Here is a 70324-nt window from a genome sequence, read left to right on the forward strand (position 1 = left end):
GATGTTCCCTGCAGGCCAGGGAAATGATCATCTCTCAGCCCTCTTGGCCCACTTCCACCTGGCACCCTCGGATCTCTCCACACGCCTCCCCAGACCACCCCAGCTTTGTTTCCAGGGAAGAGGGAAATTACCGTGGCTTGTTTGTTTATTCCTTGTCTTGGTACCAGGAGCCTGAGGGAACCGAGGGGGGCGGCCCCGGGATGGTGGTGGGGGCCCTGGGCCTGGTGCCAGTGCCTTTCCTTTACTAAACAAGGGACCTCGCCACTACCTGAGCCAGAACGTCCCTTTTACAAATGAGGAGACAAACCCAAAGAGGAGAAATGACTTGCTCAAGATTGCCCAGTAAATGAGTGCTGGGGCAGGAACCCCACAGCCTGGCTTCTAATCCAGAGCTGTTTGTACAACCCCTCACACCATATCAGGGTCTCGGAATGAAACTGTGAAATGACGTGTCTGGGCTTTAATTCAAAAGGCTCCAAGAAAAAAACGGGTGGGGGAAGGTTGGGGTCTGGATGAAATGATACTAGCAAAATGTGGATCATGTTTCAAGCTGGTTGACTGAAGGGCGTTTCAAGCTGGTTGACTGAAGGGCGTTTCAAGCTGGTTGACTGAAGGGCTGGTGTTCACACATCTCAGTCCCACTGGTCCCCACCAGCCTTGGGTTCTGACCAAACCCAGCAGAACCAAAGATCCCTGGGATGGATGGATATACAAACCCACCGTGGAGCCCTGAGGTCCCTGTAGGGGCCAGCACCAATCATTGGGAGCTTCAAGTTCTGGTCACAGAGATGCCCTCTCCTTAAGGTAGGATTTCCCCGAAGAGGGGAACCTCCAAAAGAGAAGACAATGGCCAACCTTGTCTGACCATGAGCCTCTAACAGCATTGCTCATGGGTCCTGGGCTCCTCTCTTTACTAGGTAGCCCCATAAACATTTTTTTAAATTGGCTGATTGGGAATAAATATTGTGAAAGATTACAATGCTTTCAGTTCAACTGGCACAACCCTGTTGTCCATTTCTGATGACCACTGTCCATTTCCCACATGGAAATTTCAAAGCAAAATTTTAGAAATCCAATTCCCAAAGGAGGGACCCCGCACAGAAATTTTTGGTGGAAATGGATGAAATTGCCCCAAGCTTTTCTCCAAACCCCGACTTCCTTTCCCTGAGGAAGCTCTGCCAAACACCAGGTCACGTCCACCCACCATCGGGGTTGACGAAGATTCTTTGCTTCACCAAACTTGAGTCAGGCTCCCTTGAACCCTCTCCCCAACAAGGCCCCTCCCTGTACTTCCTTCTAGAATCCAGTTTTAGCAAGAATCCTACTAAATAAGGTTACTGAGAATTTCCTACTCTGATATCTGATCACACTCCGCCTCCCCCCTGCCCCCAGATGATCTCCCATCACCCCACCTGCCTTCAGCCAGAATCCCCGAGACTTGATGTCTCCTCTTAGTAATTTTCCATCCACCAACGCCTCCCCACCCCCAACCTGCTCCTTGGCTCTAAATCCCCACTTGTTCTGGTTGTATTTGGAATTGAGCCCAGTTCTATACTGGAATCTCTCTTCCCCTATTGCAAGAGTTTTTTAAATAAAATCTACCTTCACCGCTTTAACTTCTTTCTGACTCTGGTTCTCTCCAGCAGTTTTTGGTGTTGTGACTTGGATGTGGATCGGAACCACCATCGGACCCTCGGACTCGACCACCAGGCCTCACGGTGCACACCTAGACCTTTTGTCTCCAGTCTGCTTGCTGGTTTGGGTAACCAGTGGTGAGCCCGACTCTGAAATCCAATGCTGCAATAAATGTCCGTTGATGCACAGTGAAGACAGGTATTTTTTTTTTCTTTTAAACAAACAATCCAATTTTTTTCCCCCTCCCCAAAGCCCTAGTGCATAGTTGTATATTCTAGTTGTAAGTCCTTCCAGTTCTTCTATGTGAGCTGCTGCCACAGCATAGCAACTGACAGACAAGTGGTGTAGTTCCGTGACCAGGAACTGCACCAGGGCCGCCAAAGCAGAGCACGCCAAACTTTAACCGCTAGGCCATCAGGGCTGGCTCGAGGACAGGTTTTGATTCTTAGGATTCTGAGTATACTCTAGAAGCTGGGTTAGAGTCCCTGACAAGCTGAGGCCAGGTTAGAGTCGTGGGTTTCTCTATAACAGCTAGGTTAGAGTCCCAGGAAAACAGAGGCTGGGATAGAGTCCTAGGCTTTTCTTTTTTTTTTTTAATTTTATTTATTTTTTTTTTTCCCCCAAAGCCCCAGTAGATAGTTGTATGTCATAGCTGCACATCCTTCTAGTTGCTGTATGTGGGACGCGGCCTCAGCATGGCCAGAGAAGCGGTGCGTCGGTGCATACCCGGGATCCGAACCCGGGCCGCCAGCAGCGGAGTGCGTGCACCTAACCGCCAAGCCACGGGGCCTGCCCTAGGCTTTTCTGATTGTGAGAGGCGAGTCTCCATAAGGAGCAGAGGCTGGGTTAGAATCCCACATTTCTCTGTTCATAAGTGTAAAGGTACATTGTTCAAGAACATGGAAGCTTCTCAATCGACTGAAACCTCTCCTTCTCCAACTCCTGCTGCCCATGTGCTTCTATGGCCCTAACGCTGCCCACTTTCCTTCTCATTGGCAAAACCTTACTAAAAACTCTCTTAAGCTACAGTGGCCCCTCTGGGGCTTTTGGGATATCCCCAAATTAGTCCACCAAAGGGGAGCCCTAGGGTAAAAAGGAACAAAATTCTCTGATGCACATGGTCTGCTTTTTTCACTTGGTATGAAGAAGCTGGAAAGTATCTAAATGATTCAAACCTCATTGAAACTATTACAGTTCTTAATGTCTTCAGAAAATTTTTTCTGACCCTGTAAATCCTCTAGAACTTCACAGCACCCCCATATTCCCCTCCCAGCTCTCCTTTGTATCTCTCCTTCTCTCCCAGAATGCCCTTCACCAACAGCACCCAGCCCCTCAACTCGCGTCACTGTAAGGTTCACCAGATCCCCATCTCTGTTAGATGAAGCCCAGGGTGTGGCCGGTACCCAGCCTCAAGTGAGGCCAACAGAAGACAACATTTAAACCTTGGTTTCGGTGAGAATTACATGCCATCATCAAGGACCTTCCTGACTCCTGAAAGAAAAGGGAAAGATTTATTGAACGATTTAGGATTGTTCTGGGAGTATACGCTCCAGATTCCCTAACTTATATCAACTTAGCCACCTACTGGTTGGCCCTGGCGATGCCCCCCTTTGATTCAGAAAGGCCAAATGGAACGTCATTCCTGAAGACCCTCAAGGGTCTCCGACTACCCTGATTCCCATCAAAAATGAGGGAACTAAGAGAAAAATCCTTGGAGCCATCCCTCAGGTCTCTCCGCCAAAACTGATGGGTCATGTATTTAAAATTGTAAACAATGAAGAGATGATACTGTGGCTGACTATCGCCATCAGAGACAACATGGAAAGAGCATTCAGGGCTGGAACTGACTTCCCAAACAGCCTCTCCTCTGGCCACAAGCTTTGTAAATGGTCTCAGACCCGAGCTCCATGACACATTACAGAGAAGTAATATTAACAGGCAAAATGCAGACATGTCTGATCTCCAGACATTAGCCCAGCATTATGAAGATAGTATTTCCCAAAAAATTGGAAAATGCACAACAGAGGCTTATGGCATTGCAATTAAAACAGCAAGAAGGACCTAAAAAATTTAATCTCTGGCAAGCTCCAAAATCATGGTCTGCCATTGATCAAGACACTTGCCAAAATTGAAAGATAAAAAGACACTGGGTCCAGGAGTGCCCAGACCTCGAGAGGAAGGAAAAAGCCTGAGCCCCCTCCTCTCCAGAAAATTATTGACTCTCCTCTGGGGAAGTAAATGTCCAGTGCCCTCAACTGCCACCAAACTCAGGAGAAGAAATAACTCTACAAGTTAAAGTGTCCCCTACTGCGCTTCCATCGACACCATGCAACACATTCCACCCTTAGCACCACTTTGGCTCCTGCCCCCCGCTTCAGAGTCACCAAACCTTACCAGTGGTGAGTTTTGATAATTTCCCTCATGATTGGCCTCTGTCTCAACCCCTTACCATTTCTATGGGACCTCTTAAAGCTCAACACAATTTCCTTCTCAGTTCTACCGCCCCAGTAAGCCTGTTAGGAAGGAATCTTCTCACAAATTAGGGTATAAAAATTCGTGTCCCCACAGGACTCCTCCCACAGGACCCCGACTCTTGCCTGTCATGTCTATGTCTCTAACGGCTTTGTCTGACTTCCCTCAGTCCTTTGCCCCCTTCAACCAACACCTATTTCACGGAAGATTTAGATCAACTATTAGACAGAATCCCCTCTTCTTTATGGGCAAAACCTCCACCGATGTTGGACGCATATGGATGCAGAATCCCTTAAGGTAGAAATAGATCTTTCCATGCCCTTCCCCAGGATTCCCCAATATCATTTACAACCAGAAGGACTTGAGGGGCCATGCTCGATAATCCAAGGTTTATTAGACAACAGACTTCTAGTCCCCACTCCTAGTCCGTACAGTACTCCCATTTTGGCCATCAAAAAACCACCTGGGCAAAGATATTGGTTAGTCCAAGATCTGAGATCTATCAATAAAGTCATCAAACCCAGATTCGCGTTGGAGCCTAATATCCTGTCCGCTATTCCTTCCAGCACCCAATATTTCACAGTCCTCGACTGGTGTTCGCCTTGTTTAGGATTCCCCTTCATAAGGAATCCCAACACTTGTTTGCCTTCACCTGGGATAACAATACACCTGGACTGTTATGCCTCATGGGTTTCCTGAGGCTCCTACTTACTTCTCACACACCCTAAATGCCAATTTGAGGGACTTAAAATTCCCAGGAGACTCCACTCTAATCCATATGTAGATGACCTCCTTCCGCGTCCTGACAGTTATGACATCTCCTCTTGGACACTGAATACCTTCTGAAGGCATTAGCAAGAAAGGGCCACAAGGTGGCTAGAGACAAAAATTCAACTCTGCTCTCTATGTCTGATATCTGGGTCATGATGTTCAGCTGCAGGTAAAGCTATCTCCACAGACCCAGCCTCTGCTATTCAGCATTTTCCTCTCCCTGGAAGAAGACGACAACTGGTGGGTTTTGGGGTCTTGTGGGATATTATAGGACGCGGATACCTAATTTCTCTATGATTGCCTCACCCCTCTACCATGACTAGGGAGGCATCCCCAGACCCAGTGGTCTGGGACCCCTATCCAAAGATGTTTTCGAGAACCTTAAGGGCTCTCTACTTTCACCTCCTACCTTGGACTTTCCAATTACTTCCTGGTTTTTTCCTTGTTTGTGCATGAATGAGAGGGTCACGCCCTCAGAATGTTATCCCAGAAGCATCATGACACCAAGACCTCTGGCATATTGTAGTTTGTCCTTTGACCCAGTAGCTAAGACATATCCCCTTTGCCTGGGAACCACGGCTTACAACCACCAACCTTGTCCAAGCCACCTCTGATTTCATATTCGGTCGTCTGCTTGACATACGTGTTCCTCATGCTGCGCAGACCCTACTGCTTAATGAAAACACACAGCCCTTTTCTGCATCTCGACTTACCTCTTATGAAATCTTACTACTCTCTTGCTCTCACATCACCATACATCGCTGGCAAAACCTTAACCCTGCCAGCCTGCTTCCTTTCCCACTGATGGGACACCCCACAATTGTGTCATTAGCACTAGATCATTATCCTGTCCTAGGCTAGATTTATCAGAAACTCCCATCCCCCAAGTTGACCTAGCTCTTCAGAAGGAGGATAGGGCTTTCCAGGCTGGCTGTGCCATCATGATCAACATAAACCTCCAGAATTCTGAGCCCTGCCAGACATCAGATCAGCCCAGGTAGCCAAGGGAATTGCTCTTACTTGGGCTTGCATAAGAGCAGAAGGAATGAAGGTGAACATTCATACTGATAGCCGCTCTGCCTTTGGGGTACTGCATGATTCTGGTATGTTACAGAAACAGAGAGGATTCATGACAGCAGCTGAAACCCCAGTCAAAAATGGACCCCAAATCGCAGAACTTCTAGAGGCACTGTCATCGCCCCAATTAAAACTGAGGGACATAGCACCAAAAATTCAGACAAAGGTGAGGAAATAGACTGGCTGATAAGTATACTAAATTAGCAGGCTCTTACCCAACCCCCCAAGAAATCCAAGCGGTTTCCAAGCCTTGGGACTATGCACCCCGCATCCCGCTTTGAGGCCCTAGACCCCTGGTGGGATTATTCACCTTCCCCTGAGGGACAGCTCTAATTTAGGATGACTCTAAGGAAATCATAAAAGAGATCCACATGACCCAAATAAGAGCTTCAGACTCAGAAGAATTGGATGAGAAAAAGCTGAATGTTGAAGCCAGTCAGAGGGACTTTGAAAACACCTAGACAGTGGCCTGGTCACTCCTAAGTCCATCTCTCCAGTCATTGTGTATGTTTACACAATACGACTCACATGGAAAGGACAAAATGTGAGATATATTAAACAAACAGTAGGTTGGACACTTCGGGTTTGATCTGGATGAAGCACTTGCCAAATGACTCAACCGCCAGAAACATCACCCTGGGAAAACTGTGAAAGTGGGGCAAGCAAGGGAAGCGGCTCCCCCTCAGACCCTTCCTTCACTGGCAGATAGATTTTATCCAGTCACCAAAAGCGCAAGGCTACCAATGTGTACCCACTCTCATCTGCATGTTTTCTAAACGGTTAGAGGCTTTCCACTGCTGAAATGCCTCAGCAACATCAGTTGCCAAAGTGTCTCCGAAACAAATCTTCCCCACCCGGGTATCCCCTCTACCATCTCTACTGACAGAGGATCACGTTATACAGGAAGTCGAAAAGGCAACACGTTAGTCAAAGACTCCGCTACCTTTCCATCCTCGGTCATCACGCACCACAGAAAGAACCAACAGCATCCTCAAGACCGAACTGTCTAAACTGTCTGAAGAATTAGACTTACGTGGCCACAAGTGCTGCCCATTGCTCTTATGACTCTCAGATCTTCACCCCTATCTCCATGTAAGCTATCCCCTTTTGAAATTATCATGGAAGGACCCAGGAGGAAGCCTTATTCATCTTGTCTAGTGGGAAATTCTAACTTCATTCAATCCTACATCCTTAGATACTGTTGAGGATTAACAAAATACACTTAATCCTATAATCAACAGGTCAAGGCTTCCCTTGACTGCCTTCCCTCTAGAACTTCCTGATCATCCCTGGCGTGACTTACCAGCAGGCCATCTGGTATTCTGGAAAAGCCACCATTAGAAGACTAATCTTGAGCCCAAATGGAAGGGACCTTATACCATTTCACTCATTGCTAACACTGCTGTCAAATTACAGGGTGTTCAACCTTGGGTTCATGTTTCACAACTAAAGAAATACAAGAGCTATTCAGACTGGAGAAGTATTCCAAGTGGAGACTTCAAACTGAGGCTCTATGATGTGCCTCCAGAAGCAGATGACAGTCAGGAGCAGACAGCTGCCCCAAGACCATCGGACCGAGTAGACGACGTGAGGAGGTAGCCAACTTCCACTCAAGACCAGGGAACCAGACCCACCTGGTCCCTCCTTTCTGCTCTGCTTCTTTATCCTGACCATTTGCCTAGAGACCCTCCCGTTCTTCCCGCAGGAGCTCCCTGCCTTCACTAGGACTTTTCCTCACCTGGGATGGGTCTTCACCTTCATTTTTCTGTCCCTGAATTTAGGAGTTCCTGCTCCTCTCTCACTCCTCACTTTTCCCTGCCTCTCAGCAAGACTGTTTTGCTCACAGAAACTTTAAGCTTGGGCTGAATGAGTCGCCACTTCCCACAATGCTACAGACTAATGGACCTGTCCTCCCTCTCCTGTGGGCACATCTGGCATTTCCCGGATCCATTTGATCAACCAGGATACCACTTTTGCTGTGACCCTTCTCTTGTTCTCTCCACCGTTTTAAACTGTGAGAAACCCCCGCACTATTCCAGTCTGTCCTCACAGGGTCATGTCTGCTTCCATCGTAATTTTCCCATGGGCCCCTTTCTGAGAATGAGCATTCATCATTACACTTACCTAGCTGTTGCTAGATCCAACATAAAGCCCCCAAATCGCTATAGGTTCTCTGGATATCCCTCGTATGAATGGGAATGCCCCTCGTAGCCTCATTTCTCGGACCCAGCCCAACCACACATGGACCACCTCCCACAAATCACTTCCCCACCTTCAAAATTAACATTCTTTGGTTACCCTTGGCCATCAGACAACTATTTCTATGACTCCTGGCTAACTCCCGGTGATTCTCATTTTGTCTGTGGAACCCAGACTTATTGGCTGTTACCTGCCACCTGGATGGGGTCTTGCTGCCTTGCCAGTCTTACCAACCCCTTCATCTTACTTCATCCCCACCATCTTCTTCCTTCAACTATCTTTAAAATAATCACTTCCCCAGATTCACCTCGCTCTCACTATAGGAACAAGAGGTATTCAGGACGTCATGGATCCCCTTGTAGGTGATCTCGGTTCCTGGGGAGGCGATTCAGAAAAAACAGCTACAGAACTGGGTCTAAGTTCCATCCACGACCTCATTACTTTTTGGGAAAAAGTTTGCCACCTTTTGGGTACCATCCCCAGGAATCTATCGCCTGGCTCAAGAAGTTAGACTCAAAAACAGAATCACCTACTCATTGCTGATGCAGTTTACGGTGTCCCTGGATAACATCACCACTGCCTTCCAATCGGTGACTCGCCAACTACAAGAAACCCAGCGTGCTGTTCTCCATAACTGCCTCACCTTCGATTTGACCCTGGCTGCAGAAGGGGGCACTTGCACAGTGGTCAGAAGCAACTGCTCCCCCTTTGTTGCTGGCAATCTACCTGACGTCTCTGCCATACGCAAGAGGGTTCGAGAGGTGAACGAAGAAATGGCATCACTGCCATGGCGCTCGCACCACCAAGGAAGGACAACAGGTCCTGGGACTTCTTTTGGTAGATCCCTGAAGATCTACCAAGTTGGGCACATAGATCAATTCAACCTCAAATCTTCGTCTTTCCATTTATCTTCAAGGTATCCGTCTCGTTAAATGTCTTGTGGGTCATACAGGACAGCAATTATCAACTGTCACCAACTCTCAACAGGTGGTTCTGCTTGTTCTAAACGAATAAAAGGCGAGCAAATGAGAAATGGACTTATATTGTTCAGAGGAACGAAAAAGGCCTCTTCTTCCCTTGAGCAAGAGGGGAGCCTGACAAAGATTCTTTGCTTCACCCAACTTGAGTCAGGCTCTCCTGAACCCTCTCCCCAACAAGGCCCCTCCCTGTACTTCCTTCTAGAATCCAGTTTTAGCAAGAATCCTGCTAAGTCAGTTTAAGAGAATGCCCCACTCTGATATCTGATCAAACTCCGCATCCCCACTGCCCCCAGATGATCTCCCATCACCCCGCCTGCCTTCAGTCAGAATCCCCCAGACCTGATGTCTCCTCTTAGTAGTTTGCCATCCACCAATTCCCCTCCCCTCCAACTTGCTAATTTGCTCCTTGTCTGTGAATCTCCACTTGTTCTAGCTGCATTCAGATTCGGGCCCAGTCCTATACTGGAGTCTCTCTTCCCCTATTGCAACAGTTTTTTGAATAAAATCTATCTTCCCACTTTAACTTCTGTGTCTGTTCTCTTTAACAGTCCTCTTTTTCTCCACCTGCCAGGTGGGTGAACAGGCCATTTCTAAAGCTCTGCCAGATCTCTGCTGGTTTCCGGGAGGTGAGGACACTGGGCAGACCCAGGGCCTGCTCTGGAGAAACCCGCCCTCAGGTAAGGAAAGCTCCCATTTCCGGGGCTGGGAGGTGGCCCAGGAGAGGGAAGGTCTCCGCCCTCAGGCCCTCTGCAGGCGCCTTCACCTTCTGACCCCAGGGCAGACAGTCTGTTGGGCCGAGACTGCCCTTGGTCTGGACACGCAGCCTCTGCAGACCTTACACCTAGGTCCCGCACCTCAGGCCTTCCGCATCCACACCGCCTGGATCTCAAGCTGCACCTGGAATAGAATTAAATCTAGCACTTTAAGCTCCGCTCCCAGAGAAGTTGCCCACCGGCCCAGCACCTTGTCGGCGACACTGTCACATTTCACTTGCCCAAAATAGTGTCCTCTGCTTGGACACCTAATGTGTGCTAGGCCAGGAATGGGAAGCATACCAACACTCACCCAGCCCTTTGCCCCACAGTCCAGATAAGGACATGGAGGCTCAGACAAGTTAAGTAACTTGCCCACCTCCATGCCGCGGGTTAAGTGGCAACGCAGGACAGCAACCGTGTCCCTCCCAAACCTGTGCTCTGTCTCACCACACTGCACACCCAGGGTACCATACCCCAATTTGCAACAGAGGTAAGTCACTGAAGGGCCAAAGACACCTGAGGCTTTTGAAAAGAGGCCTCAGGCCAACAAATCTCTAGATTTTTGTTTATCTTTTTTTTTTTTTTTCTTTTTTAGCCTAGACAAGACACTCGGGTCCCTCCTACCCCGACCCTCCTTCCCGCCCACCGCGGCCTCAGTATCCCCACCCACCCAGCGGATGGGAGAAAAAGGAGTCTTCATTTCTCCTTGCTCCCTCCCTCTGTGGGAGGTGTCTTTGGGGGTCAACCTCGCTCCCCTAAAGCAAGGATGTGACGGGGGCGGGCTGGGGGGTATTCCCGCCGTCTGGAAAGAGTAAAAGGGCGCCGGTCCCACTCCACCGCCGGCACCTGCTACCAAGAAGCCTCTGGCCGAGGTACCGCCCCCGGCCCCCGCCGGGGTAGGCGCACAGCGAGAGCACTGGCCCTTTAAGAGCGGCGCGGCCGCGGCGCGCGGGGCGGAGGGCTGGGAGCGCCCCGAGCTGCGCCGAACTCGCCGGGGACGTCGGGCGCCGGCTCCCTGGCTCGCGCGCTCGCTCCGGCCGGCTGCCTGCGCCTCCTCCCGGGACTGCGCGGGCACCCGGGCCCGGTCGGGCGCCGGGCGAGCAGAGTCCCCGGGCGGGAGGCGCGCGCTCTGGGCAGCGCCCGGCCCTGGGCATGGACAGAGGGAGCTGGGCGCGCAGGGGGCGCCTCGGGACCGGGCGGCCGGAGCGCTGAGCCAGACAAAGGCTCGGGAGTTGCGCTTGCTCTCAGGAGCCGGGCCCCGGGCGCCGAGGCTGCGGGACCCCGCGGCGGGCGGCTCTGGCCGGCCCTCTCCCCCGTGGGCCGGCTCCGCGCGCTCGGACCTGCCCTGCGCGCTTCTCCCCGGGCGTGGGAATTTGCCGAGGGGACCTAAGCGGCTTCGGCGGGGAGCGGGACCCGGAGGTCTGCCGCGCGCCCGCCGGGCGGGGAGCCAGGGAGCGTCGCAAGTTTCGGAGCCGCGTGCGGGCACCCGGCGCCGGCGGGCGGGCGAGCCCCGCGTGCAGCGCTCCGGGCCGGGCTGGGCGCCGAGAGCATGGGCAGCGACCGGAGCGCGCTCGGACGGCCGGGCTGGGCGGGCAGCCTCCTTGGCGGCCGGGAGGCGGCGGCGCGGCCGCGGCTACTGCTGCTGCTGCTGGTGCTTCTGGGCTGCCTGGGCCGCGGCGCGGCGGCGGAGGACGCAGAAGTCAACGCCGAGGTAAGGACCCCCACCCTGCCTCCTGGGCCGTGGGCTGGGGGACTTGGGGGTGGGGTGGGGAGGGAGCCACGCCCGCAGTCCGAGGCCAGGAGGTAGGGGGCGCGGCGGCGAGACCCTGTCCCGGAGATGGGGGCGGGGAAGAAAGAGGACTAGGCAAGCTGCCCCTTTCCCAGCTCTCCCTCTGCGGCGCACCTCTTCCCAAACCCTGGAGGGCGTGGGGCTCGCGCCCGCTCTCCACCCCTACAGCCCTGCCCTGAGCGCTGATCCGCCCCAGACCGCCTCCCGGGAGCCGCTTCTGCCGCCCCTAGCCCCTTCTCCCCTCCCGGGCGGCTGATTCCTCGAGAGACCTGCGGGCGCGCAGTGGCGTTCTTTGCGAGTGGGGAGGGGGCTGCCCTGGGGGGCGGGGGGCCTCTGGCGGAGCAGGCAGCGCTCCCGCCTAGGTAACCTCCGGTGTGGGTGACACTGAGCCGTGCGCGGCGGCCGGGATTGGGGGAAGGGGTGCGAACCTCCGAGGCAGCAGACTCGGGTTGCGGGGGCGCTTTGGCGACTTTCTTGGGCTCTTGCGCGGAAGCCGCGCCACGGCCAGGTGGAGTCCGAAAGAGAGAGGCTGTCTCCCCCGGCGCTTCCTCCCAACAGCGCCTCTACGCCGAGGCCCGGGTCGGAGGGGGCGGTCTCCGAACATCTTTCCACCAGGAGCCCGCCTGACATCCCTACGGGGCCCCAGCTCTGGATGGGTCCCGCGGGTGATCAGGCCCGGCCTCCTGGCGCAGAGCTGGGTCCAGGCGGCTCACCGGGCTCCATGGGGTCGCCCAGCGCCGTCCTCCCGAGCAGGGATAGTGAGGGCACCAGCTCCGAGGCCCCAGAGCTAAAGCGGAGTCCGTTCTTTCCCGACTTCTAAGACCCTGCTCCGGACCAGGAGAGGAGAGGATTGGGCGGGGAGGTGGGAGGACGCTCGCCTCTGCGCCCGCCCGGGCAGGATCGGGCCTCGGTGCCCTTGGGCCGGCCTGGAGCCTCCTGCCGCCTGGGCTGTGGGCCTGAGCGCCGTTTCTATTTGCGGCCGGCCGGTGCTCCCTCCCAGCCCCCGGCGGCTTCCCCACCTCCCCCGGCTGCCTGGGAGATTTTTCCGATGGAAGCCTGCCCTTCCCCGCCCTACTTTAATAAAAGCATGGAGGAAGGGCAGGGAATTCCTCCCAGCTCAAGTTACACCTCCCAGCCAGCTCCCCACCTGCCCTGCCCTCCCTCCCTGGCCTGGCCAGGGAGGGCTGCAGGCAGCCAGGCCCTGGCAGGAGGCGGAGTGGGAACCCCATGCCCCTCCGGCTGCCCCCGCCCCAGTCACTCAGGCAGGCAGGGGTTTATAGGGGATCCTGCTGGTGGGGATTGCCCCTCCGTCTGCCATCCAGGTACTGGGCAGAGTGCTGTTTGTGCCCACCTGCCACTCTGGAGTGGAGTACCAAAGAATTGCAAGTCACAGACCCACCCTCGAGGACTTTATAATCTAGTTAGGAATCGCATCTCTGCGCAGGAAGCAATTATAGAGCAAACTGGAATTGAGTGGCCGTGCATGGTGAATTGGCATCCTAGATGGAAGAGAGCTGGGCCACTGAGGCCTGTAGTCGGAGGGGCTTCATCCTGCCTTTCCTTTGCTTCTGCTCCTCCATCACCCCCTCCTCTCCTAGCAGAGGGAGTACCTGCAGCCCAGGGCTTGCGCTGGGGCCACAGACCACGGCCCTCGGCCTGTGGTGGCAGTGGCTGGAGATTCTGTGACTGACCTGCAGCCCCTCTCCTGAGGGAAACTTGGCTTGGGCTGCTGCTGGAAGAGATTCTGGGAGGTTTAGCGAACCCTTGAATGCTGGAAGCCAAGGTAGATGAAGAGCTCGAGACAGGTGGGCTCTCCCAGATCCTAGAGTTGGCTTTGGGGTACAGAATCTTCCTCGGAGTCCTGTCAAGTCCTGCTGAATCTGGGCCCAAAGAGTCGAATGGCTTCAGCAGCCAGCCCATTAGCCAAGAGGCTGTGGGAGAGCTGTCCTCAAGTCCACACTATCCAAAGACCAGCCTCAGAGGCTCCTGGGCCTGGCCTGCACCCTGTGTCCACAGATCCTCCCTCCCTTAGAGAAGGGCTCTGGTCCTCGCCCCAGAATCCCCACATCTCCAGACCTCAGGTCAGGTCGTGGGACCTTCTCTGAGCAGCTTGGCAACTGAGCCAAGGCCAGCCCCTCTCCCTCCCACCCTCCTCCCAGGGCAGAAACCACAGGAGTTTCATCAGACTAAGGAATCAGGGAGTCCTGCATGTGCTAGGAGCCAGCAGACACCTGCAACCTGCCGGGCCCCAGCCTGGAGACGGCTGTCTTTCCATTCCTTCCCTTGGATGTCAGGGCCCAGTCTCCAGCCGTTCTGGACTGGAGCCCCACTCCCCTGCATAGACCTGGGCCCCGCCTGACTGAGCTGCCAGCTGTAGCTCCTGGCGTCCCTGGCCTGAGAGTCCAGGCCCCCCTTCAGATTTCTGTCCTGCTCTTTCTGGCTGCAGCACCCAGCCCACTTAAGTGCCTTTGATTTTCACAAGAGAAAATCTCTTCCCACTTCCCCCTCCCCCCTTCTCCCAGGAACAACTTCAGGCCCTCAGCCTGCCCCGCCCCGTGGAGGTGACTCAGGCTGCCAGAGTTCACAGGTGTGGCACCACTGCTACTAAAACAGACACACCCACCTTCCCTGAGCAGACTCCTGCGTATCTTCCTTGCCCCTACCTGGCAGCTGAGCAGGATAAGCAAAACAAGGGGTGGGGGTCAGCCTGAATTCTGGTTTTGACCTTCGGGTCTGACTGGTGAGCCACTGCCCCAGGCTTCCTGTGCTCCAGTCTCTGCTCACACTGTGCGCTCTTTATTAATACTCCTTCTTAAATGTGGAGCAGACACTACAGAGGCCCCCGTGCCCACCCTCGAGGAGAAGGGGGTAATGTGAGGGCCTTGTCGATGGGAACCTACCCAAGCTGTATCTTCTCTTCTTCTCCCTCCCATGGCTGCTTTTTAAAAGGAAACAACCTAGAAACACACCCAGACCCCCCCAAAGAAGACTTCCTCTGAAATCCCTCCAAACACTGTCCATGTCCTCTGATGCCAGCTCAGAATGGCAGCGCTGCCCTTCTGCCAGGCTCTGGGTTCTGGCCACCCCCGCCCCCCTTTTGTCACTTGATCAAGATTTCCCCTGCCATCATCACCTCTGCCCAGCTGGGAGTTTGACTTCTGCCTGAGGCCAGCTGTGGTGGCCGCTGCTCCCCAGCTCAGATTAAAGTTGGTTCTATAGACTGAATGTGTGTGTCCTCCCGAAATTCATATGTTGAAACCTAACTCCCGAGGTGATGATATTTGGAGGTGGGGCCTTTGGGAGGTGATTAGGTCACGAGGGCAGAGTGGGATTAGTGCTCTTATGGAAGCTGCCCAAGGGCCAGCCCCGTGGCATAGTGGTTAAGTCCGGCACACTCCACTTTGGTGGCTGGGGTTCATGGGTTTGGTTCCCGGGTGCGGACCTACACCACTTGTCAGCCATGCTGTGGCAGTGATGCACATACAAAATAGAGGAAGATTGTCACAGATGTTAGCTCAGAGTGAATCCTTCTCACCAAAAATAAAAAATAAAATAAAATAAAAGCTGCCCAGGGTCCAGCCTGGTGGCGTAGCGGTTAAGTGTGTGCGCTCCGCTTCGGCGGCCCAGGGTTCACGGCTTCAGATCCTGGGCACGGACTGACGCACCACTCATCAAGCCATGCTGTGGCGGCGTCCCATATAAAGTGGAGGAAGATGGGCATGGATGTTAGCCCAGGGCCGGTCTTTCTCAGCAAAAAAAAGGAGAATTGGCATCGGATGTTAGCTCAGGGCTGATCTTCCTCACAAAAAAAAAAAGAAAAAAAAGGCGGCCCAAGAAAGCTCCCTTGCCCCTTCCACCGTGGGAAGATGCAGCAAGAAGTTGGCAGTTTGCAACCCAGAAGAGGGCCTTCACCAGACCCAACCCTGCTGGCACCCTGATCTTGGACTTCCAGCCTCCAGAACTGTGAGAAATAAATGTTTGTTGTTATAAGCCACCCAGCATATGGTATTTTTGTTACAGCAGCCCAGACAGACTAAGACAATTGGCATCTTCAATATTCAATATCACATCCCAAGATTTATGTGGCTCACACAGTCGGCCACGCTCCAAGCCCCATGGCCAGCTCTCCCGTGGGCATGAAAATGTGCTCTCTGAGTCAGCAGAAGCAGAGAGGACTTAGGGGCTGTCTGCTTGTATCCTTCTCTAGCACAGAGGGTCCTGGGAGGACACCACAGATGCAGTGAGGACCTGGGACCCTGAAGGTGGCTGTAACCTCCAGGCCTGTGGTGCACAGTAGGTGCCTTCTGGCTGGACAATTCCCCCTGAGTTAGGGCTCACGTGAGGCCACTCCCCAGAAGGACACTGGTTCCGGGAATGCCTGGGCCCTTTGGGGGAGGTAGCACAGATTTTGCAGCAAGAACGGCAGAGGTGTGCGAGCTGGGCCTGGATCAGAGAGACAGAGGGATGCCTCTTGCCAGATCTCATTCCCTCGTGGGAACAGCAGGAAATGAGCACGAAGACCTAACTCAACTTCCACTATCTGGACAGACTGATGAGGACCTGGGTCCAGACGTTAGCCGGCCCTTGGAGATGCCCCACGTCCTGCTGCCATCAGATGGTGGAGCTGCCGGCGCCGTGGAGCCTGGAGGCCAGCGTCTGGGTCAGCCCTCCAGGAGCAGCCCTTAGCCCTGGGCACCGCCTTGTCCTGCCGGGAGTGGCCGCCACCCTGGAGGGGTGAGAGCTCAGCTTCATGTCCAGCACTTAGGAGCACGGCACCTGGTCTGTAGGAAACGCTTGCAAAATGGTGGCAAGACACAATGACAGTGAGAAGCAAATGGCATTTGCTTTGGGCAAGTCATTGAACCCGAGCCTCAGTTTCCCCATCTATAAAATAAGAATGGTGGTAGTACCTACTGGATGGAGTTGGTGGGGAGATTCAGTGCGTCTGTGTGTCAAATGCTGAACGCCATGCATGGTGTCCCTCACGTGGGGCCCAGGGAGGAGCAGCTGTTCCCTTTGAGCACCTTCACCGTGCTCGGTTCTATGCTGGGCACGGCCTCGGGGTTTGTAAGCATTTTCACATTTAATCCTGGTATTAACTCTGTAAGGGTAGCTGCCGTCACTACCCCCATTGTACGGAAGAGGAAACAGACTGTTGGGTGAGAGAAATTACCCGGAATTTCCCAGCCTGGGGGTGGCAGAGCTGGGATTTCAACCCAGTCCGTCTGGCTTGGAGCCCAAGCTCCCAGCCCCCATGCTGGGTTAAAGGCCGCAGGTCAGAGGCCAGGCTGCTGACCTGTGGAAGTGCCGCCAGGTGGGGGCCTGCTGGGCCTGAGCCAGGGGGGAAGGAGGCTCTGGAGGTGGGGCTGAGCTGTCCTCAGCCCGGGGAGCCTGGAACCCTCCCCTCCACCTGTCCAGCCACCCAGGCCCGCCTGGGAACAGCCCCATGTAGGAGACAACCCCTACAGGGGGTTTCCAGGTGAGGCCCCAAGGCCTGGCCCCCAGCCAACCCCAAAACCACTAGCAAACAGGGCTCTGTTCACCCCGCCCACTGGCCAAAGGACCTGTCTGTTCTTCCCTCCAGGTTAAGGAGTGCAGGGGCAGGCTGGGAGGCCGCAGGCTACAGAAGTAGCAGGAACTTAGAACGTCCTCTTCCTTAGTCCTTCCCCACTGGACATCCCCCACCCTGCCTGCTCTCCTCGCTACCCAGAACCCCTTCCCCCACCTGCAGCTTTCCCATAGTGGGGGGCAGATTTGAGCCCCAAATCAGCAAGAGTGTTCTAGAACTGCTTTAAATATGGACCATGCTGCCTCTAAAGGTAGTAAGTGATCCACCAAGGATGGGGTGGCCTGGCTTGGGGCCCCCTCTCCTCACTGGCCTTGGGGCTAGTTATGTCATCTATGCTCTCATCCCTGGGATGCAGGTGGGGAGTGATCATTTTGACTCCATTTTGCGAGGAGGGAACAGGGGCTTCAGAGAAGTTGTCTTAGCCCTCTTCCATTACTCGAAGGCCTGTTATGTGGACAAGCAGTCAGGACCAAGGGGCAGGTGTCACTAGGAGGCAGATTTCTGCTCAGCCCAAGGAGGAGCTTTCTACTGCCCCAAGACGGGAGGGTCTACCTTGGTGGCAGTGGGCGCCCCGTCTCTGCAGACTGGAGGAGTCCTGGGCCCAGCTGTGGTCCATGGTGGCTCCAGTGAGGTAGCTGGGCCTGATGGCCCTGAGGTCCCTTCTAGCCTGGAACTGGATGAGCCTGGGGCTTGTTCGGGGTCACCCAGCTGGTGAGTGGGCTCCTGACTCCGATCCCCGGGACAGAGGTGGGCCTGGAATGTGTGCCCTGTCTCAGCAGGGTCTGTGGCTGCTCCCGGACTCAGCATCCCATTCAGCGCCGGCTCTGTGCCCGGCATGGCTGGGAGTGCAGAGCCGGGCGAGGCTTGGCCTGCTCCCAAGAGCCCCCAGACCGGGGTGCAGGCTACAGGAGATGGGCACGGGGAGGACCTCATGATGCCATGAAAGGTCCAGGTCCATTGCTGGCAGGCCTGACAAGACTCCTTTTGTGCCTGGCTGGGCAGCCCTGCCGGGGTATGCTGGGACCGCAGAGAGCCGTGGGTGACAGAAGCAAAGCAGAGCCCAGCAGAGATTGTCCTTATCGCACAGGGTCTGATAATAGCCCCGGGGAGCTGGCTGGAGGAGCTGGCTGTGGTGGCAGCACGGCGCTCACCCCTACCCCCACCCCGCACCCCCCACAGCTGCTTAATGCACAGTATTGATCTGGCGGCTCCTTCTCAGACACTCCCTCCCTGTGGGCCTGCCTTGGTGTTGTCTCAGCAGTCCTGGGGGGCAGCCCTGCTGATGTGGCCCGGTGCCCAGACCAGCCAGAGATGTGGGGTGTGGGGAGGAATAGATGCCCTCCCCCAGTGCTGTGCTGGGCACTGTTCCTGAGAAGGGCCGGAGCCCAGTGTCCCCAGCCTCAGGCCAAGAGGAGCTGGTGCTCCTTCACAGCGTGGTCCAATAGCACTGCTTCTGAGCTCCAGTTCTAGCCAGACCAGCTGTGTGTCCCTGGGTGGTCCACTCGCCCTCTCTGAACCTCACTGTCTGTATAATGCAGATGGCAACATATTTACCTTTCAAGGGTACTTGTGGGCATTGAATGGTTGATGAGAGTGGACAGCCTAGCCCACGGCAGAATCTCAGCCCTTGGCTGCTGCGTTTATAGCCTGGAGGATCAGGGGTCCAGCAATCCCCCCTCAGGTTCCTGGTGGCCCCACATCTCCCTGCCTGGGGCCAGCCACTCAACTCACCTGAAGCATCTATACATACTTATGCGATGGGGGTCTGGAGCTCAAGAAAGAAATGGCTGAAAGAACCAGGGTAGTTGGAGTCTCCTGCAGCAGCCTCCCACCCTGGGCTGCGGGTAGGAGGGGCTCATGGCCCCAGAGCCCTCTTCAGAACCCTCCCTGCCTCCCACTGGACAGTGGCCCTCATGGAGGAGGTCCCCCTACTCTGCCACTTACTGACCTCCCTGAGCCTCAGTTTCCTCACCTGAGAGACAAGCTTGGTGAGCCTGCTTGGCTCACCCCATCTGTGAGACTCTAGGTGACAGGAGGAAAAGGAGGCACCTTGTGTAAGGGACAGTCTCTACAGTCACCAGCAGGAGCAGCATGGGCTTGAACACAGCCCCTCCCCCACTGTGAGCCTGGGAGGTCGGTCATGACCTTGGGAATCGCAACCCCCCTTTTGTCCCATGGCAGCAGAGCACCCCAGCAAGCTGGGGCTTACCCCCTCACCAGGGGTAGCAGCGCCCGTGCTGTCTTCTCCCTCCGTGTCCTCACCTCTGGCGAGAAACTTCCTCTGGGACACTGGGGAGAGGAAAAGCCCACAGCCCTGCGGGAGGCGTCTGCCATCGCCCAGCAGACTGATTGGCACTTGGCATTCTGCCCCGAGCACGAGTTTGCCAGAGTCAGGCAGGCTCCGTCAGCTTCTTGACCTTGTCATCCGGGGCTTGGCTGCTCTGGGCCAAGGCCACCCATGCCATCGGTCCCCAGCCTCAGCCTCTCACCCTGGCAGTGTCCCCGAGGCATCTGTCACCAGAGTTCAAGGCTTGACTGATCCTGAGAGGGAAGCCCCTGGCCTCCCTGGGAGTTGAAGGGGGCTTGTCTGTGTGAAGGAGGGTCCACAGGCACACTTGGGACCTTCTTGTCAGCCCCTGAGCTGCCCTGGTATGGAGGGGGGCCCCCCTGCCCCATCCGCTCCTCTGGCTCTGGAGCTCTTCACTGCAGACAGGCCCAGCCCCCCCTTCCCTCCCCAGGGCCCCAGCCTGAGCCTCCCCGCCTGCCCTCCTCCTGTCACTCTGCAGACACCACTAATCAGCCCCTTGGTGGCCTGTGATTGCGCTCCCGAGATATTTTTACCTTATGCAAATAGGTGATGCAGAGGTGCCCTCAGCTGTCAGCAGACAGCCCCACATCTCCCCCACCTCCGGCTGGATTCCTTTCACTTTAGAGCTGACCGAGCATCATGGCCTTGCCTTCTAGATCTCTCCAAGCTTCTTCAGGAAAACCATGTGCATAAGGGTGGTGGGCTTCCCCCACTTAATACACACAGAGCTTCAGGAAAGGTTTCCTGTGCTTGAGAAGAGCAGGGAGAAAGGCTTCCTGTGCTTGGGAAGAGCAGGGAGGGTGCCCATGACACTGCCAGGGTCTGCTGGGGTTGAGGGAAGGACCGGAGGGGTGAGGGGGTCAGCGGGGGAGGCCACTGGGCGCTCTGACCTCCCCCAGCTGCCCTGCCCTCACCTGAGGCTGCCCGGAGCTCAGGCCCCATTGGAGCCTGGACCCTTCAAGCCTGTTGGTAGAGGCAAAGGCTGCTGCTCAGGGGGCGACCAGACAGGCCCCCTCTGTCACTGATAATACATTCATTGGGCACTTGCCCCTGCCCAGCACACTGCCATGTGCTAGTGTGGGCCTCCCCGTCAAATCCTCGCAGAAGGTGATGAGATGCGGCAGGTCCTAACAACCCCTTTCACTGATGGTGGACTGAGGGAGGCATGGAGCCACAGCTCGGAAGTGGCTAGGCTGGGATTTGTTCCCAGCTCTGGTTGTTTCTCAGCTCCGTGTCTCGGCCTCATCGTTCTGTGGCTGTTTCCCGGGGCCCTGCGAGGCCTGGAAGCCGTGACTGGGCATCCGGTCTCTGGCTCTGGCGGTTTCTTTGGCTCAGCAGCTGCTCCTTCCAGCGGCAGCCTGGGCACTGCCGAGCCAGGCTGTGTGGGCAGCCTGTCCACACCAGGGGCCTGGCCGGGCACCGGGGCTGGGCTGGCAGGTGGCAGTGAGGGAGCAAGTACCCAAGGTGTTGGATGTGACACTGGTGGCAGACAGATGTGGGCGTGGCCCTGACCAGCTGACACGTGGCTGTCAGTCCAGAGCAACCACCGTGTTTGGCCGCTATCCTGCCTTGTGGAGCCCTGACGTGCAGCCCCACCTTTCCGAGCCGCTCAGAGAGCAGCCCTTCGGGTCCCCTCCCTCTCACCGTCATGTCTGCTCACACACTTGCAGGCGTGAATTCCTCTGTGGGTGCACCGGGTCTCCCCAGGGAGACTGCAAGCCCCTGGAGGTCAGGCCCCCCTGGCCTTGGTCCTCTACAGCCTCCAGTGGCCATGGTGCCAGGCACAGAGAGGGTGCTCAGAAACATGTGGTAGGGTGGGTGGGTGGGTGGACAAATGGACGGATGGATAGATGGATGAGGCGACCTGCCCAACAAGTTCTGGAAGGGGACAGGCACCTCCATTGTGTGCCAGCTGCTGTTCCCAGGGCTGTCACTCAAATCTCACCCCCCAGAAGCCCCATTGTTCCGTCGTACAGATGAGGAAGCTCAGGCCAGAGAGAACAGAGTTTGTGGCAAAGCAGGGACTGGACCTCAGGCCTCCAGTCCTACCCTCTTGGGCCTGGGTGGGCTGCCCGAATCCATCTGCTCTCTTTACAGGAGGTTTAGGGTCTGTTGGGGAGCAGTGCCAAGGGGCTGGTTTTCCTACTTGGTGAAGCCTCAAAAGATTCTGAACCCCTTAGGGTCCCTAGCACTCAGCCTGGTGTGACAGGGGGCCCAGCCAGGAGGGGCTAGTGCAATAATAAGAACAGCTACTGTGGACTGTCCTCATGGACACAGCTTCCGTCCTAAAGGGGGAAGACAAGCGATAAACACCCAAGTGAAACATACAGTGTGTCAGATGCTGATGTGCAGGAAAGGAGGAGAGGGAGTGCAGGGTACGGCGGGGGTGGGGGGTGTCGTTCACATAGTGTCGTCAGACAACACTCCTCCCGTAAGGTGAGGTTGAAGCAGAGACCTGAAGATGAAGGTGTGAGCCATACAGATGTCTGGGGGAGAGTGCTCTGGACAGCAGACAGCAAGTGCAAAGGCCCTGAGGCCAGAACATGCCAGGCTGGGGTGGATGGGACGAGTGAGGTCTGAGAGCTGAGGTGAGGCCAGGGAGTGAAGGCCTGGCAGCTCCTGTAACAACTGGCTTTTCCTCTGAGATGAGAAGCCTTTGGAAGGTTCTAAGCAGAGGACTGACCGGACCTGACTTCTGAAGGCCTTTTGTTCTGGCTCTTGTGTGAGAATAGACCACAGGAGGTGGAAGCAGGGAGAGTAGTACGGAGGCTCAGCCGGTCACCCCGGCAGGAGGCGCGGCTCTGACCGGGCGACAGTGGTGGAGATGGTGAGCAGTGGTCACACGCAGGCTATACGTGTTTGGAGGTTGCAGTGCAGGACCCGCTGACCAGGTCTGGCTTCTCCTTTGCAGAATTGGCTGCGGCTCTACGGCTACCTGCCCCAGCCCAGCCGCCACATGTCCACCATGCGCTCCGCCCAGATCCTGGCCTCCGCCCTCGCCGAGATGCAGCGCTTCTACGGGATCCCTGTCACGGGAGTGCTCGACGAAGAGACCAAGGCGTGAGTCCCTCCGTCAGGCCCTTCCCAGACCGCAGTGGCACCTGCCCTCCTTCTGGCCTACTCTCATGAGGGCTTGGCATGTGGAGTTTCCAGAAAAGAGGGGCCTAAATAAGAGATGGCAGATGGTTTGGGCCTCCGTGCCAGCTCTGATTGGTTGGGTGCCAAAAGCCTTGTGTTGAGAAAGCTCCTGAGGCTGAATCCCGGATTGGCCACAAGGAGCATGGGATTGACTAGTGATGTCTGCTACAGGCATGGGAATGGGAGGCACAGCACACGTGCCTGGATGGGACATCCTAGCTAGCCTTGTTCTGAATCTAACAGAGGGGACGTGACCCAGAGCCACCTCCTTGATAAGCGTGCACATCGCATAACATGCCAAAGACAGGAGGCCTAGGAGTGGCTCTCCCATTCCTGGGTGACGCTAGTGAGAAGGGCTCACCTGTGCGGAGCCACTGCTGGGCACTCAGCCTTCCAGTACGAGATCGTTTCACCCATTTTCCCGATGAGGAAGTCAAAGCTTAGCGAGTCTCCCCCCCCACCATAGCCGTGCGAGGGCCAGAGGCCGGAGAGGCCCGGAAGAAGGCGGACTGCCTGGAAGAGGCAGAGCCAGTGTGGGCAGGCGTGTGGAGGGGAGACTGTGTGCTCACCCCTCCACCCCGTGCCCAGGTGGATGAAGCGGCCCCGCTGCGGGGTGCCGGACCAGTTCGGGGTGCGCGTGAAGGCCAATTTGCGGCGGCGGCGGCGGCGCTATGCCCTCACCGGCAGGAAGTGGAACAACCACCACCTGACCTTCAGGTAGGGCCCCCGCTGCCCAGGGTGGTGTCCTTCCCAGGGCGTCTCCCGGAGGCTGCTCGGCCCTCTCCCTGTCTGTGCTGAGGCCTCGGGCTTCCCAGTGGGCTCGTCTAGAAGGCTTCCTTTCCCAGCAGCCCACCCCGGGGTGCCCAGCACAGCAGTCCGACCGGCTCCCACACTGACGGGGTTGGCCGCACACCGCAGGCAGTCCCCCTCCAGAGAAGGTCGGGACCCTTGGAGCTGCTTCCGCTCTGTGGCCCCACCCGCCAGCAGCCCAGGGCCCAGATGGGCTCCTGCACCAGTGCAAACTGGGGGCCTCCACAGTGCAGGGCCTGGGGTTTCAGGCAGGGGAGGGAGGGTGCCAGAATCCGGGCATCTGTCAGGTAAGCAGGCAGCAAGTCACCTGCAAAAACCTTGGTTCAGGCTCCCTCCTTCTTTCTGCCGAGCCCTTGGGCAAGAAACCCCTCTGAGCCTCGAGCCATGTGGCAGTCCCCAAGGGCCCCTTTCCTGTTCCAGTCCAGCCACGGCCCACCCCAGCCACAACCCCACCTGGAGCTCCGTCTCTCACAGAAGAGCAGCTCCTGCGGCCTCGTGGACCCCAGGCCCCCAGAGTGAATTCCCTGTCCAGCCAGCTGTGATGGAGGTCTGTCCAGCACACAGAGGCTCAGTCGGATTTATCCGCCTAATAACAGGCCGCCTCATGCGTCTCCCATGTGCAGCCTCAGTGGCACGTGTTCTACATGAGTTAATTCACTTAATCCTCACAGAGCGCCCGTGATGACAGCACTACCCTCCTCTTCCCATTTTACAGATGAAGAAACTCAAGTGCAGGGAGACTGAGTCACTTGCCCAAGGTCACACAGATACGGTTAGATCTCGGCGTTGAACTCGGGTCGGCCTGACCGTGGAGCCCAATATCCAGAACCACTTGGCCTCTGTTTCCTAAACCTCAGCCATTTGTATCCCACTTTCTAGGTCTTTCTCTTGGCTACATGTCACCTATACATTTATTTAATGTTTTCCTTGCTTAAAATAAGCTTATTTGGCACAATGCAACCTTATTCAGTGATATCCTAACGAACTCCTGGGTTTGACATGTTAGTTCTCGTGTTCAAATTCACATCAGAGTAAACTAAGGGTTGATATTGACAGGCACTGTCCGTGGACCAGCTCAGAACTTACTCGCGCTCCTTGGGACCATGTGTCCCCCCCCCTGCCCCGTGGGCGCGGCAGTGGCCAGTAGCCCCCGGCCCGGGGTTCACTCTCGGGTCTCCCCGCCCACCCGCAGCATCCAGAACTACACGGAGAAGCTGGGCTGGTACCACTCGCTGGAGGCGGTGCGCAGGGCCTTCCGCGTGTGGGAGCAGGCCACGCCCCTGGTCTTCCAGGAGGTGCCCTACGAGGACATCCGGCTGCGGCGGCAGAAGGAGGCCGACATCATGGTACTCTTCGCCTCCGGCTTCCACGGCGACAGCTCACCGTTTGACGGCACCGGCGGCTTTCTGGCCCACGCCTATTTCCCTGGCCCTGGGCTGGGTGGGGATACCCATTTCGATGCCGATGAGCCCTGGACCTTCTCCAGCACTGACCTGCATGGTGAGGACAGCTGGCCAGGGTAGGGGGTGGGTTGGGGAGGACAAAGACAGAGCTGCAGGGTTAGGAGGGGAGAGCTTCCCTGTGTGGTTCTCCAGAGCTCTGACACTTGATATCTGTCTGTTGTCCCACGATCTCAGAGGGGAAGGGGTCATTGCACCCATTTCTCAGATGGGGACATTGGAGGCCCAGAAGTCAGAGCAGCTCAGCCTCTTCTAAGAGTGAAGCAAGGGCAGGCTCTCTGGCAGCTTCAGCCCACAGGGTCTGGGGTGGCCAGGTCCTGCCTGGGCCAGAGCTGACTGTGCTGCTGCCCCCACTGCAGGGAACAGCCTCTTCCTAGTAGCAGTGCACGAGCTGGGCCACGCGCTGGGGCTGGAGCACTCGAGCAACCCCAGTGCCATCATGGCGCCCTTCTACCAGTGGATGGACACTGACAACTTCCAGTTGCCTGAGGACGACCTCCGGGGCATCCAGCAGGTCTACGGTGAGCGGTGGCATGGGCACACCGGTGGGCTCTGCATGCCTGCTCTCAACTCCAGCCCCTCGAAGCATGGGAACGACTGCTCTCCCCATTTTGTAGATGAGGAAACCGAGGCCCAGAGATCATTAGTGACTTGTCTGCATCCCTCAGTGAGTAAATGATGTTGCTAGAAATGATGCTGCTGTCAAGAGTTCAACAGACCCCAGGGCCCACACCTAGAGCCCTCACGCTGGCTCCAGGCTGGGGCCCTCCAGGGGACCCTCACTGACCCCCCTTTCCCCCTCAGCCTCTTATTAGACCGAGGGTGCCCCTGGGGCCCCAGGACCCCATTCCTCCCACTGTTGCTCCTAGCCCAAGCCTGTCCTGGGCTCTCTGCTGAGTGTCATCAGGTTGTCACCTCCCAGTGGCTTTGAGGCGGGTGGCACCCCTCCCAGGCCTTACCCGAGACAGCCTCCAGTGGTGAGGTCTCCTGAGGGCCAGTTCAGTGGGTCAGGCCCTGGTGGGCACGTGACAGACGCTCCCTCACTGTATCCCCGGCGACCTGGTAACAAGGTGGGCACTGGACAGAGTTTGCAGAACCATGTTCTTTCCTCTGTGAGTGTCCACTGCCCCCCGGAGCCTCCACTGAAGCAGGCTGGATCCTGAGGGGAATGTCCCTGAGGGGAAGGGGCCCAGGGGCAGCGTCAGGGCGCAGTGTGGGGAGGCCCAGGAGGCGGCTGTGTGGAGGAGGATGGGGGTCCTCCTGAGGGGATGGCAGGTGTGGGGAGGGGTCTGCGGTGGACAGACAGGGCTTTTCGTCTGGGTGGGCCTGCCACTGGGGCACACGTCTCCCCCAGCTGGGGACCCTGGGCTCCCAGGGTTCTGAGTAGGAGAACCTGGCATTCTGGCTGGGTTCCAGGGCTTCCCCCTCACTTCCCACTCCCCCTCGCTCTGCAGGCACCCCAGATGGTCAGCCACAGCCCACCCGGCCCCTCCCCACTGTGACTCCACGGCGGCCAGGCCGGCCAGACCATCGGCCCCCCAGACCCCCGCAGCCACCACCCCCAGGTGGGAAGCCGGAGCGGCCCCCGAAGCCAGGCCCACCGGTCCAGCCCCGAGCCACAGAGCGGCCCGACCAGTACGGCCCCAACATCTGCGACGGGGACTTTGACACAGTGGCCATGCTGCGTGGGGAGATGTTCGTGTTCAAGGTCTGGCCCCTGCCCGTGCCGCCCCCAGCCCCTTGACCCGGGCTCAGAGCAGGAGAGCACCCCCACCCCCAGAGCCTGGCCCCACCTGGCTGCTCAGACGCCCCCAGCCCTCCCTCCCTGAGCAGCCCCTGGGAGCCATCAGACCCCAGACCAAGAGATAACCAGCCCGAGGGACAAGAGCCTTGCCCGGGGTCACACAGGGGTCCATACCCCCCAGCCTTTCTCCCTGGTGGGGCCCTGGCTTTCTAAGCCGCCCCTCAGGATCTTGGTGGCCCCCCTGGACCGTCCGTGACTGGGAAGGGGTGGGTGGAGGAGGGCCCTCTCCCAGGCCGAGGTGGCATGCGTGCTCTGCGCGCTCACCCCCCTGCCCTCCCCAGGGCCGCTGGTTCTGGCGGGTCCGGCACAACCGCGTCCTGGACAACTATCCCATGCCCATCGGGCACTTCTGGCGTGGTCTGCCCAGTGACATCAGTGCTGCCTACGAGCGCCAAGACGGGCGTTTTGTCTTTTTCAAAGGTGAGCTGGGGGAGGGGGAGGGGCTGGGCAGCCTTCCTGCCCCGACCCCTGGCCTGGCCTCTGACCCAGCCGGGCCTGAGGGAGGAGAGCCAAGGGCTGCGTTGAGGGTCTTGTCCTGTTGCCCACTGTGCACTCACCCTGGGGAGACAAGTCCTCCAGGCAGCAAGGCAGTGGTGGGGGAGGTTGACAGAAAGCAGGGGGTAGGGGGCCCCTGCTCTGACTGGGGGCGAGTGTCCATCTTCTGCGGCACAGGGGCTCCGCATCATTTCCCTCCCTCCTTGCCTCTGTGTGCCGCCTACAGCCCCCCCTCATAAGAATGGGTCCCCCGAGCCCACACTGGGGCAGGATTTCTGTGGTCTGTCCACAGGGACAACGGACTCCCTACCACCAGCCCTCCCTCTGGGGCCTGCCTCCCTGGCAAGGGCCTCGAGAGCAGCCCCTCTGATGGATCAGCTGTGTCCCCAGCCCGCTGGCCTGAGCCCCAATGAGGCAGGAGCTCTCTGAGGACAGGGCTGGGCCGACAGTAGAAGTGGGGAGCCCTGTTCCTTGCACTGGGGTGCCCCAGGGATGCAGCCCCCAGACCCAGGTCAGGCAGGGCTCCCCCTCTTTCCTCTCTCTACAAGAACTGTGTGTGGGGGGTGGATGTTCACCACCCCCCATGTGGGGGTGCAGGCCCCTGTATAGTGTTACCGTGTGATGTGTGTACAGGTGTGAGCGGGCGACATGATCGTGTAAGACTGTGTCACAGGTGTCTGTGAGTGCAGGTTGTGAGACGCACAGGTGCGTCACGTTGTGTGTTGTGGGTGTGTGGGTGTCAGTGCCTGTCCTGTGTAGGAGGGTGTGGGTGTGATTGTGTGTGTGTGTGTGGTGTGTGTGGCAGTGGATGTGAATGGATTTGTGGGCCCAGAAACGCATTCCCCGTGCCCCCTCCCGCACACCCCCCTCAGCCCCAGGCCTGTCCTTATCCACCCCCTGTTCCTCCCGCAGGTGACCGCTACTGGCTCTTCCGAGAAGCGAACCTGGAGCCCGGCTACCCACAGCCGCTGACCAGCTATGGCCTGGGCATCCCCTACGACCACATCGACACGGCCATCTGGTGGGAGCCCACGGGTCACACCTTCTTCTTCCAAGAGGACAGGTGGGCGCCCCTCTCTCTGAAGGGAGAAGGCCACAGCCAGGCCCCCGTATCCCCAGGCCTGCCCAGAGAGGACCCAGTGCCCGTGGGAACGGGCTCCAGCCCGGGCAGGCCCACAGCCTGGTGCTTTTGGCCACAGGTACTGGCGCTTCAATGAGGAGACGCAGCGTGGAGACCCGGGCTACCCCAAGCCCATCAGTGTCTGGCAGGGGATCCCCACCGCCCCTAAAGGGGCCTTCCTGAGCAACGATGCAGGTACCAGGGTCAGCCCCTCCAGTCTGCCCAGTACTCACATCCCCCTTCCAAACGCAGGGGACAGGGCTTACCCCAGGTCACCCGGCATTGTGACGCCACGTATGGGGACACAGCTGTGACAGGCCTGGGCTGGGAGCTTTCGGAGCATGTCTCCTGGCCCTCCCTGCATTGTCATCATTCCCTTTTTACGGACAGCCACACTAAACCAGAGAGCTTGAGTAAGGGGCGCCAGATCCCACAGCAGGCAACTTGAGTTAGGAGTCCAGCCCAGGCCTGCCTTGTCCAGAGCAGGCGCTTGGAACCACTCTGCTCCCCGCAGGGTCCGGCTGCCCTGGGGCAGCCCGCAGGGAGCCTGGAGCCTGAGGGGGGTGAGCTTGGCTCAGAGCAATGGGGCGCAAGAGTCCTCGCAGGCTGCCCACTTACCTGCCCGGAAGGGAAGCCCGATCTCTGTGATTAACCGAGCCACAGGGAGCTGTAGCTTTTCTTTCTCCAGCAGGGTCTCTGAAAAGTTTAAGAAAAACCGTCAGCCCTGGGTCTCAGGTGCAGGGGAGACCCTGCTGGCTTTGCCAGTGCTCAGTGGCTCTCACAGCTTCTGTGAGGGCGTCACTGTAGCCGCTCTGAGCTCACTGTGCTTTGTGGAGCATAGCTCACCCGTGGTCCAAACCTAGCCCTTCCCGGGGCTGATGGGATGAGGACAAGGTGAGAGAGCTGGTCCAAGGCAGGGTCAGGCTCCACCCAGATCCGCTGCAGGATGGCTGTGTGGCCTTCAGCAAAACACTGGCCTCTCTGGTGTGGGGTGAAGCCAGTCCTGGGACGGGGTAGCAGGTCCCCTGACCACAGCCACCAACCCAGCAGGCCGTAGGACCCTTCTTCGAGGGTCTCCAGCCCGCGAGTGGGGCACAGCCTGATGCCACTCTGGCCCGCTTGCCCTGCAGCCTACACCTACTTCTACAAGGGCACCAAATACTGGAAGTTCGACAACGAGCGTCTGCGGATGGAGCCCGGCTACCCCAAGTCCATCCTGCGGGATTTCATGGGCTGCCAAGAGCACATGGAGCCGGGACCCCGATGGCCCGACGTGGCCCGCCCGCCCTTCAACCCCGACGGGGGTGCAGAGCCCGGGGCGGGCAGTGACAGCGAGGAGGGCGAGGAGGGCCACGAGGCGGGCCCGGGCGGCGGAGAGGGGGACTTTGGGGTGGGGCCGGACAAGGACGGGGGCAGCCGCGTGGTGGTGCAGATGGAGGAGGTGACCCGGACGGTGAACATGGTGATGGTGCTCGTGCCCCCGCTGCTGCTGCTCCTCTGCGTCCTGGGCCTCACCTACGCCCTGGTGCAGATGCAGCGCAAGGGCGCGCCCCGCATGCTCCTCTACTGCAAGCGCTCTCTGCAAGAGTGGGTCTGACGCCCCGCCCCGCCCGCTCCTCACGGTGCTAGGGGGCCTGGGCTGGCCGTGGCGCCTGTGGTTCCGAGGTGGCTCCTGGGGCTCCCAGCAAGAGCCTTACAGCGGCTCCCTCAGCCCCTGGGTGGGGGCCCCTCCGGGCCTTCCAACATCCCCGCCAGCCCTGCCTCCATTGTTTATTTATGCCCAGGTGTCTTTTGTGTTTGCACACTAACTGAGCATTTGTTTCTACTCTCCTGACCGGGGCAGTCCCTCAGGCCAGGGGGTTAGAGCTTTCTAAATGTAGTTCTGCTCCAGACAGGGAATTAGGCCCCCGCCCACCTCTGCCTGACCGCAGCCAGAGGAGCAGAGGATCAGAAGGCTGAGTTGGGAGAGCGGAGGAAGAGCTGTGGAGGTTCTCCTGCCCTGGCCCTCCGCGCCCTGAGCCCCGGGGCCAGAGTGGGCTCCAAGGGCCCTGGAGACTGGTGGGGCCGAACTGGTCTCCAGCCCCCTGAGTCTCTCTGCCTTAGGAAGAGCTTTCACCCAGGGGCAGCCCCAGGCCGGAGGGGACAGCAGGGGGAGGTGGCCCACTGGCCGTGAGTCTGTGTTGAGTTCTGGCTCCTTCTCAACCCACCTCAGACAACCCCAGCAGCCCGGCTCCTTGTACCTGACAACTCCACTGCGCCCCTCCCAGCAAGGGGCCAGCAGTCCCCAGCTCCCACGTACCCCTTGAGCCCACACCTTCCCTTTCTCGAGAAGGGGCCCTGGGCCTGCCTTACCAAGGACCAAAGGGGGTCTCGAGGCCCCTCCACCCCAGGAGCCTTGCCCCCAGGCTGGGCTTCCAGCCCCCCTCCACTTTCTCCTTTCGGGGCTGTGACCTACCTGGGCTCCCTCCCTGGGCCCCTCCCACCCTTCCTCATCCACAGCACTGTCCTCAGGGCTCTCAGAACCCTGCCAGCCTCAGCGCCAGCTGCCAGTGTCCCCGGGGGAGAGGGGGCTGAGGGGTGCCCAGGCTGGGGGTGTGGATGTCCACAGCCCACCACACACCAGGCTGGGGAGCTTCCTCCCCTCCAGCTCCCTGTCCTCCAGCGCCCTAGGAGAAGGGACGGTGGGGAGGCCAGCGGCGCATCCCCCCACGCAGACTGTGGGACAGGGCTGTGGAGCCCCCAGAGGAGCCCTGTGTGGCCTCGAGACTTGCCTCCCCCTGGGCTCAGCCCTGAGGGCGGAGATGCTTCCTCCTCCTCCTTCCCAAAGTAAGCAGGAGGCGAGGCCGCCGTGGGAAATGGTACTGTACAGCCGGCTGTCCCCTCTGCTTCCCTGCAGCCCTCAGCACGCGGCTCCACCACCCAGAGTCCCCAAGGCCCCCGGAGGGAGGGGCGTTTCATGGGCTGGCCCCAGCACAGGTCCAGTAGCTTCCTCCTCCTCTGTCCTCAGAACCGGAGAGCCAGCCAAGGGGAGGGGGTCAGTGCCCACCCCTGTATGTTTCTTTCTGTAAATAATCTGCACTGATTAAATTGTTCGGCCGGCGAGTGTGCCCCCTTTGTGAGAGGCCCGGGGCTGGAGCTCACAGCCAGAGGGGCTGCAGGTGACAGGGTGAGTCCAGGCTGGGATTAGGGGACGTCCCCCATGCCAGAGAGACCTGGTTCCCAGTTCTGTGGGGGCTCCTTCCCAGTGGCCCTGGGAGGGGCAGAGGAAAAGTGAGGGGGGTGCCCTCAATTGACCAGAGGCGGGTGAGGCCTGGGACCAAGGTGGCCCTGCTGGGTGGGGCGGAGAAGGAGCAGGCAATTCACTGGCCATTCATTCATGGTGAGAAAGGGCAACCCGGCTTCCCACACGCCCTGCCCATCTAGGAGGGATGGGGGACCAGGCCAGTCCCCCAGCCCCCCACCATCCAGATGGGGCTCTGGGCAGCTTGCAGACCAGTTTGGACAGGAAAGAGAATGGGATATGGTGCCGGTTTGGACTCCGAAGTTCCCCTCACCACGTGCTCTGCTCAGAGAGTGAGGGCACCCAAGATCTGCCTGCTCTTTGAAGCAGCAGCAGGTCTCATGCTGGGCAGGGTGTGGGTGATGCCCAGGAGAGCAGGAGACTGCCCCTTGGGTCCGGGTGTGGCTGGCAAGCCTTGACCTCCCCGTCCATCCTCTGGGCCAAGCCTATTGGGTACTGGCCTGTGCCTCCAGGAATGCACCCATCAGCCGTAGTGCGTCCCCCCCCAAGCGTGGAGCAGGCCTGGCCTCCACAGCTCCTTGGGCAGCATCCTTCAACCTGTTCCAGGCCCTCCTCCCCTGCAGCTGCGCACCCCCTCCCCAGCCTCCTTGATTCCACCCTTTCCTCTCTTTGTGTTGAAAACTGGCTGAGGAGAGTAGGAAACCCTGGCCTCGGAAGCCCCAAAGGCCTCTCAGGCCCGGCTAGGAAACGGCCTGCAAGCCCCCCCACTGCAGCGGCCTTGGCGGGCAGCGTGGGGGTCCTGGGTGGATGTCATCTGGCCAGCTCTCCTGTGGCAGGAGCCACAGGGCCCCGCCCAGGTCTGCCTTCTGCCTGGATCATAGGGTCACCCAGAAGCGCAGAGGTCACCGGGCAGGGGGAGGGCGGTGTGGGGTCACCGGGATGAGGAAGGAGAGGATGAAAGTCCCTCTCACTGAGCTCTTTCTCAGAGCCCGAGCCAGAGCAGAGACTTGGCAGAGGCCTCAGCAACGCAGGAAACTGCTGATGAGCCCTCCACCCCCAAGCTCTCTGGTCAAATCTCCAAGAAACCCAGGGGCTGAAGGAACAGTCCATCTCAGGAGCCCTGTTTACCCTCTCTTGGGGGCCCAGATGTGGGGAGGAGGTTTCTGAGGAGGGGCGGTGGAGCACCTCAGCCCTGCCTCCCCGTCCCCAGAGAGCCCTGCGGCCTATTGGACGCCTCCTCCTCCCAGGATTAAACGGGAGCCTGTATCTTTAAATTGGTTTTTCCTTTTTCTTTTTTTTTCGTGTGTGTGAGGAAGAGTGGCTCTGAGCTAACATCCATTGCCAATCCTCTTTTTGCTGAGAAAGATTAGCCCTGACCTAACGTCTATGCCCATTTTCCTCTATTTTGTATGTGGGACACGGCCACAGTATGGCTCAATGAGCAGTGTGTAGGTCCGTGCCCGGGATCCGAACCTGCGAACCCCAGGCCCTGTGAACCCTGGACCACTGAAGCAGAGCACATGAACTTAACCACTAAGCCACGGGGCTGGGCCCTGGTTTTTTCTTTAATGTGGCTATAACCTAAACTCACCTTGGGCCCCTCACAGCCCCCATTCCTTTCATTCCTTTATATTCTGCTAATTCCCAGGTAAGACAAATAAGACATTACAGATAAACAAAAAGAAGAAAAATGCATCCCCTTCATTCCCCTAGCCAGTGTTGACAGTGTGGCATGTTTCCTTCCAGCCTTTTTTCCTCCACATCTGCGTGGCCTTGAGTTTGAGAGTCTAAAACATCCCGGGCTTCAGCCTTCATGCTGCCAGTACTTAAACCTCAGTGGACGGGATGATACAGCCCACCTCAGTCTGCTGGGAGGATGAACAGAGGAGGGGTGGCTGTCAAGTGCTGGGGACAGTGCCTGGCCCTTGGCAAGTGCTCAACGTGTGATGGCGACCCCAGTCGACTCGCATGCTCCCCCGCTTAACATTTTACTCATGAGAAAAGTGGGGCTCAGAGAGGTGAAGTGACTTGGCCAAGGTCACACAGCTAGGACGTGGTCATGCCAGGATTAGAACCCAGAAGGATCGGCTTGCACAGCAGCCCAGCCCCCTGCCCCCATCCTGGTGCCACCGGAGCATCGAGACAGGGACGAGAGGCCCCTGCCCACCCTGGTCTGCCCTCCCCGCACAGTCTAGGCATCGGAGACCCCAGGGCCACCAACAGAGCCTCCTTTCAGGCTGGGGCAGGGGCCGAGCGGGCCGCTTCCTCCCCCTCTGACTTGGCAGAAAAGCCTTTTTGTCGTTTCACACAGAGGCCATTCTCCTCGGGCTCACACGGAAGGAGCGGCTGGCTTCCTGTCCATTCCCAGCCGCCCAGACTGCAGTGGACTCCTCCGTGTAGGCCCTTTCCCTCCACGTCCTCCAGTCCTGCCTCCGGGCAGGGGCTGCCTGGCTTTGCCCCCCAATCGGTGAAATCACACAAGGGGTTAGAGGTCAGCCACCCCTCGGCTAGCCCGGAAAATGCTGGAAATTCCAAGCCTCACGGCACTTTTAGGGCACAACAGTATGTATCACCCTCGGTCCACCGCTCAAGTGGCCTCATGACCCACAAAGTGCTGGCAGAGGCCCTTGCCAGGCTGCTTGCCCTGTTCCAAATGTCCCCAGCACTTTCTTGAATCTATGCCTTTGCTTATGCTGTTCCCTCCTGCTGGAAAACCCTTCCCTGCACATTTTATCCTGCCCAAATTGCACAGATCCTTCAAGGCCCAGACGAAGGCCTGCCTTTTCCAGAGTCCCACCTTTCCTTCTCAAGTTGGTTGAGCTTCCTGCTACCTCTGGTGCACCCAGCCTTTGTGTCCTGACCATTCCTTGCCTCTGAGCCCAGCCTGCCCACGCTTACAGGCACCCAGATGCTGACTGTGGTTCCACTGCTCACAGGCTGTGTGCCCTTAGGCAAGTCACTTCACCTCTCTGAGCCCAGATTCCCCATCTGTAGAATGGGGCTAGTAGCCATGCCTGGTTCATACAGCTGAGGCTTGACTGAGCCAATCCGTGTAAGCGCAGCACCCGGCCCATGGCAGGCTCTCAACGGTTTGATACTAATATCTGCAGGTACCTGGTGGACACCGAGGGGGCTTCCCTCCTTGCCTGCCTCTCCAGGAGTGTTTGTGGGATAAGGTCAAAGGTCGACAAGCCTGGGGACAGGTGCCGGGAGAAGGGACATTCCTGTCCCCCCAGCTCCCCTCCCAGCTGCCGAGGCCTCCCCCTGCCAACCCTGGGGGCGGGGCTGCCTTGGCCCCGCCTCCCCTCAGCGCAGCACCGGCCCTTCCTCCCAGACCCTGGACGCGGGCCCCAGCTCAGGTTTCCTGCCCAAGCGCCCCGCACACCTCCCGCCCCCACATTGTCCACCCGCCTCAGTCTTGGCCAGAAATAGCCTCCGACCCCCCCACCACTTACAGCCAAGCTAACAGGCCCCTCCTGGAAAAACGATACCGTTCCCCTGCCAGCATGGATCACAGCAATGAACCAGATCCCATGAGGAGATCATTCCGAGTCAGCGGAAATGGAGGCGCAGCTGTACCCCAGTAATTTCATCCAGAAATACACAGTCCCGTCCTAAAACCTGTCGGCTTCGGCCAGATCAACCTTCCTTTATGGATGGGGCTACTGAGGCCTGGACAGGGGGCTACTGAGGCCTGGACAGGGGGCTGATTTGGCTAGGGTCCTTCACCGACTCTGACCTGTCTTCCGTTCACCAGGCCGGGCTCTCCTCGACTCCCCCTTACCTCCCCACACCGGCCCCCCCCTTCCCGCCCCACATGGGGCCTCCCTCTTCTGCTCTTAGGAAGTGCTGAGGGCAGGGCGTCGTGATTGACCCAGCTTTCCTGATAAAGGGCATTTCTGTGCTCTGTGCAGCAGTCTTCAACACAGCTGGTGGGGAGGCGCTCTGCCCTGAGCCCACAGCCCCCACTGTCGTGAGAGAGCAACCCCTCCCTCCCTCCACTCGCAGTCCGTGGATTCCGTAGAGCTGATCCCATCCCCTTGGCTGGGGATGATCTCGTGCCCGGGACCAGCCAATCAGCACCCCCGCGCGTGATTCAGGGGCGGGCCGGAAATCCAAGTCTGGCCAATCAGGGCCTCTCTGTGACTTTTTCTGGAGTCCCTGGGAAAGGCAAGCCGTGTGTGTGCTGGGCTTGCTGAGCTGCTGGAGTGTGAGCCTGGAGGCGCTGAGGGGTCATCATGCCAACACACGTAGAGAGCCTGCCTCAGAGCAGAGCCAGCACAGAGGAAAATAGAGCCTTGAAGATTCTAGAAGACACCATTTGAGCACCTGGATTCAGCCATGCCTGAAGCTCTAAAGCCCTAGCCTTTCAGTTACATGCACCAATAAACTCCGTTGATTTCTTAAGCCAATGTGAGTTGTTATTGGTTTCGGTTTTGATGTCTTAAATTTTTGTCCTGACTGATGCCCAGGGTCCCCTGAGTGCCAAACTTGTGCTTGGCTTAATGCACTTTTCTTGCCAATCTAGAACTCTTCTTACAATAGCACCAAGCCCCAGGACCACAGGCACCCATCTCAACTCTCGAATGTTCCCTGAGAACTGGGGCTCACTCTGTGGTCTCTGGCACAACCCCCCAGCCTCAGTAATGCTGCCTAAGACAACATAGGGCACCTGAGTCTTTGCAGAGGCCCTGGGAATCAAGTAGCCAGACAGTGGCCAGCGAGGGGAGTGGGGAGGCTCAGGGAACCATTACACCGGCTTTTCAGATTGCAAAAGGTAAGACCTAGTCTGCCACCGGCGACAACGAGAAAACCACAAAAAAGCCAAAGATGACTGTGAAAAATGCCAGCAATTTCTACTCTCCTGCCAAATGACCTTAACATTTTAATGTAAATCCTACAGGGCTTCCCTTATGAGTATATATTAATATATATTTTTTTTATTTTTATTTATTTGTTTTTTTAAAATTTTATTTATTTATTTTTTTCCCCCAAAGCCCCAGTAGATAGTTGTATGTCATAGCTGCACATCCTTCTAGTTGCTGCATGTGGGACGCGGCCTCAGCATGGCCGGAGAAGCAGTGCGTCGGTGCGCGCCCGGGATCCGAACCCGGGCCGCCAGCAACGGAGCGCTCACACTTAACCACTAAGCCACGGGGCCAGCCCAATATATTTTTATTTTTAAAAAGTGAGATCATAGTAGGCACGTTTTTTTACCTGCCTTTTTCATTTAATAGAGCACGAAATTTGGATGGGGAACATGAGATGTAGAAGCCTTTCACTTTATTTGTTGCTGGAATTTTTATGAGCATGCGTTATACACCCATCATGAGAGAATGAGTGAGTCAACAGTCTGTCTTCAGCTCTCTTTTGTGTGCACACATTGTCTTCTACAGCATCCTTTTGGTGGATGCATTCTGTGGATGCCCCGGAGGAGTTTCCTCAACACACAGCCCAACGATTACAGATAACATTTTGGAAACATCCATAATTATCACAAATAGGGCTCACTCTGCCTCAGACTTTGTATGCTTCACTGTAGTTAATCCTGATAAGAACCCCACGGGGTAGTTCATCTATTTGCACTTCACACCGGAGGAGCCCAAGGCTCAGAGAGGTAAAGGAACTTGCTCAAGGCCACACAGCTAATTGGTGGTGGAGCCTGAACTCAAGCCCACACCTGCTTTTAACTGTTCATTTATTCAATGAACATCTACTGATGTCAGGGCTCGTGAGGCCAAGGATCTGGCAGTGAATAACCCAGAGACCCTCCCTCACGGGGCTCACATTCGAGCAAGATGAGTATCCCAGGCAGGGAGAATAGCCACTGCAAAGGTCCTGAGGCTGGACAGACCTGACAGGTTTGAAGAACAAAAAGGAGACAAGCAGGGTAATGAAGGGGGTGAGAGAGCAAGAGAGAGGGAGCAGGGCCAGGCTACAAGGTCAGTAGATGGATTTATTTTATGCCTGATGAGAAACCTTTGGAGTATTTTAAGGGGTGGGGAGGAAGGTGGCATGATCTATGATTTTAGGAATATTTCTCTGGCTACTATATGTTTTGCTAAACTACATTTGCAAATATCCGTGATTCCTGCCTTCAGAGAAAGTCCTAGAAGTGGAATCGCCAGCCCACAATGTTCGAAGGCTTTTATTACTTTCTGACAAATTGCCCTCCAGAAGGAAAGTAGCCCCTGTCTCTGCTCCTCCCCAAGTGGCTGAGTGCCCATCTCCCACACACCAGGTGTGAGATCATCTCTATCAACAAGATTGGTGAAAGTGGGCCCACCGGTGGCTTAGCGGTTAAGTGCGCGTGCTCCGCTACTGGCGGCCCGGGTTCGGATCCCGGGCGCGCACCAACGCACTGCTTGTCTGGCCATGCTGAGGCCGCGTCCCACATACAGCAACTAGAAGGATGTGCAGCTATGACATACAACTATCTACTGGGGCTTTGGGGAAGAAAAAAAGGAGGAGGATTGGCAATAGATGTTAGCTCAGAGCCGGTCTTCCTCAGCAAAAAGAGGAGGATTGACATCGGATGTTAGCTCAGGGCTGATCTCCCTCACACAAAAAAAAAGATTGGTGAAAGTAATGTTGCTTTGTTGGGTTTACTTGCATTTCTTTGATTGCCTCTGAGTTTGAACATTTTTTTTTTTTTTTTTTTAGTGAGGAAGATTAGCCCTGAGCTAACATCCGATGTCAATCCTCCTATTTTTTCTGAGGAAGATTGGCCCTGGGCTAACATCTGTGCCCATCTTCCTCTACTTTAGATGGGACACCACCACAGCATGGTTTAACAAGTGGTGCATCGATGCGCGTCCAGGATCCAAACCTGCGAACCCCGGGCCACCGCACTGGAGCTCGCGCACTTAACCACTACGCCACCGGGCCGGCCCTGAGTGAACGTTTTTCATATGTTAGTTGTTAACCCTTTGGGGATTTTTTTCAGGGGAGGGGAGGATGGCCTGCTCGGGCCCATTGCCCAGTTTCCTTTTGGGGTGTTTCTTCTTACTGATTTGCAGGAACTCTTTATGGTATGAGGACATTGACCCTTGGTTAATCAATGAGTTTTAGAGCTAGAAAGTTCTTAGCCCAAGCCCCTCATGTATAGGTGGGTAAACTGAGGCCCGGACAAGAATGGGTACTGGCGCTAGTCAGTGCTATCAGTTCTCTGGAGCCATGCTGGTTCCAGAAGGATGCGTCTGCCAACTGTGTTCATTGCCTAGAGAGATGTTCTCCCCCACAGCCCTTCCTGGTGTCTATAGAGTTCTTTCCCTGACTCCACGCCCCATTCCCCAGCAGAGCCTCTTACTCGGGTCCTGATGGAGCGGAAGACATCCTGCAGACAACTGGCTCTGTAAGCAGATGGCGTCGCCCATGGAGGATTGGGTCCCAGAGGACAGAGCATAGTTTCCTGGGCGGGGTGGAGGGTGGGGGGTGAGGGGGTGGTGCCCTTGTCCTCACCTTGTCCCCAGATCTCAGACAGGCCATGTAATTTAATTGGGAGCCTTGCCACACACACGCCCTGCACCAGCAATCTCTTCTAGGCAGTGAGGGACCACGAGAGCAGGCCTTCAAACATTAAAGGGTATCAGAGAAGGGGCAGGGGGTTAATCAGAAAAAGTCTTAGATCAGGGCTCAGAAATCCTAGGTCAGAGCCCAGATCTGTCAGGGCAACTTACTTGAGCTCTGAGCCTTTGCAGTAAGGTGGGAATTCAGTTCCCAGAGTTGGCGCTAACAATTGGCAAAATGACGCACCTAAATACGTGCAAACATGAGGCTGGGCTTACTGTAGGGGCATCAGTGTTTCTGCCTGTCCACATCCTCCCATCTCTTGGCCACACACTGTGATTTTGGGGAGCCACCCCTCTCCCACTCTGAGTTAATGAGTTACAGAAAGGCTGCCCCTCACCCAGCTCCAGGGGCAGGTGAGACCCAGGTGGAGTCAGTCCCCTGTCCCCTCCTCCATCCCTACTAGGGATGGGCAATGGTCCAAGTCATCTCTGGCCTTTGTCTATGCATGGGAACAGCCTGCTTGAAAATGAGCGGCACAAAAGGAACAGAGAGACAAGACAGAAAGATGACATTTTTAGAGCCACTGGATACAGCCAAACCTGACAGTGATCCTCTTTACTCTTTTGTGAAAGCCAATAAATACTTTCTTTGGTCAATCCAGTCTGAGTTGCAATTTCTGTGATCTGTAACTAAAAAAAATACAACCAAACACAATTGTCACTTAATTTAGCCCTTCATCGCCACATTCTGGGGCTCAGTGAGGAGAACAGACTTGTCCCAGGTCACATAAAACTTAGCAGCAGAGCAAAGGCTCTAGAAGCCCAGACACATCCATCCCCAGTCACGATGCCCTGCTTATCAGGGTCTCCCGATTTACGCAGTGTACAGCCCCAGTTACTCTCCTTCACATCCATGTGAACTGGCAAGTGAACAACAGGCTTTGCAAACACATGATCTTGTTCAGTTTCGTAAACAAATCAAGCAGTTCAGGAATCAATACTAAGGAAGTGTATTTTCAAAACACAGGGCAACCTTTGTGCCCCAAAATGTTCCTTCACCTTTATTTTCAATGGGAGTAACTGGAAACAGCCAAAGGATCCAATAACAGGACCTTGGTTAAATAAGTTGTGGCGTACTCTCAGATGGAATATCGTGCCACAATTTAAATGGTGATTCTGGAAATTGTTCCTGCAGCAGCATGGAATATGGCCACCAGGGCAGGGCAGACTCTGCTGGGGACTAACAGAGGACTGAGGGGAGACGAGAAGCAAAATTAGCAGCCAGAGGGCGTTAAGGAAAAAAGGGCCTTCAAGAGCATCTGATCTATCTTCTGGTTGGGGAAACTGAGGTCCAAAAAGGTGCCTGTGAGTTACCCAGGGACACAGAGAAAGTCCGTGGCAGAGTTAGAGTCAGACAGGGTCCTCCGGTCCCTGGAGGAGGTACAGGTCCTAGCCCTCACTCTTGATTACGTAAGTGCAGTATGTGCAGCCATTCTCCGTGGATGAAGTGAAACCATGGCAGATGAGACTAGAATCCAGGTCCCCTCACTCTTCAGAGGACACCGCGCCATCAGTGGGTGGACTTCCTTCCAGACCACTTCTGTGCATTTGTATACTATGTGTCTGTATGTTCATAGTAGACGTAGTGTTTGTTTTGTGACTGGTTTGTTTGCTTAACACAAATGGTAATATATCATGTGCTGTTCTGCATCTTGTTTTTTAACTCATTGTATCCTGGACATCTTTCCGGGTCGGCGCCTAAAGATCGACCTCGTTCTCTTTAACTGCTGCCCGTTTTGTGCAGTGAAGATCACAGGGACTAAGGGAGCACGTTTTCCTCTCCTCCTGAGTGTTCATTCGGGAAGGCAGCTCCATCTCCCTTGTGCTTAGGTGGGGCAGTGGGCTGTGAAGAGGAGTGACGAGTGTCATCTCTAGTGAGAGGCAGGTAGGAGGGCTTCACCCCTGTTTGTCTCCCCCTGGAGGGTTGACCCCTGAAGCCTCTGGCTGAGGAGGTGGGGCCCTGTAAGACGGAAGAGACTGCGCAGCCCGAGTCCCCGAGTGACCGCGTGGAGCAGAGGACTCGCCACCTCCCCCAACCCCAACCCCAACCTGCACTGGACACATGGGCTGACGTGTATGTTAAATCATGGAGATTTCAGAGCTAAGTTGTTTCTGCAGCTTGATGCTGCCTGCTCTGACGGACACAGTTGGGGTGTAATTGCTTTTTAAAACTCCCTCCACAAACGGTTGCTCCTAAGGTGTTTACGTTACAGACAACGGTGCAATTGCTATTCCCTGCACGCCACCGTGCGCATTCTCGAGAGCGTTCCTCTAGGGCTTTCATGTCCCTCTACATGCATCTCTGCTCTGCTCCACCTGCCCTGGGAGCCCGGCCCCTGCGGATCTCTTTTCCCAGCCGGCTCCCTCGTCCTCTGGCTTCCTGTTGGGTTCCACCAACAGGAGGCTCTTGCAGGAGACCAGGGGGTGGAGGAGAGAGGGGTCGGGCTACTTTTCCCACAATCTTCAGCTCGGAGTCTCCGGTCCTGTGCACACAGCTCCCGGCAGGCAGACCCTGCCCCAGGCCCCGCCGCAGCTCTCACTGGGCTCAGGTAATGAATGCTCTCTCCCCTTGTCCTCTAGGCCAGGGGTGGCAATGGCACCTCACTGGGCTGGGCTGGTACCTCAACTTCCCCCGGAGAGTCCAGTGGCCCTGACCACACTTCTTTTTTTTTTTTTTTTAAAGATTTTATTTATTCATTTTTTTCCCCCCAAAGCCCCAGTAGATAGTTGTATGTCATAGGTTCACATCCTTCTAGTTGCTGTACGTGGGACTCGGCCTCACGTTGGACAGAGAAGTGGTGCCTTGGGGCGTGCCCGGGATCCGAACCCGGGCCGCCAGCATCAGAGCGCGCGCACTTAACCGCTAAGCCACGGAGCCGGCCCCCCTGACCACACTTTTGTAGGTCACTAAAACTCTATGTCTCGTTCGGCCTGTCCGGAGTGAGTTCTGCATCCCACCAGGGCCCAGACACACAGCTGGAGAGAAGGTGAAATTCTCAGATCCCTGGAAATGTCTGTCATAATATTTTAATATGTGCTTTCAAATTGCCCTTCCAGCTCACCTTAGAGCTTGCTTGACCGGGCCACTGGGCAGCCCTGCGGAGACATGGGGACGTGGGGCTCCCTCCCTGCGGCTGGATTTCTGGCCCCTGAGTACAACCTCTGGTTCTGGAGTGAGTGTCTCGGCTGATCAACAGTTGCACACTGGGGCACCCGGGGCCACCACTGGCTGGACGCATGCCCAAGAGCACGTGAGGGGCCCAGGCCACTGCCAGCCACTACTGGCCACTGTCAACTGAGACCAGCCTGGGCCCTTTCCTTTGTCCCACTCAGAGGCAGCACAGAAACCTGACAAGCAGGTTTTCACCAACCTGCGAGTTTCGGCCCCTCTTCAGAGACTGTTTGCGTTTCGGGTCACCAGTTGGCTGACCCCACTCCCTTCTTTCCTCTGCCAAAGTGATATTCCTGGGCTGCCAGGCCTCCAGGAAGCTGGCAGTTCCTGCCCTGAGCGGCCCGGTGGGATTCTCCTTTTCCTATTCCAGGCCCTTCCGTGTCCCCTGTTCCATATCCTTCATTCTCTCATCAGAGTCCAGCAAATGGGAGGTATTGCCTCCATCGTACAGACAGGGAGCTGAGGCCCAGCAAGGGACAGCATCTTGCTCAAGGTCGCACAGCAAGTTAGGGGCTGCGGTAAGGTGGAAACTGACCCCCAGCCCACTATCCACCCACCCAAACAACTCAGCCACTAGACAGGGATCAGGCCTGGTAGTAAGGCCCCCTCTCCAGTCCATTTAGTCATTCAACAAACACTGAAACTTACCAGGCACCAACTGCAGAGGGTTGGCCCTCCATTAAACCCTGCACACCGCCTGTTTTTGTAAACAAAGTTGTGTTGGAACACAGCCACGTCCATCCATTTGTATATCCTCCATGGCTGCCCTCTGCTACAGGGCAGAGTTCAGGCATGACAGACACCATCTGGCCCCCAGCCTAAAGTAGATGTGACCAGGGCCATTATAACTTTCTAGGTACTTTTGCACCATCATGAGTTCCTTCCTTGTAAAAATATATACATAGGGGCCGGCCCCGTGGCGCAAGCGGTTGGGTGCGCGCGCTCCGCGGCGGCGGCCCGGGGTTCGCTGGTTCGGATCCCGGGCGCGCACCGACGCACTGCTTGGTAAGCCATGCTGTGGCGGCGTCCCATATAAAGTGGAGGAAGATGGCCACCGATGTTAGCCCAGGGCCGTCTTCCTCAGCAAAAAAAAGAGGAGGATTGGCAGATGTTAGCTCAGGGCTGATCTCCTCACAAAAAAAAAAAAAAAAAAAAAAATATATATATATATATACACACACACACACAATTATATTTTATGACTGTGTTAGTATAAAGACAAATATAATCCAGGCTGGATTGTGTTCTCTCTTTTTCTACTGTTTTTAAAGAAATTCAAACATTTCCATGGGCCCCTAGAAGTATTGTGGACTGTGTCACGGACACTGCACCTGCTGGGGCTTATGGAGAAGTCGGCCCTGAGTCTGCCACGTGTTTGTCCCCCAGTGCTGAGAGTAGAGCCCCCATAGGAGACACCCGATGTTTAGCCTCCCCTTGGTCATTACCCCAATAGTAGGGGAGCAAGGAGAAGTTTCAGCAGCTTTGAAGGGAAGCGTTCAGGGCTCAGACAAAATATTTGCATTCATTTCTTAGGATGAAAGTTTTTATTCCTTTTCAAATTCCTGTATTTGGTATTTTTCAAATTTTAATTCACTTTTTGGAATAAATAATAGATGCACGTGGGTTAAAAATATTTTTTTTTTTTTTTTTGTGAGGAGATCAGCCCTGAGCTAACATCCGCCAATCCTCCTCTTTTTTTTTTTTGCTGAGGAAGATGGCCCTGGGCTAACATCTGTGCCTATCTTCCTCCACTTTATATGGGACGCCGCCACAGCATGGCTTGTCAAGCAGTGCGTCGGTGCGCGCCCGGGATCTGAACCAGTGAACTCCGGGCCGCCGCAGCGGAGCGCGCGCACTTAACCGCTTGCGCCACCGGGCCGGCCCCTAAAAATATTTTGAATGCCGCAAATGATTTGTAAAGAAATGTAACTCTCCCTTCCACCTCTGCACCACCATCCCCTTGCTACCACTGGTGCGATTCCTGCCAGGCACTAAGCCATGCATATACAAGAAGAGATGTGCACGTGGTTCACCACACACTCGGATCCACCCCTGCTTTTGTCCCCCTCGAGTCTATATTCTTCTGCATAAATTCATCTTGTCTCTGTTGAATGGCTCTTTAGTGTCGCATTGGATGAATACACCACAATTAGGACATTTGGGTATTTTCAATATTTTTCTATTACAACAGTGAAATGGCGAATACTTCTGTGCAGACCAACTATGTCCGACTTCAGGCAACCTTTTTTTCCCTCCAAGAAAATTTCTCAGAAAAGAGGGAGCCCCTTCATCTGTAAGTTCTGATAAAGACTCTTCCATTACCTGATGCTTTCTGATTCCTTTATTTTAAACAAGGAAGTATTATTTGCGGAAGACACAATAGCCTGGAATGACCTCAGCGAATTCTAATTTTGGATGTTTATGGCAGACACCCAACAGAATTTGTTGGGGGAGAAAAGGAGGTAAAGATATCTAACACAGGGCCGGCCCCCTGGCTTAGCGGTTGAGTGCGCGCGCTCCGCTACTGGCGGCCCGGGTTCGGATCCCAGGCGCGCACCGACGCACCGCTTCTCCGGCCATGCTGAGGCCGCGTCCCACGTACAGCGGCTGGAAGGATGTGCGGCTGTGACATACAACTATCTACTGGGGCTTTGGGGAAGAAAAAAAGGAGGAGGATTGGCAATAGATGTTAGCTCAGAGCCCGTCTTCCTCAGCAAAAAGAGGAGGATTAGCATGGTTGTTAGCTCAGGGCTGATCTTCCTCACAAAAAACAAAAAAATGCGTACACGCATGCAGGAACAGTCCTGTTCAAAGCAGTGCTATGATATTGGGATTTATGATCCGAAATGTGTATTTGGTCTTTGTCCCTGTTCCGGGCTCACAGTTCTTAAATCCCTTGGAATTTCCTAAGTGGCAAGAGCGATAAAGGTCTTTTGTTATGTTAATGGAGTAACTTTTGGAAGGCCCCCAGGTGACCTAAGGTTGGGGGCTGGTTGCCAGTGGAACCAAACCTGTGATTGGAGGATTGGGACTTTCAGTTCCACCCCGACCTCTGGGGAGGGAAGAGAGGCTAGAGATTGAGTTCAACGCCCAATGGCCAATGATTTAATCATTCGGGCCTACAGAAGGAAGCCTCCATAAAAACCCAAAATGACGGGGTTTGCAGAGCTTCTGGGTTAGTGAACACACGAAAATGTGGGGAGAGTGGTGCGCTCAGGGAGGGCATGGGAGCTCCTCTCCCTTTCCCCATGCCTTGCCCTATGCGTCTCTTCCATCTGGCTGTTCCTGACTTATATCCTTTTATAATAAACAAGTAATCCAATAAGTAAACTCTATCTCTGAGTTCTGTGAGCCACTCTAGCAAATTAATGGAACCCAAGGAGAGGGTTGTTAGAACCTCTGATCTATAGCTGGTGGGTCAGAAGCACAGGTGACAACCTAGACCTTTGATTGATGTCTGAATTTGGTTGGGGGACAGTCTTATAGGACCGAGCCCTTAACCCAGGGGATCTGATGCTATCTCCAGATAGACAGTGTCAGAATTAAGTTAACTGCCTGGTGGTACTGAAAAAAAACACATCGGAATTAGTGTCAGAATTGTAAGTACTATTTGTAATAGCCAAAGATTATAAATGAGCCAGGTGTCCATCAAGAGTAGGATGGGTATGGGGGCCAGCCCTGCGGTGTAGTGGTTAAGTGCATGCACTGCGCTTAGGCGGCCCGGGGTTCGCAGGTTTGGATCTCAGGCGTGCACCGATGCACCACTTGTCAAGCCATATTGTGGTAGTGCCCAATATAAAGTAGAGGAGGATGGGCATGGATGTTAGCCCAGGGCCAATCTTCCTCAGAAAAAAGAGGAGGATTGGCATCGGATGTTAGTTCAGGGCTAATCTTCCTCACCACAAAAAAAAAAAAAAAGAGTAGGATGGGTAAATTGTGCATACAAATACCATAAAGCACTGAAAACAAACAAGCTATGTAAGAATCTCAAAAACACGAGCAAAAGAAGCTGGACCTAAGGAAGTGTAGTCTGTATGATTCCATTTACATGAAATTCAAAAACAGGCCAAGCTAGCCAAAAGGTATCAACATCGTTGGTGTCCATCCACAGATGAACAGATAAACAAAATGTGGCCTATCCATACAAGGGAATATTATTTGGCCATAAAAGGAATAAAGTCCTGATATAGGCTACAACATGGATGAACTTTGAGAACATTGTAGGGGAGCAGAATTTGCCACCCAAAAAGTGCCTCTTTGGCATGATTATTTTTAAGAACAAAAGACTCTGAAAGAAACTTTGGCCTTCCCCCTACCTGCCTAAAAATATTTAAAATAGAAGGTCCTCAGGCCGGCCCCGTGGCTTAGCGGTTAAGTTCACGCGCTCCACTACTGGTGGCACGGGTTCGGATCTCGGGTGCGCACCGATGCACCGCTTCTCTGGCCATGCTGAGGCCGCGTCCCACATACAGCAACTAGAAGGCTGTGCAGCTATGACATACAACTATCTACTGGGGCTTTGGGGAAAAATAAATAAATAAACAAAATTAAAAAAAAAAAAAAAAACAAGGTCCTCTTCCAGGAAGGAGCTAATAGGATAAGATAACCGTAATGTAATGTAAAATGTGTCTCTCGGGTCACATTGTCTGTAGTTGGCCCATTTGCATCTCCACCTCCATGTAAATTGCCTTCCTCCCCTTTGAAGCCCCAAATCACTACTGCTAACATCCTCCTTTGTCTTTAGCTGGAGATGGTATTTAAGCGGGTGGCTTCAGCCATTCTGGCTGAGTTACTCAGTTTTCCTGAGTTTCTCCCATGTATACGTGTTATTAAACTTTGTTTGGTTGTCTGGTGTTATTCTCTCTCACATCACTTTAAGTCTTAGACCAGCCAGAAGGAACTAGAGGGTAGAGAAATTGTCTTCCTCATTTACAACATTATGCTAAGTGAAAGAAGGCGGACACAAAAGGACTAATATCTTATGATTTCATTTATATGAAATATCTAGAAGAAGCAAATTCATGGAGATAGAAAGTAGATTAGAGGTTACCAGGGACTGCGGGGATGGGGAAACGAGGAGCTACTGCTTTATGCTTACAGAGTCTGTTGGGGGTGATGAAAAAGCTTTGGAAATAGTGGTGATGGCTGCACAACATTGTGAATGTAATTAATGCCACTGAATTTATACCAAAAATGATTTAAATGGCCACTTTTAAAATATATATATTACCGCAATAAATGACATTTTTTAAAAAGATCCTTATATTGCAAAGAAGGAAATGAAGTCAAGGGTGTGTGGGACATAAAAATCGGCCACCTCAAAGTATGTCTCTTTACCTTGATTATTTTCTCTGAAGGACATTTGGCCTTCCCCCAAACTGCCTAAAAGTGATACACTGAGAGGGTCCTTGCTAAGACCAAACATTTACATTTGTAAAGGAAATCTCCATTTGTAAAGGTATCTCCCTCTCTGTACTGGGAAGAAGGGGGGATGACCTCATCTCTAGAAACACTTATCAGTGCAGAGGACTTAAATCTGCATACTCTTGATTACTATGCTTTCTGGTAATCTCCCATAGCTGACTGCCCTCACGCCCAACATCCTCCTTTGTCTACCTGAATATGCTATTTACGGTGAAAACCTCCACCATTTGTCGAGAAACTCAGTTTCTCTGGTTTCTCCCATGTATACGTGTCATAAAGCTTTGTTTCATTTTCTCCTGCTATTCGGTCTCATGTCAACTTAACTTGTAGCCCAGCCAGAAAGGACCCAGAGTGGGTAGAGGATGGTCTTCCTCTGCTTCCAGGGAAAAAAAAAATCCAGGTCAAACCAACCTCTGGTGTTAGAAGTCAGGACAGTGGTTCCCCTTGCGGGGGTGGATATTGACCAGGAGGGACACAAGGGGGATTCTGGTGGGCTGGGCATGTTCTGATTCTCGGTCTAGGTGCTGGTTACAGGAACACGTTCTGTTGGTGAAAATTCACCAAAATTCTGTATGCATAGGAAGAGATTAAATGCACCTGCAGGACCTCATACTTTGCAAATGGTTAATTGGGACTTGGGTTAAATTTTGGGGATAGCATCTTAGGTGTCTGTTGCACATTCTTAGATAGGAGTCACACTGGAAAGCTGTGAGTAATCACAGTGACAGTGACAGAGAGGTGACAGAGATGCAAAAGTGTAATGCAAACAGTAGAACATAGTTGTTTAATGGAATACGACAGAGGGGACAAAGCCATATTTCTAAAGTGATGTATTGTTTTATCTAACATGTGGTTTTAAAATATTGTGTGTAGCTAAATTAATACATTAAGTATTTTAAGTATTTGACTATTTCACCTCCATACCTAAAAGTTATAGATCTAAGCTGGCTCACAATGTGTTGCTGGTTTGTTTTTGGTTTTGCTTTTTTATTATTTTAAATTGTGGTAAAATACGCATAACATAAAATTTACCATCTTAATCATCTTTAAGTGGACAGTTCAGTGGCATTAAGTACATTCACATTGTTGTGCAGCCATCACCACCATCCATCTCCAGAACTCTTTTCATCTTGTAAAACTGACTCCGTGACCATTAAATAATAACTCCCCATTCCCCCTCCCCCAGCCCTGCACCCACCATTCTACTCTCTGTCGCCATAGATTTGACTACTCTAAGTACCTCATATAAGTGGAATCACACAGTATTTGTCTTTTTTGTGACTGGCTTATGTCACTTAGCATAATGTGCTCAAGGTTCAATCATATTGTAGCATGTGTCAAAAATTCCCGTCTTTTCAAAGGCTGAATAACATGCCATTGCATGGATATACCACATTTTGTTTATCCATTCATCCATCAGTGGACGCTTGGGTTGCTTCCACATTTTAGCTACTGTGAATAGTGCTGCTGTGAACATGGGTGCACAAATGTCTCTTGGAGACCCTGCTTTCAATTCTTTGGGTGTGTACCCAGAAGTGGAATTGCTGGGTCATATGGTAATTCTATTTTTAACCTTTTGAAGAACCACCACAATGTTTTCAAGGTGGCCGCACCATTTTACATTCCCACCAACAGCGCGCAAGCGTTCTAATTTCTCCACATCCTTGCCAACACTTGTTGTTTTCTGGGTTTTGATAGTAGCCATCCTAATAGGTGTGATGTGGTTTTCTTTTTGTTTCTGATCTCTTTGGGAACTAGAAGATTGTCTTACATTCAGGCAATGCACTATTTCCTAACATCCATGTGCCAGTATGCTTATCTGTGGGATAAATTCCTAGAAGTGGAATTCCTGGATCAAAAGATGTGTGCATTTTTAAAGTCACCAAATTGCTCCCATAGAGGTGGCCCCAATTCTTACTGCCACTCACAGTGCGTCAGAGTGCCCATTCTCCACACGCGCACATCCCAACATGTGATCAAATACTTCCATCCACTAACGTGCCCTCCCAGTGTCCCTGCTGCTCTGTGTGGAGAGTGAGGTCCCTCTGTCCATCCTTCAGGGCCACAGCAGCCTCCCCCACACACAGCCCTGTTCAGGCCCCTTATGAGACTCCCCTCCCCAGTCCCCTCTCCTCCATGCCACCCTCCACAGAGGCGGCCAAAAAGATTTTTCTCAAACAGTCTTGGAGCTCTTTGGGGCTCCACGTCACACATAGTTGTGTTGCTTCTGAATAGGAGTTCGCCAATGATTTACTTTGGAAAACTGGTTAAAGCAGCTGTAAGGGTACTCCTGTGTCTCAGTTTGGGCTCCCCCATGAGCCGGCCCCGAGGCAGGATTCCAGGGAAAGTAGTGTAGTTTATTGTTGGGGATCCAGGAACACCAGCGCAGGAGCCGGAAAGTGATATGGGAAGACAGGAAGCAAAGGGCGTGTGATCAAGCTGTTACCACTGGAGAACTCTGCGGGCTGGTGCAGAACACGCACGTGCGAGTCGTCCCACCGGAGAGGCGAGGAGCCGGGGTACCATACACGGACTCCCAGCAACACAGGGTGAGGGCTGCTCTGGCAGCTCTGCTATGTGTGTGGGCAGCTAGAGGAAGTTCTCAGGTAAAGAAATGCAGGAGCTGGAAGTCGGGCCAGTAAAGGCCGGGGCACTGACAGCATCTGCTACACCCTACAATCATGTCTCCTCATTGCGGCTTCTGGAGTGAATAAGAGCAGAAGAGTTGCAACTGGTGCAAGGAAATCTCCATCCCAGCAGCTCGTCTCACTTTAGCCACTGGCCCTGTGCCTTCCCTGAACCCTTCCCGCCTTCTCGCACCAGCATCTGGACCTTCCTCGGGGGGAATCAGCCAGCGCCCCACGCTCAGTCCCTGTGGTTGGGGTGGATGGGCCCCGCCCCTCAGATGTAGGGCTGGTCACGTGATCCAGGCCTGGCCTATCAGCAGGTTCCATCTTGCTGGCCATTGTGATTGGTTCAGAGAGGATCACATGCTCCAAGTAGCCCCATCGAAGGTCATCGGTAGGCTTAGTGCTGCTCCTGGCTTGGTGGGGCTCGTTTTCCGATGGGCTTGTGGGGTTGGGGCTGGTGGTCACCGTCTTGCCGTTTCAAAGTGTGTGTTGGGCTGGAGGGTGCTGCGTGAGAGCCACCGCAGGGAAAAGCCAGCAGAGAAGAGGAGACTGATTACTGCTGACACTTTGAGCCCGGGATGCAGTCGTGCCTAAAGTGAGATCTCCCTCGGGGCTGTTCAGATACCAGGCCAATAAGTGCCCTTTTTAGCTGAAGCAGGTTTGAGTTGGGCGTCTGTTGCTTGCAGCCAATAGAGTGCTGAGCAGTGCACCAGGGTACCTTGACAAATCGAGGTCATTGAGAGTAATGGTGGGGCGTCCCTTGCCCACACATTTTTGGGGAAGATCATCGATCTGGGTCTCCCAGTGGGAGAGGGCCAGGCAAGGAATGTTCTCCCTGCAGTGGGGGTCAGGGCAGCAAAGGTAGGGACCACAGGCTAAAGAGGCTCTTGCCTCCTGTGCGCCATGCTTGCCCCCTTCTCTCCTTCCTCCCCACACCCTTTTCACTGTCTTGCTATGGGTCTTGGTCCTGCCTCCAGGGATCCCCACACCTCCCGTACCCGCCTGGCCCAGCTCAAATAGATGCTCTTGGTGAAGCCTGACTGGATAAGACTCCAGACAGAATGACCTGTTCCTTCCTTCTGCGCTCCTACTGCGTCTACCCTTCTAGTTAGAGCAGAGCTTGATGCTCAATGTGATCATTCATTCTTTCTTTCTTTGAACAGTTATTTATTCAGGATCTTCCGTGTTCCCAGCACTGTTGTGTGTGTTAGGAATACAGCAGATGGGGCCGGCCTGCTGGCGCAAGCGGTTAAGTGCGCGCGCCGCTGTGGCGGCCCAGCGTTGGCCAGTTGGGAACCCCGGGCGCACCGACGCACCGCTTGTCGGGCCATGCTGTGGCAGCGTCCCGTATAAAGTGCGGGAAGATGGGCATGGATGTTTGCCCAGGGCCAGTCTTCCTCAGCAAAAAGAGGAGGATTGGCAGATATTAGCTCAGGGCCGATTTTCCTCAAAAAAAAAAAAAGAAAGGAATACAGCAGAGAACAACACAGACAAAAGTCTATCTTCATGGAGTTTACATTCTAATAGGGCAACAGACAATAAAAATCAACAAATCAGTAAACTACCCATAATTATACCCAAGAGCAAGTACTAGAGAGAAAACTCAAGAAAGGAAGGAAGACAGGGAGAGCTGGAATGGTGTGTGTGTGTGTCTTTGTGCACGCGCACTTTTAAATAACGTGTCCTGGGAAAGTCTAAGAAGGTAACATTTGAGCAAAGGCCAGAAGGTTAGGAAGTGTAGTAGATTGAATGGTGGCACTCAAAGCATATGTCCATGTCCTAGTCCCCAGAACCTGTGAATGCAACCTTATTTGGGAAAAGAGTTTTGCAGAACTGTTAGAGACTGAATTTCTGTTGTTAAGTTACCAGATTTGTGGTAATTTGTTATGGCAGCCCTAGGAAACTAACTAATACAGGAAACAAATTGCGTGGAAATCTGGAGTGGGGACGAATGTTCCCGGAAGAGAGAATCTCAAGGACAAAGGCCCCGAGGCAGGGTCGTGCTGGGAGGGTTGATGGAATGGCAAGGGGCCAGAGCTGCTGGAGCACGTTGAACCGGGAGAGTGGAGGGGGTGACGCCAGAGCCTTGGGGACCGGATCACGTCAGATCGTGTAGAGTCTTGTTTACTTTTACGCTGAGTGAGGTGGAGCCTTGGGAGGGTTTTGAGCAGAGGAGTGGCATGATCTGACTGACAAAGGAACAAATGAATGCATAGCAGCTGCCATATCACCCCATTTCTGTCCCGTGGCTGTCTCCCCTGCTAAACTATGTGAGGCCAGGGACTGTCTTAAATTTTTTTGCATCCCTAGGGTCCAACGCTAACCATGAAAGCGCTCTTACAATTCAATAAGGAAAAGACCAAAAACTAGGCAAAAGAAAAATTCAAACACAAAGAGAGGGGCTCAATTGCATTCCTAAGTATTTATCCAAGAGAAACAAAAGCACATGTTCACAAAAAAATTTGCATATGAATGTTGGTAGCAGCTTTATTCATAATAAGCAAAAACTTAAGCAGCCCAGGTATCCATCAAGAAGAGAACGTATATTACGTACAATGGATATCCATTTGTATATCCGTACCATGGAACTCTATTTGTATATCCATACAGTGGAACACTATTCAACAATAAAAAGTAATTAACTATTGCAATGACATAGATGAATCTCGTTGACATAATGTTGAATGAAAGAAGCCAACCGCAAACAAGTACAAACTGTATGATTCCATTTATAGAAAGTTCCAGAAGATACAAAACTAATCTATGATGGAAACAACAATAGAGATTGCCTTGGGGGTTTGGAGCAGAGATTGACTGAGGAGGGACCAAAGGGAGTTTTTTGGGGATCATGTCCTATATCGTGATAGAGGTCTGGGTTACAAAAGTGTATGCATTTGTCATACTAATCAAATAATACACTTAAGATTTTTGCATCACCATATGTAAATTTTACATAAGGGGTGGGAAGAACCATAAATGTTGAACTCTAGTTAATGCTATGTGTGCTTGAGTGTTTAGGGATGAAGTGTACTGAGGTCTGTAACTTACTTTGAAATATATCCAAAACTAAGGATTGATGGTTGGATGGACCGGTTGATATGTGCTAAAGCAAGTCTAGTAAAATGTTAATTGTGGAACTACATGGTGGATAAATGGGTGTTCACTGTACAATTCTTTCTACTTTTCTGTATGTTGAAAATTTTCGTAATAAAATATTTTTGGGGGAAAGAGGCTTAATGATCAGGGATGTGCAAATTTCGAGACTCTTTCTTGCACCCATTGGATTAAATTACAATGCGACTCCATCTTCCACACTCTGATTGCCAAAAATGTTCAAGACTAGAGATGCCCAGTGTCCACAAGGCTGTGGGGGTTCTCACCCTGTAGGGGGACAGGACTGTGGTGGTGCTCCCTCCAAAGCCGTGGGGCCTGACACCCGCGTGCTTCCTTCCTGTCCCCTTCCTGCCCTCAGCGTCTGGTCCTTTACATACGCTGTAGACAATGTTTTATCCTGCTTTCCCCAGGGTATTCGATTATCAACATTTCCCCACTTCTTTAAAAACTCTTTGTAAACATTGTACTTAAAAGAAAACAGGTATTGCAGGATTTGGGTGTTTTTTTTTTTTAATGATTACCAAGTTCATTGTAGAAAAATTAGGATGTGCAGAAAAGAACAAAGAAGAAATAAAAATCCCCTGAAACCCTAGTAGTTTGACAATTTGCTGGCTCTTTCCTGTCTCTTCTGTGCACACGGGTGGGCGCGCACACACACAGATTTTTATGTTTCTTTTTTTTTTTACAAAATTGGGATCCTATAGGACATCATGTTTTATTACTTGCCTTTCTTACTTAACAAAATTCTTCTGGGACATGGTTTTACGCGCTGCCTGGTTCTCTAATGAGGGACCGTGTTGTTTCTCCATCGTTGGGGTCCTGGTAGGGTCAGCCTGGTGTTTGCTATGCCCTTGGGGAGCCCAGGGCAGGGACAGGCCAGTGATGCAGACGTTAGAGGTGTGCAGGCTCCTGGGGTCAGAGGGCCTGGTCGAAGTACCCCCTGATCCTGGGGGGGGGCCCCCAGCATGGCTCCTGGTCTGGCTGCCCCCCGTAGCCGCCCCCCACCGCCTGGTGCCAGGCTCAGCTGGGAGCTGAGCCCGTAATCGCTGTCCCCTCAGGGTTCCGCTGCCTGTCCTGGCTTGTCCTCGCCTGTCCTGAGCTGCCCTGGCTGGGCCAGGTCGGGTGAGGCTGGGCCCTGAGTCCCCTGAGGGCTGTGGGAAGAGCCTGGTGTCTGGGGCCAGCGGTCAGGGAGTCTTGCTTCAGCAAGGCTTTTGGCCCAAGAAGCATCCTCGGTCCAGCCCTCAGCCCAGAGGAAACCCCTGCACCCCAGGCCTCATTGTGTTGTCAGGATTTCCCGTTTCCTGACCGCCTAACCTATTTATGGGCCACAATGGCTGCATCCCCAGGAGGCTGCTACTGTACTCGGGCCCATCCTCCACAGGCCTCTGGACTTGGCCCACACGGTGGCCCAGCCTGGGCTTGCCCTGGGGCACAGACAGTAAATGTCACCTTGTGTGCTAATTCAATAGATTGATAGAGGCTGCCAGGCACAGTGTGAGGATTCTGAGACTCTGTCCCGGCTCAGCAAGAAAGAGTACGACAGTCCATCAACCATGATTGCTGTGTGGTAGTGACATGTGATTACAGCATGGTGACAGCAACCCGCTGCTCTGGCCCCAGCTTCCTTTCTGGTCTCATCTCCTCCCTCCCTTCCATGTCCTCTCCTGCGGCCCCAGGCCATTTGAACATGCTCTGCCTCTTCCTGCCTCAGGGTCTTTGCTCCAGTTCCTCTTCTGGCCTCTTATGTCCATCCCTCATCCTGAGCAGTTAAATCAGGCAGGATTTATCAAATGCAGCAGACACTTCAGCTCAACAATTCTTACTCAACCTTCAAGGCCCCGATTCAAATGTCACCTCTTCTGGGAGGCTTTCCTGTGCTCCTCAAGACTGGGCCACACCCCGCACCCAGCCCCAATATCATTCTACAGGAGAGGCCACCAGCTCAATGTTTTTGTTTTTTTGTGTGTGAGGAAGATTAGCCCTGAGCTAACATCTGCCAATCCTCCTCTTTTTGCTGAGGAAGATTGGCCCTGGGCTAACATGTGTGCCCATTTTCCTCTACTGTATATTGGACGCCGCCACAGCATGGCTTGACAAGCCCTGTGTAGGTCCGCATCCGGGATCTGAAACTGCGTACCCTGGGCCGCCAAAGCGGAGCAAGTGAACTTAACTGCTACGCCGCAAGGCCCGCCCCCACCAAGTCAATTTTGTGGTGTCTGAGGTCAGGCTCCCTGCAGGCAGAGCCTGAGATGGGTCTTCTTGCACAAGTGGTTTATTGAGAGCCTCAATCCCTGTGAAAGGCAGGGAAGCAGAACAGGACAGCGGAAGCAGCTGAACAAGACGTGGTTTCAGGAGAACCCTTGCCTCGGCCTGATCCTACGGGGAGCTCCAGGGCGTGAATGGCACGAAAGAAATTGTGACTCCAGAGGCAAGGAGACCCGGCAGCTATCTGCTCACGTCAGTAGGTCATTGCACATGACCCCCCGGGCATCTCCGGGGCACGCTGGCCCAGCAGCCCAGGGTGGCCGCTGGAGGGGGGTGAGCTGAGAGTAGCCAACAGCCCAACAGCTGAGGGAAGGGCCGCCAGCCTGGAGCTCTGGGCGGACACGAACAGCATCTGCGGCAGGTGTGTCCGGCGCCCCCAGGAAGTGTGCACTCCCCAGGGCGGGCGTGGTGTCCTGGGCACCGCAGAGCTCAGTGCTGGGCAGTAAAGAGCGCTTAGCATCTGATAGGCTAAGCCGAGCCCAGGATGGGCAGCAGCTTCAGGACTGACTCCACGCCTGAGCCCCGGTTCGTGGGGGTCACCCCCTGCCCCAGTGCCTTCCCAGCAGGCCTGGTGTCTATGCCCCTGGGCCTCCTCTCCTTCTGTCTGTGTCCCACCCTCCCTCCCTTTGGTTGTGTTGGTCAGCCTGGCTGTGTGTCGAGCAGGCTCTGGGAGGGCTGCAGGCCTCTGTGCAAAGAATGTTCTGGACCTCTCCCAGGTCCTATCCACTTTCCACTCCTCTCTCTGCCTTGGGCATCATCCCTACACAAGTCACCTCTAGACTGGCAAGCAGCTCCCCAACTCCCTCCTCCTCCTGGAAGCCTTCCCAGACTGGCCCAGCCCAGCCAAGGGGCCTCTCAGCTCTATTCCCCTCCCTAAGGACAGCTTTAGGATTTGCATAATAGAAGATGGTTTGTGCAGGAGCCTAAATATTAGAAGCTTCAGAATAGTCTTTCTAAAATGAGGTTTTTTAGATTATCCATTTTTACAACCATATCTCCACAAAAGTAGCGAGATCTGCTGTGGTGGTACAAGGCAGTGAGGCTGGCCTGCCTAGGGTGTGGTGGCTGTGCTGGCTCATGATGGCCTGTGTCAGGTGGTGACGGCAATGTCCCCAACAGTCCTCTGATACCCTCAGTGTGGCGCTGCTCAGTTGTTATGGGCGTGGGTGGGTGACCTCTGTTGAGAGGCTGCACGCCGTTAGGTGAATGTATACAGCAGCCTAAGCTTTGTCTTTTCAGGCTCACTGTGCTCATCTGAAGTCAAGATCTCTAAAATTCAGAAATATGCATAATCATGGAAATAGGGACTAAATGACAACAAATCTGTACTTCATGAGCCCATTTAACCCCCCAGAACCCGTGCCAGGGCCTGGCACTTAGTACATATTAGTGGATGGATGGATGGATGGAAGGGTGGGTGGGTGGCTGGGTGGGTAGATGGATGGATGGGTGCTTGAATGGATGGATGGATGGATGGATGGATGGAGTAATGGGTGGGTGGATGGATGGGTGGGTGGGTGGGTGGGTGGATGGATGGATGGAAGGATGCAGGAGGTAGATGGATGGATGGATGCTTGAATGGATGGATGGATGGGTGGGTGGGTGGGTGGGTGGATGGATGGATGGGTGGGTGGGTGGGTGGGTGGATGGATGGATGGGTGCTTGAATGGATGAATGGATGAATCGATGGATGGATGGAGTAATGGGTGGGTGGATGGATGGATGGGTGGGTGGGTGGATGGATGGATGGAAGGGTGGGTGGGTGGGTGGCTGGGTAGATGGATGGACGGGTGCTTGAATGGATGGATGGATGGATGGATGGATGGATGGATGGATGGATGGATGGAGTAATGGGTGAACGGATGGATGAATGGGTGGATGTGAATGAATGGATGAGTACCTGTTTTACGAATGAAGAAACTGAGGCTCCAAGAGGTATGGGCTTACTCTAGGTCACAAGTAAGCGGCAGAAGCAGGATTCCAATCCAGCTTTATTAACTCCAGAACCGAAATGAATAGACACAATGAATTCAGGTCCTTCCTTATTCTTACAGCACCCCAACCCCACAATATGAATCCTAATTTGTGGGGTGTATCAATTTGGAAGGAGGAGAAGAAAAGGGTTAACAGGCCTCTGGAGAAGGGGAGTGGTGAATGGGACTCAGGAAAAAGGTGATATTGGGGAGGGGGGTTCTTACTGCTTTCTTCCCTCTGCTGGTGGGGGGAGGGTCTCCAGGCTGACCAACCAAAGGGCTGGTCTCAGGGCCCTCTGTCATCCAGCCAAAAGGCCATTGTGTTTACACTGGGATGAGGGGGTCAGGGTGCAGAGATGGGGTCTGGGGAAGGGCTGGGTCCCTTTGAACAGCCTGTGGGAGGAAGCTCCACGCCCAGGAATGGGGTGGGGCTGGAGGAGTGTCCAGAGGCCTCACTCGGCATCCCTGCCTGGCTGAGCCCCCCATTTGGGGAGGGCAGGGAAATTGTGGGGTTTGGGCCAGGCGGAAGAGAGAGAGGAAGGGGAGTGTGCCTGTGTTGATAGCCGCTCCAGGAACTCATTCAAGTTTGGAGGAAGGAAGAGAGAAAAACAGCCCACGGCCTGGGCCATCAAGCAGGAACCTGGAATCCCAGCTCTGCTCCACGTGCTTTGCAACTTCAAGCACTAGGCCCCTGGGCCTCAGGCTCCTCCAGTGAATGACAAGGAGTGGACCAGGTGGCCTGTGGGGATTCTCTGGGCTGGGACAACCTGCAGAAGGTCCTTAAGTCAGGAAGGGCCTCAGGTCTTACAGGCAGGGGAGAGGCAGCTCCCTAGAGGCTGGGCACCGAGCCTCAGAGCCTCAGAGCCCTGGCCGGAGGAGGAGACGGCTGGCTCCCTCCCCAACCCCGTGTGGCGCCCTGGGGCCTTGTCAGTAACTCTGCATCAGTCAGACCTGGGTTCCAGTCTCAGGTCAACCCCCCGCCAGCTGTGGGCCATTCACATCTCTGAGCGTCTCATTGGGAAATGGGGACAGTACAGCACCTGCCTTGAGAGTTGGGCTGAGGGCCACCCTATCCAGGGGGCTCAGGGACATGTTCCCGCCCTTCCCGCTTCGCTTCAGTGACCCTCGCATCAGCCCCATTAGGGAAGCAGGGCAAGGGTCCTGCCCGTATTTCAGATGACAAAATTGAGGCTCCAGGTGGTCAGCTCAGGCTGGCTTCTTTCTTATGGATGCACCCTGCCTCTCCCACCCCCATGGCCACAGGTGATGGTGGTCAGGCAGTTCATGCACATGCATGCATGTGCGTGCACACACACACACACACACACACCCCTGCCCCCTCTGCAGGGCCGCCCAGGGTCAGCAGTGCTCAGGGTGGGAGTCGGGAGCAGAGCATCGTTTTTCCAGCTGCTGGGTTCCTTCTGCCAGAAAGGGAGGGAGGAAGGAATGGGAGGGGGGTAGGATAGGGCGTGGAGGGGTGAAGTGGGAGGAGGCAGTGCTGGCTGCCTGTTCCATGGAAGGATCAGTTTTTCCCTGGAAACACTCAGCCGACTCCTGCCACCCACCCCTCTCTCGCAGCTGCCTTTTCCTGGAACAGACTGGGGATGGGGAGAAGGTCCCAGGGCCCACCTGGGCGCAGACGTGCGGTGACTCACCAGCCCAGCTCCGGCTCCAGAGCCCCCACCCCCACCCCGTCACTCAACCCAGGCCCCCAACCACAACTCTGCCTCATAGAGGGAAACTGAGGCAGACAGTGGGAAAACCACCTTCCTCCACATTGGGTCCTCTCAACCCAGAGTAACACGGTGTAGTACACACCCTTCGAGAAGTCGTGGTGGCCTGTCACCTGCCTCAGGAAGGCCACGGGTCCAACGAGGGGGCCACTTCCCTTGTGGGCCTGCTCCGCTGTTTAATCAAGGTTGCTGCTTGTGCCCAGCTGGATCATCCCCGTCTCCTCCGCTGTGAGCGGGAGAGCAGACTAGCCCCCACCTTGCCCCTGCCTCCTTCCTTGGCCCATGAGGGCTGGGGAGTGCAGGGCGTGGGGCAAGGGCAGTGGGACTGGGGAGAAGGCCTCTGGCTTCTCATTCCCTCTGGCTGAGATCTTTCTGGTCTCTTTTCCCTCTCTCTCATCCTCCTGCTCTCCCTCCTGCTTCCTCCCATCACGGTGCTCTTTCCCCTTCTCTCTCTCTCTCTCTTCCTCGGATCATTTCTCCTTCTCCTTTGTTCCCTTTCCTTGTGTCTCCCTCACCCTCTCTCTCTCTCTCTCTCTCTCTCTCTCTCTCTCTCTGGCCCTCTCCCACCGCAGATCCAGCTGTCCTGTGGGCATCTCCCCAAGCCGTTCCACCAGCTCCTCAGCCCGCCTCTCCCCCAGTGCTCCCCGCCCTAGTGGGGCACACTCAGCTCTTCTGTTGCCCAGGCCAGAACCCGGCTCCTTCCTAACTTAGTCCCACTTACTCAGCCCTTGGGCCCCGTGAGTGCCCAGGCCATCTGCCTCGCCCACACCCTAGGTCCTCCTCTCTTGCCTGCCCTGCTCCTTGACCGGTCTCCAGGCTTCTCTCTTCCCTACAGCCCCCTCCTTCTGCAGGCTCACGTCAGACCCCTGCTGAGGGCCCACTGCTTTCCGGATGAAGCATCTTCTGTGGTGCAAGACTCGCTGGCCCCTCCCCACCTCGCCAGCGCCTTCACCGTCTCCCACCACATCTCTGCCGCATGCTCATCCCTCCTCTGGGCCTTTCCACTTGCCGCCCCCTCCACCTGGACAGCCACGTGCCCCCCAACTCAGCTCCCATGTCTTCCTGACTGCGAGCCGCCCCGCCCAGGCTCCTGCAGACCTGGAGGTCCTTCTGGGCTCCCCATTTCCTGCCTGTCTCCCTCCAAAGGCAGATCTCCGTCCAGCATGGCATGTCGAAGCTGAGTGTGGGGGACCTGACATGGGTCGGGGGTAAGACATCCGGGTACAGACTAGCCAGGAGGAATCCCTAACAGACCCAAGAGGAGGCCAGCTGATGCGGAACCCCAGAAGAGCAGAGCTGCAGGGTCTCTAAAATTATGAGCCCAGCTCCTTCACTTTACAGCTGGTGTGGGAGCCTACGCAGGCACCCCCAGACCCAGGAGGCAGGCTTTTGCTGGGGGGCTCCCTGCACCGAGGCGCTCCTGGCTGATCAGTGGCACCCAGCAGGCAGCCCCGCGGCCCCCGACTGTCAATTGCCACCATTGTCTGGCCTGGCCCAGTCTCGCCCATACGCTAAAAGGAAGGACAAGAATCTCCCTGCGCCCGGCCTCCTGGGCGAGTCGAGAGAGCTGGTGGAGTAGAAGAGAAAGGGGGTCTTTATGCCCACAGGCAGGAGGGCACCACGTCCCCTCCCAGTCCCCCTACAATGCCCTCTGGTGAAAGGAGCCTTTGTGATGCTCCCGCAGACGGGCCAGAGCAGACACAGAGCCCTCCCCAAGTAGGAGGCAGTGACGGGCAGCTGGGGGGAGCTCTGCCACAGGCTGGGGGTCATAGGTCACAGTAGGGGAGGCCTCCAGGCCTGAGAAAGAGGCCATGTGACGGCAGGAAAAGAGAAAGGACACGCTCAAACTGCAGCATGCAGAAGTGCAGTTAGACCTGCAGCGTCCTGTGTCCACACAGGCTCTGACCCTTCACAGCTGCCACGGGGCGACTTCCCGTGGAACTGGTCCCAGGGGCAGGGCAGTGCCCCCACCTCGCTGACCACATTCTCACCTGCTCTACCCGTCCCTCACCCACTCTGCTTCCACTGCTTCTGAATCACTTGGCACGGCACATCAGGGACTCTGCAATGCCATTCCTTCCGCCTAGAATGCTATTCCCTATGAGTCAGCACTGCTGGTCACCTTCTCAGAGGAGCCCACTCTGACCTGTAAGTTCCATGAGGGGACTTACTTACATTCACATCTTTCATTTACCTCACGTCCCAGTGCACAATGGCTATTCCTTTGTTATTTATTTATTTATTTTTTAATTTATTTTTCCCCCAAAGCCCCCAGTAGATAGTTGTGTGTCATAGCTGCACATCCTTCTAGTTGCTGTATGTGGGACGCGGCCTCAGCATGGCCGGAGAAGCGGTGCGTTGGTGCGCGCCCAGGATCCGAACCCGGGCTGCCAGTAGTGGAGCGCGCACTTAACCGCTAAGAATGGCTGTTCCTTTGAATGAACGAATAGATCGTTTCATTTCACTTACCCTGTCTCCTACCCCGAGAGGGAGGCACAACCATCCTCCATCCGGGAACTGAGGGATCTTTCTCAAGCTATGCCATGAGAAAGAGGGGGAATTGGAGTTCAGATTCAAGCCTGTCTGACCGCAAAAGCCATGCCTTTAATCGATGTGCTCCCTACCTCTCTGGTGACAGCCACCCACACGCCATGCCCCGTGACTGGCGAGACCCCAAGGAGAGAAGGGCTCAGCCCTTAGGAATGTTCCAGAGGATGCTCTTCAGTTCCAATGGCTGGATCTCTTCCTTGCAGGTTGGACGGGGCCCAGTGCCCAGTCCTCAGGCAGCTTCCTCCTTATGAGAACGGGGGGAGCAGCTGCCCCACGCCCCTACACCTCACCCCTGCAAGTCTGACTATCATCAGGCAGGGCTCCTCCTCCCTCTGGAAACTTAGCGCCACCCCCCCACCCCAAAATGGAGCAGTAGCACCTGCCATACAGGTGCACGTGTGAGGCGCACAGGAGAGAATGTACAGGAAAGGGCTCCGGGACCTGGACCGCGAAGCCGCAGGTATAAATGCGACCCTCACCGCTCTGCAAAGGCCTGACGCCGGCAGGAAGCTACGGGTGGGAGGGAATCCAGAGAAAGCCTTGGTCCCCCTCAGCCCCCAGCTGGAGGGAAAGGCTGAGCAAGGGGCTGCCAAAGCCATGAGTCAGCCGGCCCTGAGAAGCCAGGCAGCCCAGGGCCCGGGAGAGGGCAGAGGGCCGGGGGCCCAGGTCCTCTCTCTGGCTGGGGAGGGTGTCCCCAGGGAAGAGCAAAGCCACCCAGGCCAGGAGCCATGTGGAATCCATGTCTTCGGAGCCTGCTCCAAGGAGCTGACGTGATGCTGGCAGCTCCTGCTGGGCCCACTGGGCCCTGGAAAGTGGCTTCCTTACAAAGGCTAAGCTTGGGGCTGCCTGCCCCTCCCCTCAGACTGCCTTCGTGCTTCCCCTCCATCTTGCCACCCCAGCCCCCACCAGCCCACGTGCCCCCGGAGCCCCTCTGAGCCAGGGGCAGGGCCTTAGGGAACAGCAAGCTGGCCCCTCTACTGTGCAGATGGGATATGTCCCCAGGAGGAGCAGTGAGCTGCCCGGGGTCACACAGCCAGCAGCAGGGCTGGGGAGGGGGCCCCGCTCCGCCTGCCCCGAGGCCTGGCACTTGGCTCTGCGAATGAGGACAAGTTGCTCCAGTGCAGCTGTCCCTCCCAGTGCTGGGTCGGATGCTCTGGCACAGGTAGCCTCTGACCCCGGAGTGGAGCCCCCATCCAGTGCCCCCTCTCGCCCCATCTGGCACCACCCGCCACCCCCAACCCATGATCCAGCCACACGGAACTTCTGGCAGTCCCCCAAGCTGGCCAGGCTCTCTCAAGCCTCCAGGTCTTTGCCCAGGCTGTTGCACCTGCCTGGAAAGTCGTTTCCCCTTTCTTTTCCCAGACCAACCTGTACCCATCTCTCAGCTCGCAGCGCAGACAGTACATGTGGCTTCCTCCAAGAAGTGCTCCCTTTCCTCCTGCCCCCATGAAGCCGGGGGTATGAGGCCCTCTCTGGCCTCCTGCCCACCATAAAAGCCACTCTGAAGGGCTGTGTTTCAGCCCCTGCTCCCAGCACCATGGCCACTACACAGCAGAGGCTCAATGTTTGCTCAGTGAGGGGCATGTGAATGAGCTGCTCACGGTGGAGGGTCTCTAGTCTCTAGGATGGGGTGCAGGCCCCAGGAGCCCTCCCCTCCTCCCTTTCTCAGTTCCCTCCTCTGGCCACTTCAGGTAGCTGGGGAGATGGAGGGGGTCTGGGAGAGGAAGGAGGGACCACTCTCTCCCCCGCAGGTCCCTCCCTCTTGGAAGGGCTGACTGCACCCCTGCTCTGTCGGGCCCATTTCTCGCTTCTGCTTCCCGAACCCCTGCTGCTAACTGCCCCTTCTCTCTTATTTCCCTGTCCCAATTCCAGACGGAGGGCGCTGATGGCCGTGTCCTGGGGCACTGACCAGCCCGGGAATTCATCACCCAATCATCTCCAGCCAGGGGCCCAGGGCAGGTCCACACCCCGGGAACCAATGATTTACTCAAAAATTGATTCATTCATTCATTTGTTCATTCAATCATTTAAAAAATTTGCTCTGAGCACCAAACCTCTGCCGGGCAGCATCCTAGGTGCTGGGGATACCACAGGGGAGAAAACGGGGACACAGCCCAGTGGGATCCTCTGTCCGCCCCACATTTCTGGGAGCCTCCGTCTTCCTCCCTAGTGAAGAGTTCTTCCTTTCTCCTCTCCTCCCCACAAAACCCCTCCTGGCACCCTCTGTGCCCTCACCACCGGGGCCCGAGAGGGAGGCCGGCCATGATGATGCCTGCGAGGATGATGAAACAGGACAACGACTATCGCCATGACGACGCTCACAGACTGCTGGGTGCTGCCTGACATACGGTCCATTCCATCTCTCCGTGAATCCCCGCCTCAGCCCTATGAGTGCCTGTCGCTGTTGTAATTCCTGTTTCTGCAAAATGGGAAGGCTTGGTGAGGTTGACTTTACATCCTGAGCTCACAGGGCTGGTAGGCAGTGGAGCCAGGATTCAAGCCCACTGCATGCCCCAAAGGGAGGGCTTAACCACTGGCCACTTGGCTTTTCCAGGCCCAGAGTGGTCACATCCATTCACGTCATTGGCCTACAGTGGCCCCACGGGCAGGAAGGGCAGAGGGTACGGCCTCCACTAAAGTCTCTTTCCGCTGGGAGGGAGGTGCTGGGGAGGGCCTGCCTGGAAGAGGGGGGACTGCGACCACAGGCTGCCCAGCCAGCCCGGTCACTTACAGGTGACACTCAATGAGGGACTCCTCCCTCCCCAGCAGCCCCCCGGTCTCTCTGTCACAGAGACTCCTTTTCCTCCCTGCTGTTGCCAGCGGCACAGGGGCCAATTTGAAGAGGCTGTGTCCGCCGTCCCCACCCCCTCCAGCCAATCCAGACTACACTCAGGACACCAGCTCCATTTTCCACATTTCCTCCCTGGCCCATCACTCGACAGCCTCCATCTAGGTGAGGACCACGTCCTTCTCCCCAGCAGCCCCTGTCACAACCCACGCGGCTGCCCTCCCAGGCAGGCCCAGCTCTGGTCCTGCTGGCCCACCCATTGCCAGGCCCCGACACGGCCATCCACATCTCCTGGTCAGAAGCCAGTGACCAACTCAAAATAACTATTTCCCTTCCCTCCAACACAACTGTCCTTCCTGGGGAGGGCAACAGCTGCAGGGGATTAGGGGTGGGGAATGGAACCAGAGAACCCCCATCCACAGCCCCACACCAGGCCCAGACCCACAGAGCAGGAGGCCAGGGCCGTGGGCACGGGGTGAGGAGCTGGCCCCACTCCTGCGCCCGGGGCTGCCTTCCCCCCTGGAATCAAGTCCTCTTCCCTGGGAGTGGGAGGTGAAAGAGGGGAGCCAAAGGGTGGCAGCCTCCCCCAGCCCAGCCCCCCAGCCCAGTCCACCTGTGGCCAGAACCCGGCCCACCTCCAAGCCTGAGGTTGCCACTTGGAAGTCACAGAAGCTGGAGGTCCCACTTCTGGGCCTGTGCTCCTGCTGTTCCCTCCACCTAGATTGCCTTTCCCCTTACAGCCAGGTGCCTACACCTCCTAGCCCCTCAGAGGCCTCCTCCACAGAGCCTTCCTCCACCCCCACCCCCTCTAACAAACTCAAAGGCTGGAAACTGCACCTTTTACCTGACCACACACCATCTCTAAGGGCATTTCTCATGGAACAGACCCCTGGCGAAGACAACAGCGAGATGGCAGAGCCACCCTCAACTGGAGGAGACGGGGGGCTCTCTTGGACTCTGGAGTTGAACTGAACTGGCCAGTCCTCCCTCTGAGCAGTGACCCCTCGCCCAGCTCAGGCCAAAGGACAAGGGAGGAGCGACAGGGCTGGGAAGGGCCTGAGAGAGCTCTGAGCCGAGTCCCCAAGGCAGGCTCGGTCACGGGAACGCCAGCCTCGGAGCACATTTTCCCAGGAACAGGGAGCTCACTGCCTTCAGGGCTGCTGCTTTCTCTCTGGACGGCTCCTCTGGGCCTGGAGCTGGAGCTGGAATCTGGCCCCGAGGCGCCATCCTGCCCTGGGGCCTCTCTGAGTCCATCTCCCCTCCCACTCCCACCTGCCGGCTCCTCCTCCCTCCGCAGCCCGCCCCCTCGTCCCTGTCGTCCCTCTCCTGGGGCAGCCTGACGCATCTTGCTTTCCCCCTCCAGGTCTTGGTGACAAGGGCTCTCAAGGTCACATCTCAGGCCACCCCCGGTAAGCAGACATGAGCACTGACGTGTTGACACAGACCATCATCAGCGGGCAGCACTTTACCCCTACCCTTAACCTATTCCCTTCCACCTCCCTCCTTTTAAGAAAATCTTACATTACATGTATTTCCGGTAAGCCACCTCATATATTTTTTGGAACTGAGATGAGATACACGTTAGTAAAGAAATAAGTATTCCCCGCTTTCTCTTCTGTGTTAATTTATCCTTTCCTGCCCCTGCCTAAGGGCACCTGAGGTCTGAGGAGCAGGGGGCGGCCCAGGGAAGGGGGAGCCACTAAAAGGGAGGGCTGCCTTCTATGATCCGTGTCCTGTGTCACTTAGGTTTCGGTAACCTATTGATACCCAGGGAACCACTCCAAAAATTCCTGGCTTAAAACAACCATCATATTATTTGCTCTCTTTTCTTCCATCTTGGCTGAGCTTCCAACAGGTAAAAAGCAGAAACTCCTAGGCTTCCTTAAGGCTTCGGCCCAGCATCACCTCCACCACATTCTGTAATTTACACAAGTGGCAGGGCCGGCACTACACAAGGCGTGAATACTAGGGGGCCGCCAAATTAACAGGTTGTAACAATATACATGGGAAACACTGGAAGCAAGAGATGAAAAATTGCAACAATGGTCATTTGGGGTGGTGGGAATATGGGTACTTTGTACTTTTCTATTTTGACATTTGAGAAAAGAGAAGATACAAAGGGGAGGCTGAGAGGAGGCCTCCAGTTCACCATTCTGAGCAGAGCTGTCCCAGGCAGCTGTCACAGCAGGTCCCCTTGATCCCCAGGGAGTTAGGGCCTTCTGGCCTCATGGGGCCCTGATGTAGGAGAGGAGAGTGAAGCTGTCCCTGACGCCTGGGCCTATCACTCTGCAAATGGGCCGTTGGGCTGGGCCTCACATTGAGACAGGCCTGAAATTTACAGTTGAGACGTCATGTCTGAATGAGGTTACACAGCGGCTGAGATATCCCATCAGGAGTGAAAGAAGATGATGCTCATCAGTCATCATGCAATTTTGAACTTGTATCCCATCCCCAAGGCTCATCATCTAAAATGCACCCTAAGTGTTTTAATTAATCCTACAATCCCTTGCTTGTTCAAAGTGTGGTCCATGGACCTGCAGCATTAGCACGACCTGTGAGCTCATTAGAAATGCAGACTCTAGGGTCTTACCCCAGACCTGTTGATTTGGAACTTCCATTTTAACAAAATCTCTAGGTGATTCCTATGCACGTTAACATTTAAGAAGCCTGCTCAAATCCATTTTTAAGGACATGATTATACTACACTGAACATTTTTTGTGGTAGTGGCGATAAAGTCTTATTTTGTTTAATGCAAGCGTTTAAAACAGCATTGTCCAATCAAAATTTCCTATATCTGCTGCCCAATATGGTAGCCATTAGCCGCATGTAGCTTGAAATGTGGCTAGTATGCGAGAAGAACTGAATTTTAAGTTTAATTTAAATTAATTAAAATTTAACTTAAATAGCCAGAGGTGGCTAGTTGTTACCATATTAGCACAAATGTTAAATCCACTGTTTTTTAAATGTCTGCAAACCTAGGAAATTGCAGCCTGGCTCCCTTCTCCATCTCCAAGAGGATTCGCACAGCCCTGAACTCCTTGCTACCGTGTGATATTGTGATAGAAGAAGAAATATATATTTTGGTCTTTGTCCCCAGCTCCTGACCAGAGCTCCTAAAGCCTTTGTAATTTCCTCAGTGTTAAAGGTGCTAGGAGCATCTCCTGTTCTAATATTTGGTCTTTGACTTCGGTTCTGACACAGAGCTCCTAAATCCCTTGGAATTTCCTGGGTGATGAGAGTGTCTTTTGTTCTAATGAAGCAACTCTTGGTGGGTTCCTGGAAGGCTTCTGGATGGGGGCTGGTCGCTAGAAAGACCAAGCCATGATCAGAAGCTTGGCACTTTCAGCCCTACACCCCATCCTCTGGGGAGGGGAGGGGGGCTGGAGACTGAGTTAATCATCTATTGTGCCTACGTGAGGAAGCCTCCATAAAAATCCCTAAAGTACAGGGTTTGGAGAGCTTCCGGACTGCTGAATACACCCATGCGCTGGGAGGGTGGTGCACCCCAACTCCACAGGGACAGAAGCTCCTGTACTTGGGACCCTTCCAGACCTCGCCTTGTAAACTTCTTCATGTGGCTGTTCATCTGTATCTTTGACCATATCCATTATTGTATAGTAAACTGGTAAACGTGCTTCCCTGAGTTCTGTGAGCAATTACAGCAAATTATCGAACCTGAGGAGGGGGTTGTGGGAATCCCCAATTTGTAGCCCAGTCGAACAGAAGTGTGGGTAACCTGGGACCCACCACTTGTGATTGGTGTCTGAGGTGCGGGGAGTCCTTTACCCATGGGATCTGATGCTATCTCCAGGTAGACAGTGTCAGAACTGAACTGAATTGTAGGACACCCAACTGGTGTTGGAGAATTGGTTGATGTGGAAAAAACCCACACATCTGGTGTCAGAAGTATTGTGAATGTGAGTAAAGGAAGAAACAGAAATTCTTCTTTTATGCGGTTTCACAGGAGGCAGGGAAGCTGGTGCCTCTGAGGCCCACGGAGCCCCCAAGGGGAGGGTGGCAGCCACCACGGGTGCCCCACACCAGGTGAGCTTGCTGGGGAATGAGTGGGGCCTTGAAGCACCCTTCAGGCCTCAACAGCTCCCTCAGACAAGTGGGGTACAGTGGGACAAAACTAATGCCCAAATCCCGCAGGGGTAGGCCAGTGGCCCCTCCAGGGCTCAGCCACCTAAGGAAGCCCCAGTTCCTTCATCTCCCTTATTTGAGGCTGCTGGGGTTCCCTGGGGGCAGGCGGCCGGGGCAGGGGCTGGTAAGGAGCTCTGGGTGTAGAGCATCTCCCCTGCCCACCCCTCAACTAGCGCACTGACCAAAGGGAGCACGACCTCTGGGAACGAGCCTCTACTCCCTGTATTAGTACAGGGATATCAGAAACACCTTTTCTTTGGTGAACTGAGTCAAGCCCAAAACATAGGACTGGCCAGAAACATTACATAGGTACCTCTGTCCCCGTTAAAATGGGGCGTTAAGAATTTGGCAAGCCCAGCCCCTAAGACCTTCAGAACGTTCTGGTCTGGAACTCCTGTAGGACCTGCAGCTCATCCCTCCCCACCCACACACGCTTAGCAGAGGATCCCCACGTGATCCCGCTTTCTCAGTATGATCCTACTGTCCACACATCCTCAAGTTCTCCGTGGAAGTGCATCAAAAGAGAGTGAACAGACACTTCGCCAAACTTTAGGAACAAGTGGTATGAATCTTTTTTGCAGGCTCACTGCTCAGTTTTGTACTTGTCATCTGAGATTTGCGCTCACAGCATACCCCCTGGTAGCCAGCTTGGCGGGAGAGAGACCACAGCCTTCCTCTACCTCTGAGAGTTGGAGGCTCCTGATAGTCACCAAGAGTCTGACATGTTGGCTTAGGCTGGTTTCCAATCCCAAAAAAGAGGTCCCAGGCTTGAACAGATGCTTCAGGGGTCAAGTGAGTGGGAGGGCGGTCTTGGAGGGTGACTTGGAACCCAAAAGCTAGTGTGTGTGTGGACTGATTCTACTGTACTTACTGACGTTACTGTATTCCCTCCCAGATACCAGGATTCACAGCTTAAGACTTTAGGAAGAAAGATTTGGAGGAAACCCAAGTGATGAGAGGGCTCATGCAGGCCCTTATTAATATTTATGACCCTCACGCAGGAAAGCAGCGGAGGCTCTAGGGGACATTTACGCCCCTTTAATAAGGGGTTCTGTCCAGTGCGTTTCCACATCTCACCCCTTTGCACAGTGTTTTGCTTTGCTTCAGGCACCATGGATACCAAGAGGCACGATTTTTCCAGGGCTCATGCTCCATCCAGATGTTCACCGCCTTATGGATTTACAATTTGGAGTGCCTCTGTCGCAGCCCGGAGGCACTCGTGGTTTGCATTACAGGACTCCACGGTCTCGGATTATGGAAAATGTAGAGAGATGTAAATTACATATGAGCATTTCGTATAAAGGGAACTTGAGGATTTCGGGGGGCGGGGGGAGGTT

At 55.0% G+C, this 70324-nt stretch overlaps 1 protein-coding gene across 1 annotated transcript; it reads left to right on the top strand.

The window, feature by feature from the left end:
- The first annotated feature begins 10989 nt into the window (after positions 1-10989).
- On the top strand, positions 10990-31484 carry MMP15 (matrix metallopeptidase 15). Its single transcript, XM_058527914.1, has 10 exons — positions 10990-11600; positions 22467-22615; positions 23282-23410; positions 24696-25003; positions 25323-25484; positions 26418-26671; positions 27049-27187; positions 28175-28325; positions 28462-28577; positions 29513-31484. The coding sequence occupies exons 1-10, from the start codon at positions 11439-11441 to the stop codon at positions 29977-29979; spliced, it is 2037 nt and encodes a 678-aa protein (XP_058383897.1). The 5' UTR covers positions 10990-11438; the 3' UTR covers positions 29980-31484.
- Positions 31485-70324: the final 38840 nt, after the last annotated feature.

Source organism: Diceros bicornis, chromosome 32 (genome assembly GCF_020826845.1).
Source record: "Diceros bicornis minor isolate mBicDic1 chromosome 32, mDicBic1.mat.cur, whole genome shotgun sequence".
Classification (NCBI taxonomy): domain Eukaryota; kingdom Metazoa; phylum Chordata; class Mammalia; order Perissodactyla; family Rhinocerotidae; genus Diceros; species Diceros bicornis.

Excerpts from the sequence above, each read along its gene's own strand:
- MMP15 (XM_058527914.1), top strand. The coding sequence starts at position 11,439 with ATGGGCAGCGACCGGAGCGCGCTCGGACGGCCGGGCTGGGCGGGCAGC. Across the intron at positions 22,616-23,281 it reads CTCGACGAAGAGACCAAGGC|GTGGATGAAGCGGCCCCGCT; the intron begins GTGAGTCCCTCC and ends CCCCGTGCCCAG. Across the intron at positions 27,188-28,174 it reads GCGTTTTGTCTTTTTCAAAG|GTGACCGCTACTGGCTCTTC; the intron begins GTGAGCTGGGGG and ends TTCCTCCCGCAG.